The sequence below is a fragment of the Phodopus roborovskii genome, unplaced genomic scaffold, assembly GCF_943737965.1.
Source record: "Phodopus roborovskii unplaced genomic scaffold, PHOROB, whole genome shotgun sequence".
NCBI classification, from domain to species: domain Eukaryota; kingdom Metazoa; phylum Chordata; class Mammalia; order Rodentia; family Cricetidae; genus Phodopus; species Phodopus roborovskii.
In genome coordinates, this window is record NW_026126585.1 from 15692214 (window position 1) to 15753161 (window position 60948).

The 60948-nt window shown below is 51.9% G+C and overlaps 2 protein-coding genes across 2 annotated transcripts; both read left to right on the forward strand.

The window, feature by feature from the left end:
- Positions 1–11822: 11822 nt before the first annotated feature.
- Positions 11823–18288, forward strand: Klhdc8a (kelch domain containing 8A). The gene is made up of 5 exons (XM_051204182.1): positions 11823–12830; positions 15534–15698; positions 15932–16147; positions 16693–16794; positions 18051–18288. Exons 1-5 carry the CDS (start codon positions 12455–12457, stop codon positions 18242–18244), a joined length of 1053 nt encoding a protein of 350 aa, XP_051060139.1. The 5' UTR covers positions 11823–12454; the 3' UTR covers positions 18245–18288.
- Positions 18289–32362: 14074 nt separating this feature from the next.
- Nuak2 (NUAK family kinase 2) lies at positions 32363–47975 on the forward strand. The gene is made up of 7 exons (XM_051204173.1): positions 32363–32725; positions 40850–40970; positions 42654–42805; positions 43071–43136; positions 44670–44789; positions 45245–45377; positions 45983–47975. Exons 1-7 carry the CDS (start codon positions 32483–32485, stop codon positions 47044–47046), a joined length of 1899 nt encoding a protein of 632 aa, XP_051060130.1. The 5' UTR covers positions 32363–32482; the 3' UTR covers positions 47047–47975.
- The last annotated feature ends 12973 nt before the right edge of the window (positions 47976–60948 follow it).

Here is a 60948-nt window from a genome sequence, read left to right on the forward strand (position 1 = left end):
CTTCCTGTCTTGAGGGGCACATGTGGGACAGCTCAGCGGCTTCTCAGGCCCTCAAATGGAAACTGCAGTGGTCGATTGTTTACTGGTGCAGAAATCCCTGGGGACGCTGCCTATACTACAGTAGGAAGTGACTCTGAGCCAGCCCACCCGGGAGATGCTCTAGACCCTTCCTCTTTGGCCTCCTACAATGGTCCCTGGATGTCCTTTGCCTCCCGGCCAGGTAAGTTTTCATTCATTTGTGCAGGGGCACACCCTGGCATGCTGAGAGCCTGCTGCTGGCAAAGATGGGTGGTGATGTTAGTGAACCTGGGGTGCCCAGGTCGGTGGCTGACATGAGGCAGCAAGGAATCTTTGGGGAGGGGGCCCTACTCGATTGCCATTTCTGCTCCATTGGGCATCCTCTCTGGCTTTGAAGTGGACTGTGTTCTCCCAGCCTGGCTTTAACCCAGCTAACTGCATTCAAAGACCGCTATTCAGACTCACTGTCATTCAGCCAACACTCGGAACGTCTGATTGCCGGCCCACATCAGCTCGGTTTTTGGATAACCTAGTATGTATGGGAGCTGGCCTAAGCTTGAAAGGGTGTGCTTAATAAGAGTGACAGACACATCACATGCTTCCTGCCTTATTGTGTCACAGCTGCTCATCAAGATAGATGGGTGCACTGACTCTGGGGCTAGACAAAGTGGATTTCACACATCTTTCTAGCTCTGGGGTCTTGGGACCAGTTCTTTGCCCACCGGAAGTCTCAGTTTTTGCGTCTCTAGAATGGGAGACTTATAGGCTAAGTTACTCACAGAAGTCATGTTAGTTCTTTACATACAGTAAGTAGTGTGTACTTATTAACTGTCACCGTAACTATACTAGAGTTCTTATTAGTGTGAAATTATAGACTATATAAAAAGAAGTCTTGTGGTGCCCTGAATGTCTGTGGTAGTTATTACTGTGAGGGGCTATTATCATACATGCCTACAGTCACAGGGTACATCCCACGGAAACACAGGAACGATGACTCTTGTCTATAGGGAATCACACCAGCCCCAAGAAGGTGGTGCTCAGGCTGAGCACTGAAGGGTGCAAGAGGTCTGAATAAGCGGGGATGAGGATGAGCACGTGAGGCCCAGCACGCAGTCAAGGCAAGGCCTTGGCCATCAGCTTGGCATCTGCCCTTGGGCTCTAAGTCCGGCAAGAAGCTCAGCTGCACTTTGGGTCCCCATGTCATTTAGGTGCCCTGCACTTGAAGGGCCAACGCCAGTCTCAGGGCAGGGCCCAGTACAGGGACAAGGGGGAGTGTGGCAAATCAAGAGAGAGCCAGTGTGGGAGCCCAAGACCAAGCTTGGACCCTGGCTGAGCTTCACCCTGAGCCCGACGGTTACAGGGCTTATCTTTTCATCTCTCTAGTTTTGCTTTTACTTTTGAATGGGGGAATTATAAAGCCTGACTCACCTTTCAACCGCGGTACTGTTATCAAATACAACACACGAACTTGAAGTTAAGTCGGCTTGTGCAAGGCAAAGGACTCTTCTTCAAGACCAAGAGACATGTTGGCGTGGCGTCTGCAAAGCTCTGGGGGAAAATGCAGAGGTAACAAACATTTAACAGGAAGACTCAGATAAGCCATACCAGCAGTGGACCAATAACCCCCTGGAAACTTATCGATCCATTCACTCATGCAGCAAATCCGCCTCGTGTGCCCACTGGAGGCCAGGCCTCCATACTGGGCAAGTGGTGAAAGAGACGGATGGGGACGCTGCTTTGGGTTATCTTTGAGTGACTTGAAAAAATGGCAGCCTGAAGACTTACTTCTATCCCACGGGACACATTCCAGTTCTCCAGGATTCATTCTGAGTTCATCCAGGCTACCGAGACTCACCCCACCCCCAGACCCAGCATAGATCGTGCGAACACCCCTCTGCCATCTCCTGATGAGAAATCCCACAGGTCCCCGGTACTTTCTCTGCCCCCCCCCCCCACCTTTAAGGGAAGTGCCTTGATATTTAAAGAGGAATGAATTTCTAATTAGCGCCCAGACACTAGAGCTAGCCCTTTCTGGCCTTTCTTATTTAAATGCAAATTATTCTTCCAGACGAAAGCTGAAGAGTGAAGGAACCCTCAGAGGGTAAAGCAGGCCGGAGGTGCAGCGCTGATCAGAATTGCCACTTTTGTCACCGCTACAGACTGCTGCCGCCACCTACACTCCTCTCACAACAACCAGGCTCCGAGCCTCTGAGGCACACTGGCAGGGCCTGAGTCCTTGTCCCCAGCACCCAAACTCCTATTCCCATGTCAGTTCGGGAGGCTGTCCAGGCCTGCAGGACGTCCTCTTAGGCATTAGAATCAGGAGCACCTAGCTTGGAATTCAGGGTGCTCTGTCTTCCCCTACACACGCACACGCACGCGTGCACACACGCACACTAATCCTTGCATACACACGGAGGTCAGAAGACAGTTTGTTGGCGTTGTTCAGTTTCTCCATTTCTACCATGTGGGTCCCAGGGAGAGAAGTCAGGTTACCAGGGCTGCCAGGCGGGCGTATGTCACCAGCCCAAGACCTTCACTTTTTCCCACCAGGCTGGGGCGCTCCTCTAAAGAGCTGTGAGTGAGGGTAAATTCCTGCTATGTTGCCACGCCTTCCTCATGGAAATGGGTAGTGCTTGCTTCTCTCAAGGCTGTTGTGAAAAGTATACGAGAATGAGGGAAAGGCGCCCGCGTGCAGTCAGCGACCATCAATGGGCGCTGGCGCGGAATAGGATAGGCTCCTGTGGCCAGCTTACCGTAAGCTAAGCGTGGGACAAGTTGTGAAGGAAAAGGTGCATCCTGCTTGTCCTTCTAAAATAGCTGAGGGTGATAGGTTTATACGGGTCCAGAGAGGAAATATTTGACGCCTGTGGGCCCGCATGCTGTGCAGACTACTTCACGCTGTTGTAGCAGGAAGGCTGTGACAGACAACATGTGGGACTGTGCCCCAACATGATTTATAACTATATTTATAGAAATGTGAATGCCGTGTCATTTTCCCATAGGCTAAAGCATAGTTTCTTCTGTTTCGTTCTCCTTAACAATTAAAAACTACAAAAGACTGCGACAAGCTCGCAGGCCAGACCAGACCAGGTCCTTGCTTGCTGACTGCTGCATTAAGGCGCTATGGTCCCATGGCCCGGGAGAAGGTCAGGACCCTCTAGAGTGTCGGATTCGCAACCGAACTTGGGATACGGGGGATGAAAGTAGTGGTGTGAACTGGAAGGATGAAGGACACAAGGGGTCTGTGACGGTAGCTTCTAGGACACCAGCTGTTAGATTCGAGTCTGAATAGGGACCACTCCCCGATCCTTACCTACTGTGGTGGTTTGAAAGAAAATGAGCCCCGTGAACTCATAAGGAGTGGTGCCATTGGGAGGCGTGGCCTTGCTGGGATAGGCGTGGCCTTGCTGGGATAGGCGTGGCCTTGTTGGAGGAAGTATGTCACTGGGGGTGGGCTTTGAGGTCTCAGATGCTCAAGCCAGGTCCAGGGTGGCAGTCTCTTCCTGCTGCCTGAGGATCCAGGTGTCGAACTCTTGGCTACCTCTCCAGCACCGTGTCTGCCTACGTGCCCCCATGTTTCCCGCTATGACAATGGATTGAACCTCTGAAAGCCAGCCCCGATTAAATTAAGAGTTGCTGTGGTCATAGTGTCTCTTCACAGCAGCAGAAACGCTGCTTAAGACACCTGGTAACACACCCAGGATAAGGACTGAGGACTCTCGGGCTCTAAACAGGAAGCTCCATTCTCCGGGTGACAGGCTCTGGTCTCTTGGGGTTCCTCAAATTCCTCAGCTGCACACCCGACTGGCCTGGGAGCGCCCACTAATAAAGACAGGCAGACCCTTCGATCCGCCCACACCCTAGGCTGCTGCTCACCTTTCTGGATGCCTGCCTATTTTTAGGCCAGCACAACCCACGCACAGCCGGCCTATTATGCATTCCCTCCTCCTCTGTGTGTAGCGTGGAGGAGACACGGGTCAGCATACCAGATGGCAGCCTTGCTGCAGCAGCAGATTGCCTGTCTCCCAAGGGATTGGGTTCAAGCGGCGCGTTGGATGAGGTCTGCTCTCCAACCCACCCCTCCACAACTGTGCTCCCGTGCTGTTTTTCAGTACCTCTGGGAAGGGAAAGGGGGATGCGGAATATGCGTGTGTGTGTGTGTGTGTGTGTGTGTGTGTGTGTGTGTGTGCGTGCGTGCGTGTGCATGTGCATGCGTGAATGTTTGTGTGTGTGTGAGAGTGTGTGTGCATGCGTGCAGGAGTGTGTGTGCGTGTGATGAAGGGAAGAGGTAAGGAGAAGATGCTTCCTTCCTCTGTGAGCCATTCCGCCCCCCTCCAGTGAACCATCCATTAGTTTCTGCCTTACTGGTGGCATGAAGGATGGGGGGCTCTTGGAGGGCAGCAGACACATGCAGTAGGGAACAAGAGTCCCCAGAGCCCCTGGGATGGAGAGACCTCAGAGAGGGATCACTTTCACTTCCTGACACCGTAGCGGCTGGGGGTTGACTGTCATCCTGTGCTAAATCAAGCTGTCTCTCGTCCCCTTCCTGGTCCCGTCAAATCTTGGGCCTCTGTACCTTTCATGAGCTAGAAAGTGGGTAAAGGAGAATTGAGTCAAGGGACCTTCCTTCCCCATCCCCTCCTTTCTCTTTTTGAGACCAGTCTCAAACTCGCCAAGTAGCTGAGGGCACCTTTGAACTTCCAGACCTCCTGCCTCCACCAGTTAAGGGACAGAGGTTATGGGAGTATGATTTCAGACCCAGTGTTGGGGATGGAATGCAGGGCTTCATGAAAATTAGACAAACACCTTACCAGCTGAGGTACTGTCCCAGCTGCAGCCCCAGAAAGCCTCTCATAGATACAATAATAATAATATTTTTAAAAAATCTACTGAAGTCCAGTCTGTGGTGTGGTTTTGGTGGGGATTGCCTCCCTGAGGTTAAGCTGTATCTCCAGGGAATGGGCCATTCTTTTCTGCATGGAGACACAGCCTTCAGGCCTGAACGTTTTTGTCCTTCAGAAAAGGCAATTTTGCTGGGATGAGGAAGCTTTGGTGGGAACTCAGCAGGCCTTGCCCATGGCCTAGCTGCTGGCAGCTTCTCTCTTGGCCTTACTGCAGTGAGGTATCCTCCCCATCTGCATGGATGTGGCCTGGGTGGGGTGGCTAGGTCTGGGATCCAGGACCCCAGCTTGCTTTCTTGCATCCAGAGGCATCCTTGGGAAGGGAACCTGTGTTTCTGGTGTAAGTGATCTCTCCCCGAATAAACATCCATCAGCCTATCGTTTCCCAGATTCTTATTTACCATGAAATACCTTACCAAGTTGCACTCTCTGGGACTGGGCGAAGGACCTGCCACTCTGTTCATTTTGCACCTGCCAGTAGGACGGCGACCCCCTGCCCCTGCACACGAGCTAGACAGGCAGGCCGGTCCATCTGCCAATCAATCTTCCTTGCTGATTTCCCGGCTGGCAGCAGTGGGGTTGGTGTGTAAATCATTCAGGGCCCCTCTCAGCTCTGCCAGGACATAGAGCTCTTTTTAATTAAGAAGAATGGAGGATGCTTCTGGCTCTGGAAATGGCAATATTAACTTACTAATGAGTCCTTAAAGAGACGTGTCAGAGTAGGCTGTGCCACCTGCCTGTGAACCGTCTCTCTAATGCTCTGTAGAGCAGACTGGACCCTGGGAAGGCTGTGTGGGGTCCAGGGGGCTGCATTGGAGGCTAAGAGGAAAGGGCGGCTCTTGGCTCCAGAGTGAGCTGGGACTAACTGGTACATTTTCCTCTCTAAAGAAAGGGCCAAATTGCCATGTGGTGATGGTGCACGCCTTTAATCCCAGCACTTGGGAGGCAGAGGCAGGCGGATCTCTGTGAGTTCGAGGCCAGCCTGGTCTATGAAGCTATACAGAGAAATCCTGTCTTGGGGGTGAGAGAGAGAGAGAGAGAGAGAGAGAGAGAGAGAGAGAGAGAGAGAGAGAGAGGAGAGAGAGAGAGGAGGAAAAGGAGGAGGAAGAGGAAGAAGAAAAGAAAAAGAGAGAAGAAGAAAAGAAAGGGCCAGATTGCAATGTGAGTTGAACCTTGGGTCCCCCAGATTGCTATGGGACACAAGAGGGGCACCCCAGAAAGGTCAGAGCAGGGTAGGAAGCATGCTTAGACTTCCAGACAGGTGCTTAAACTCCACAAAGAACAGACTATCATTAACCAAGTGGGCATAGCAGCTCCAGGCCAGAGCAAGGCTCCCTCCCCATAAGGCCCCTGTAATCACTGGACCTTGGGTAACTGGCATTGCAGAGGGATGGAGGGAGCTAGATCATTATGCATGTGTAGTTACTGGAAGAACATATAAATGCTCACTCCAAGTCTGCCACCTCTGCACCATGACCACACCATTGTTTTCCCAGGGCTTCAGCCCTTTGTAGGAAACAAAGAATGCTAAAGCCGGGAGACTCCAGTGTCTCTCAGTCCCACTTTCCTTCTAGAACAGCTATCACAGAGAGGGTGTACTATACCCATGGTTGCACAGCCCGGCAGGTATGATAGATGTGCGTTCTCTCTGCTCCTAGTGTTTCCCAAAGGCACCACGGCCTTTCCATACCACTCCATCCTGCTGTTCTCAGTCTCTGGCACCGCTGGCCAGGAAATTCCTCATGGTTTATAACTAACACTCAGGCTTTATTACAAGCCCCATTTCCTCTTCAATGCGTGCAATCAACACAGGAAACTAACTCAGGTCTTTTAGGGCTTTTGCGCTGCCACTCTCGTCCCGCGCACTGAGCGGGAGACGAAAGTGTGGCTCCCACACCTGCTGCTCTCAATTTTGAGGAGTCCGGAGACCAATATGATCCTGTCCCCACACTGTGGGCAGAGACATTCCTTAAATGACACTCATTAAATCCCTCCAGGTTCCGGAATCACGCTATGCACTGGGGTGGGAGGAGCTGGGAGGAACGCACTCAATTCTTCCCCACCAAGACTACAGACACTACAGACTACTTTCTCCCTCGGGTGGTGGGGGCACAGGACGCAGGCCACACCTCTGATTGCCACCTCTGGCCTGCTGCCTCCCATCAAGTTTGACCGAGCCCTAATCCTTCATTGGGCGGACTTCCAGACTGAAGGGGCGGGGCTGGAGGCTCACAAAGCTTGGATTGTTGGTGATTAGAGGCCGATCTTCACCCCCACCCCCATGCTCAGATCAGAGTTCTGCTTAGGAACGCCACCTAGCGGTCACCCAGTGAAAGGCCGCCAGTGTCCTCCAGATTGCAAGGACAACCTCAACATGATGGGTTGAAGTTCCTGGGCACACTGGCCCAAACACAGCAAGCCAGAGGTAGAGACACTCAACTATCTCAGAAAGAAGGAAGAACGGCCCCTTCACACAGAACCTACAGCGTGCTCAGCAGCTCTGCCGGCAGGATGGTAGCATGTGTTGCTGGGGAAGGAAGTTAGTGAGTCTCCATAAAATATGCCCTACTCTGGAAACCCACCAGTCCCACAAAATGCGCCCTTGTGTGCTCCGTCGGGAGGTTACTTCTCTGATAAGAGGCTTGGTATTCTATACTGTGTCTCCATTCACTGCTTCCTCATAACAGACCGGGGTTCAGGAAGGCTGGATTCCGGAGGAAACTAAACAGGCCCTTAGTAGGTGCTCAGCCAAATTGCACCTGCTGGTCATTGTATGACAGTTGACCCCGACACATACAAGGTCAGAACTTTTCACAAAGTGACTGGCTGACTGACTGTCTGGGGCTAAGCACCTCCAAGTTTGATTAAGACATTAACATCATGGGGCTAGGGAGATGGCTCAGGGGTTAAGAGCACTGGCTGTTCTTCCAGAGGACCTGAGTTCAATTCCCACCAACCACATGGTGGCTCACAACCATCTGCAATGAGATCTGATGGCCTGCAGGCGTACATGCGGGCAGAACACTATACATTTTCATTAGTTTGTGTTAAAGGGAGGTTTTAGTATCACAAGTCCACAGTACCACAGACCTACTCCATGGGGACATTTGTGACATTTCTGTCCCTTCCCTTCCTCCTCTCACCATGCCTAAAAGTCAAACTCTGGGTGTTTGTTTTGGTATTGGGAAGGTGGCCTCGGCTATGTTAAAGACACTCTGTACTAAGCATCCCAGTGAAAGACTAGTTAATAGTTAATTTATTTAGTGTGTGTGCGTACACACATACACACTCAAACAGCACGCAGTCTGGCATGCATGTAGAAGGCCTGTGAGAGTTAGTTCTATCCTTTTACCATGTGGGTACTAGAGATAGACTCAGGTTGTTAGGTAAGTGCCTTTACTCTCTGAGTCATCTCTTCTGCCAGCCCCCAATAAACACATTTTAAGAGCAAACAGAAACTCATGCCAGGTGCTAGGCGAGGTCTTAGAGCAAGAATGATTTAGGTTTGACCTGAGGAAGAACTTCTGATTGGGGGTGTGACTCCACACCGGAAAAGGGTCGTGAGAAGCCAGGGGACACACTGAACTCTCTTTGGGCTTGGCACTCCTCAGCCCAGGCCTGATGCAGTCAGCCCAGGCGTGGAAACCGCAGGTGACTCAGGGAATCTTAAGTGGTGGTTGCTAGGTTACAAGCTTCTTTAATGTGTCTCGATGTAAAGACTAAAGGATGCTACCTGGCTGGGAGGGAGAGGAATTGGGGGAAGCAGAGAAGGAAAAGAATTAAGTCAGCCTTCCAGAATTAGCGATTGGCTATAGCCTGGAGGCAAACTGATTGCTTTTCCCCCTTCTTTTCAATGGTCAAGTCTCTTGACCCCTATGATTTGCACAGAGTAAAGTCTATGGATGTGAGCACAGAGCTGGAACAGGGCTGTCCAAGACTGGACTCTGGGGTCTCCCCAGGTGAGACTCTCAACAATCACTGGGATCCCTTTGGGCTCTAGGCGCCTTTCCTCGCTACAATTGGACAAATGATCAGAAGCCGGGTGATAGGGAAGCTCCCAGTCTTCTGGCTAATGCGTGATGTGTTCATTTGTGATTTGGACTCTTCAACCTAGTCTTCTGAATGAGTTGCCAGCTCTAAGTAAAGTACTCCCTGAGTGTCAGACCCTCCTCTGCAAAACACAGATGCTCACAGATGCCTGGCAGTCTCCCTCCAGTTGAAGATTGTGAGAACTTGGGAGTGCAAAGGCTGAGCTCCGGGAAGTCTGCCCACCAGCTGGGAGGGTGTGAGAAGTTGCTTGGCTTTGCTGCTTTGGTGAAGGCTCTGAAGGCTCATAGGCAAGCCAGGCTGAAGACAGATACCAAGAAGCCCATATGAGAAGAACGTGGCTTCCATTCATCCTCACCCTAACCTGCAGCTGTGAATCTGATTCAGTTCCAAGAGTCCGTTCCACATTCCTCTGGGCAGGCGAGGTCCCTAAGAATGTTGTGGGGTACCCACCAGAGGAGACTACATGGGCATGGCTTCAAGCTATAGCAAGTCTTTATTAGCCAGCTGGCAACTATACTGGGTGTTCAGGACCTGAGTATAGTCCTGAGCCTTTCTCAGGGTGGGCTTTTAAGTGCAAAAACCACATCCCCGGGTTGACGTATCTCATTTAGCAAGAACAGTTGGCTACAAGTGGATCTGTGGAAGCAGTGCATTTAGGGACTTTCTCAGAACTATGGACTTTGATGGGATAGGTATTTGTTCTCGGTTTTTTGTTTTTTTTTTGTTTTTTTTTTTTGTTTTGTTTTTTTTTTTGGGCAGGTGGTTCTACCTATATGCTTGGTTCCAAGACCTCAATGGTACGTCCATCATATCATCAGTTTTTATAAGGTCTGGAGGCCTTTTGCAAGAACAGGAAATGGTTGGCATTGCCTGTGAAACTTCATTAATTTAGAATACACTCTTAGAACTTGTGAGTTCTTATCAAATAGGGAAGAACAGAACACAGCCTCTTTCTGTGGATGATCTAAATGTTGATTTTGCAAACATGCGAATCTAAGCTTTAAAAATAGAATTGTTAGGTCAAGAGCTCAAGATAGTACGATAGGCCTATTTTGAGCTGCACTTTCTATTTCTCACAGAAGTTGCAGTAGCAGTATGGGTACTGGCAGAAATGTACCAGGCCCATTTTCCCTGTCAGAAAGTATGGCGAACACTAGACAAGTATTACCTCTTCTAACCTTCACAAAAACATATACCATGGAATGCTACAAAGAAATAAGGAAGAGAAAGCAAACAAACAAAAACACCTGATGTAGAGGAGTACACCTTCATCTCAGCTCTTAGGAGGCAGAGGCAGGTGGATTTGTGGGAATCTGAGGCCAGAGAGTTGCAGGACAGCCAGGCTGGCATTCAGAGACCCTGTCTCAAAAAGAAAAGAGCTGGGCTTAGTAGCGCAGGCAAGTCTGCAGTCCTGGCTTTGGAGGCCATAGCAGGAAAATTATGAGTTCCAGGCATGATGAGCCCATGTTTCAGAAAAACAGGGGGGGGGGAGAGACAGGGGAGAGAGAAAGAGACAGACAGAGAGAGAGGGAGAGAGAGACCCTTTCAATAACTTGCATGATGATACTCCAGGAGTGAGTTTGGAGATGGGGTGGGGGTGGGGGACTCTGAAAGGTTGCATACTGTATGATTTTATCATATAACATTCTTTTCCTTCCAGTGAGGATAACCTTGAACTTATGATCATCCTGTCCTTACCTCTCAAGTGCTGTGATTTGGGGCATGCGTCACTAGGTTGTATGTCGCTATGCCAGGCACCAGGTTTCACGTAAGACTGGGCATGGGATCCAGGCTTTTGTGCTTGCTAGGCAAACACTCTACCAAGTGAGCTACAGTCCCAGCTCCTTGTACAACACGGCTGAAGAGACAAGACTTCAGAAATGGGTTGTCAGGGGCTGGGGAGGGGCGAGCAAGAAGTATGGAATTGTACCAGACATCCAAAGGTGACATGGGACCCTTGTAATAATGAAAATGTGTTCTGTGTGTGAATTGTACTTTAGCTTGGTAGAATATTAGTACTGGGAAACACTGGGTAAAGGGCATTTCTCCCTTATAACCACGTGTGAATCTACAGTTTATCACAAATCCAAGCTTAGTGTCTAATATGTGCACAGTCCTGAGTTCCATCCCCAGCACCGGCGGAAAATACACACCACATTGCGTGTGCGCACACACACGGTGGAAAGTCTGTCAGGCTCCCAAGCTTCCAGGTGAAAGGAAGCCAGATAGGAGGACCCTGTGGGCTTGGAGAGACACATCACTAGGTGGTCAGGTGTGTCACTGGCATTTGTAATTACGGGGGCCACAGTTATGAAGGGTCTTGCTGCGTAGAGGTTTGAAGGGGTTTTCTATCCAGTCCTGTGGTTGGTGCTAACCAGGTTTGCCCTTCTAGAGATGTGTAAAGTTTTGTTGTTTTTGTTTTTGTTTTGTGTGTGTGTGGGGGTCCTCTCAGCCCATCTATTGGTGTGTTCGGTGCGGTTTCCCGTCCGTGACTTTACCTGCGGTTTGTGGATGTGTCCACTCAGGAAAGAAGGAAGGTTCCGTGTGAATTACATGCACACGCGTGCAGATTGTTAGATCTGCGGGTCCCCACTGCGTGTGTGTGTGTGTGTGTGTGTGTGTGTGTGTGTGTGTGTGTCACTGCCTCCTAACTCTGAGGTTTTACCCGATGAGAACACCTCCCCCCAAACAAAGCCAGCCTGTCACGAACTGGGTCTGTGTACTGTAGACAAACTGGGTAATTGGGCTCTCCGCCTCCTCACCCAAAACAAACACTCGCAAACGCCCGCCCCCACGCTGGCGGGATCCGCCTGTCATCTGGGCACCGGCTTCTGCTCCGGCTGCCTCCGACCCTTGGAGACACGGCAGGCCCTGCCCTCGCCCGCCCCGGCTGCCGGGGCTGACGCACAGGCCACAGCATCCACCGCGGGGCGCGTGGGCTCCTGCCCAGGTGTGGCGGCTGCGGGGAGGCGGTGCGGGGAACCGGCGTCCTCCGGCCCGGGCTAGTAGTCCCAGCAGCCGCTCGCCTGCTCCGGTGACAGCGGCGTGCGGGCCTGGAAGGGCAGGACACGCTGTCCCCGGCTCCGTGGCTGCATGGCTGGCGGTGAAAGCCGCGTGTGGCTGCGGGCACCGCCCGGGAGCTAGTGAGGGGCGAGCGCGGCGCCCACGCGCGGCGAGGTGGGCTCTGCGCTCCCGGGCAGCGGGCGGGGCGGGGCTCATCCTGCAAAGTTGCCCCAGGGCGGGCTACCTCCGGCGCCCTGCTGCCCTAGATTCTTCCCGCGGAGCCAGGGGTGGACGTTGCCGCCCCGCTGACACCCGAGGGACCGCAGAAGCCAGCGGGCGTCGGCGGGAGCCCGGGCAACGCGAGATGGAGGCTGCAAGAGGGGACGTGCGGGCCGGCGCCGAGTAGCCGGCGGGTCCCGGGGCTGGACCTTGCCCGGACGCTGTGAGGGCGAGCGAGCAGGGCCCTCCCCCGGGCTGCCATGGAGGTGCCCAATGTCAAGGATTTTCAGTGGAAACGCCTTGCTCCACTGCCTAGCCGCCGGGTCTACTGCTCACTGTTGGAGACCGGGGGCCAGGTGTATGCCATCGGGGGATGTAATGACAATGGCGTCCCCATGGACTGCTTCGAGGTCTACTCCCCCGAGGCCGACCAGTGGACCTCCCTGCCCTCCCTGCCCACAGCCAGGGCCGGGGTAGCGGTTACTGCCCTAGGAAAGCGGATTATGGTGATCGGGGGTGTGGGCACCAATCAACTGCCTCTGAAGGTCGTGGAAATGTACAATATCGATGAGGGCAAGTGGAAGAAGAGGAACGTGCTGCGTGAGGCTGCCATGGGCATTTCTGTTACAGCCAAAGGCAAGTGGGGTCAGGGTTGAGGGTGGGCATAGAGAAGAAAGGCAAGGGTCATGGGGAAAACGGATGGAATGCAACATGATGGGGGGGGGCAACGCCACATCACCCATCCCATTTGCACCTTACATTAAGCACTGAAAGCAGAGACCCACTGCCCTTATTCCCTTATCGGGAAGGGAAACTGAGCAGGTGAAATGTCTAGGAATTCCATCTTTTGCCAGGAGTCAGTCCGCTCCAGAGGGTTCCTCCCGGCAGGCTAGGCAGGCCACTGCAGAGGGAGAGAGCCGAGGTGTGAACTGTGGGGTTGTCTGCAAAGACTCTGCAGACCCTGGCATTCAGCCGAATGGCCACATTTCCCGTTGGTCACACACACCCCCAAACCTCCCTGTGTAGGTTCCTGAGGGCTGTCACCCCCGCCTTCTACCATCACCAGGCCTGCCAAGGAGGCTTTGGGACCGGATCCCAACACCTTTAACTCCTGACTGCAGTTTCAGTCATACTAAGTGGAGGTCAGAATGTTTCAAAGGTTGACTCCTGTGGCCTATTATCCAGCTCCACCAAGTTCTCTGATTTGCATGTGGTTTTAAAATTCTTGTTTCACTTTCTCAAATCCCTCACTCCTTTGGGGCCCAAACCAGCCTAGAGAGGGGGCTCGAACTGCGGGCTTCTTAAAACAGAGTTTTATGAGAATGAGAGTTAAGAGACCCCAAATTCATATACGTGTGTCTCCACACTGTAGGCTTGGTGGGGTGACCTTCCTCCCTTTCCCCATCCTTCCCTGCTTCTCTTGCTACCTAGCCCAGCTGGCACACGGCAGAGCAGAGACCAGCTTCTCTAACACTTGTTCTGTCCCTGGCACAGGCTTAGGCCACAGGGAGGAAGGAACTGGGTAGAAAATCCAATCCGGGACCCAAAAGTGACTTGCAAGAAGCTGGGGCCAGAAGGGCCTTGGGAAGGAAGGGGAGACAATAGGTTTTCATGACTGCCGGTTAGAAGTAGGAAAAGCCAGGCTGGTGCTGAAGGCCTGGAATCCTAGCTGCTCTGGAGGCTGAGGCGGCAGAGTGGCAAGTTCAAGACTTGCCTTGGCTGCAGAGTGAGTTCAGGAGGCTGAGGCAGATGGATTATGAGTTCAAGGGTAATTTAAGATACATAGTAAGACCCCCGTTTAAAAAAAAAAGATGGATGGTCCAGAGGCTCACGGAGACACTGAGGACAATGAGTATGGACTATATATACGCCGTCCCTAGCTCCTTCAATAAATTATGCTGAAAGTTAAAAATTAAGGCTTACCATTGGTGCTTTATCCCTTTGGACTTTTAGCATATCCAATGAGATAAGTGCTATTTGTAGTCTATTTTAGAAGAAGCACCATGAAGGCCAGAAAGGTTAATTCCCCAAGGTTAAACAGACCATACCTGTGCTCCAAACCATAAAGTCAAGTGGGTTCAACAGTTAGGCTGGTAAACATTTACATGTCAGCTGGGTTCATAGATTAACAAATTATCAAGGGCCTTCAGTGTATTGGGAGAAACAGCTGGAGCTTGTATTAGTTACTGTGGCAATAAGCCAATGGAGATACCATCACTTAGGAGGCACCAAGCCAAGTCCTCAGGGCCCCCTGCTTTGCAGCTCAGGGAACCCCAGTTGAGGCTCAAATGATGGGTCAGAACTGACCATCGGCTGAATGACTGTGGAGTAGACAGTTTTTTTCAGGAAGGGGTTTCCTAGAAGGAAAGCGGAATTTGTGCTAATCAGGTGCTTATCATCAGGCCCTTTCCAAGCCTTGGGCTTAGGGCTAGGATCCACCCCCAACCTCAGTATGGCTAGGAAGCAAAGGAAAATAGGGCTCACTTTCTGTGGTAGTAACCCCAAAGAGTCAAAGTACCATGGAAAGGAAGACTCTGAGCAAAGGCTTCTGGGAACAAGGACCACATCCAGGAACTGAAGGTTCCTGAGAGAAAACCCATTCAGCAAGGGCTGGGGAAGCAAATGTTAGGTCATGCTCTCTGATACAGTGTGCAGAGTCCCTGAAAAGCTACCCACTGCCAAGAGCAGAGGAGAAAGCAGGGATTCCCTGCTTAGAGAAGGCAGCTCTCTAAGGGCAAGGTTTCTGAAGGATCAGTTCCCCAAAGCCTCCTCTGCATTCAGACCTAGCCTTATCAGCCCATTCAGTGCAGGGGCCTCCTGGCTCCTGCAAGCTTCTGTATCTGTGAAGGAGAATGCCATTTCCCCACTGGGGTAGCAGACAGAGCCACTGGCAGCCAAGTGTGCAGAGGGTCTGACTGTAGCTCTAAAGGACTTCACCATGTCTGAAGAGTTAATGTCTGAGGATCCCTACAGGATCCTAAGGGACAGGTCATTATTGGAGGTCATCACAAAAGCCTCTTCCCTCACCTTCCTCTCTGGCTGGTGGGGGACCTAGGCTGTCCCTGTTCAGGGTTTAGCGTGTCAGGCTTTGCCAGGGACTTGGCACTAGGGAGGGCCGAGGCACACAGCCCTGCTACAGCTTTAGGAAGACCCAGATTTAGCCATAACAGGGACTTTGAATGGTGTTAGCCAATCGCCAAAACAGCTGCGGTTCCCTAGCAGAGCAGTGGTGTGGTCAGGAACTTGGAGTGGCCTGTGGAAGGCTATGGATTTTGTTGGGCCTGTCTCCGGGTGCCTTTGAGCCGACCGAACCGCGTCTGTGTGTGGCTTTTCTCTTAGATTATAGAGTATATGCTGCAGGCGGGATGGGCCTGGACCTTCGTCCACACAACTACTTGCAACACTATGACATGCTCAAGGACATGTGGGTGTCACTAGCGCCCATGCCCACTCCAAGATATGCTGCCACCTCCTTCCTCCGGGGCTCCAAGATCTATGTGCTGGGTAAGGACGAGCTCCTTGTTCATTTCCTCTCCTTGCTCCCTTGGGTGAGTTTCCTAGGAAGCAATGCCCACGGCCTGAGAATTCCCCTGGCCCTGGGGGGTAATCACACTGTTGCAGCCCTTGAGGAATCTTTCAAGCAACTGAACAACAGAAGGGAAATCCCAGCCCTATTGGTTCTCAGGGACTGCTTTATTTTTTTTTTTGTCCACCATGTGTCCTGTTCCCACTTCCAGGGGGACGACAGTCTAAATATGCAGTCAATGCCTTTGAGGTCTTTGACATAGAGTCTCGGTCCTGGACCAAGTTCCCCAACATTCCCTGTAAGCGGGCTTTCTCCAGCTTTGTGACCCTGGACAACCACCTGTACAGCCTGGGAGGCCTGCGACAGGGTCGTCTCTATCGGCAGCCCAAGTTCCTCCGGACAATGGATGTTTTCGACATGGAACAGGGTAAGCTGGGTTCCCGCCCTCTTGGCTGCTTGCCTGTCTTCTGACTGAGCCCCACTTTCTCCATCCTGGAACTCATCCTCGGGCTGCTTACATATCCGGGCAGGCCTCTCCAGTGTCTAAGCAGCCTTCCCAACTCATGGAAATGCTCTGGCCTGGTTGGCTGTTTTCACTATGGCCTTTCCTCCTCCATCTCAACCAAGTATCTGTGCAGGACCAGGTTAGGAAGGGACTCTACCTGATGGAGAATCAGAGAGATCCTGATCACTCCGTTCACCACCTTTAATCAGATTCCTCCCCAGTTGAGGATTGTGGAAAACCTAAATAGAACAGGGGCTCATGGGAGTTGTGTATGTCAGACTGTGCCAAGCACCAGAGAAGGCTGAGGTGGTAGAGTGTGTCATTTCAATCGGCAGGCGATGCTGTTTGCACCTTGAACACCAGGGAGTAGGCACACAGGGGAAGAGCCACGTGGGATTCGTTTGTATTTGTTAGGGGGCATCAGCATCTAACCCTCTGTGTCTTCCATCACGATGCGTGGCGTGCAGGGGGATGGCTGAAGATGGAACGTTCATTCTTTCTCAAGAAGCGCCGGGCTGACTTCGTGGCTGGCGGTCTGAGTGGACGGGTCATAGTGGCTGGGGGACTTGGTAAGGATGGACCATCTCAACTGTGTTCTGTGTTGTGGTTCTGGTCCTTGGCACTGTACTTGAGCGACAGATGGTACTGACTTCTTAAACCTCCCACTGCTCCGCTCCAAAGAATTCAATACAGCCGGGACTTGACCTTCCCACGTGGGTCCCATGCGTGCTTTCTTTCCACTCTGTACTAGGAAAGTGGAGCTCTAGAAAACATAGGGGACATGCTGACAACTGAACCCCGGTGCCGAACCCAGGTCCCTGAGTCCCTTTCTGGGGATAGCTGGGGACAGAGGGGTCAGTTGTCATCTTTCATTAACCCAGCTCTTCTTGGACATCCGGATGTATCCTGGGGTAGCAAAGCAAATGATCAAATAAATGGCCCTAGTCCTGGACTGGGTTGATGTATAACTCGTCCTTCTCAAAGACGGCTGGCCCTTTGAAGGCTGGACTGGGGCTTGGGGCACACTGAAGTCAGAGGGCACAGTGATAAAAGCAGCAGGGCTCCCTGGCAGCCAGAGTCTACTCGGTGTAGATACACCCCACTATACTCGTTCCTGAACAACCATATGAACTCGATTATCCGGGAGGCTTCCTGTGTGTGTGAAAAACCAGGAGGGAAGGAGGCAGTAGCGCTTAGAAGCCCCTGATAACCGAGGGCGAAGAAAACAACTTCTCTCTCTCTCTCTCTCTCTCTCTCTCTCTCTCTCTCTCTCTCTCTCTCTCTCTTCTTTTTTCCCAAGACAGGGTTTCTCTGTGTAGCTGTAGCTGTCTGGGAACTTGCTCTGTAGACCAGGCTGGCCTCACACACAGAGAGACCCACCTGCTTCTGACTCCCAAGTGCTGGGATTTTTGTTGTTATTTTTAGAGACAGTGTTTCTCTGTGTAGCTTTGGAGCCTGTTCTGGAACTAGCTCTTGTAGACCAGGTTGGCTGGCTTTGAACTCACAGAGATCTGTCTGCCTCTGCCTCCCGAGTGCTGGGATTAAAGGCGTATGCCACCAATGCTGGCCGTGCTGGGATTATTAAGGCATGCACTGTCACTCCGGGCCAACAATCCTATTCTTAAAATGAAAAGGCAGAGAGAAAGGTCATAGGGCAAAGTTGCTTGACAGGAATTCTTGGCCCAGGATGGTAAAGCCAGGGCCATCCTGTAGCAAAAGGTAATGAGGTTGCCTGGCTTTTACTTGTAGGTTGGGAGATGGTCCCTGTGGGACATGCTTGGTGGTTGGGCTCCTTGGCCTAAGATCTGATTGCCCTCATTTTTAGGAAACCAGCCCACTGTCCTGGAGACTGCAGAAGCATTCCACCCAGAGAAGAACAAATGGGAGGTCCTCCCTGCCATGCCCACACCCCGCTGTGCCTGCTCCAGCATCGTCTTCAAGAACTGCCTTCTGGCTGTGGGGGGTGTCAGCCAGGGTCTGAGTGATGCGGTAGAGGCGCTCTATGTCTCTGAATCCTAGCTGGCCCAAGCAGTGCCCTTCCCTAGACAGCATCATCCCACTCCGGACATGAGGGATACATCCTCGGTCTCCAACTCTTGTTACGAGCCAGTGGGGCCAGCTCTCAGTGAGCCCCTCTGCCCCCTAACCTACCAACCCCAGAAAGCTCAGCTGACTCCACCCATAAATGAGAGCTGGGCTGTGGTGGGGTGGGGGTGGGGGAGGATAGGATAGGCATCCTCAACCAGTGCTCAGGCACAGCGAGGCATAGAAGTGCTCCGCCCTCTCACCTGCCTCCTGGGGTGGGGGCATAGTTGTCACCCAGGCGGAGGGGGCCTTGTTGCCCTTCCCCATCTCCAAGCTAGTTTGTCATGAGACAAACTCATGAAGCATGAGTCAGGAATTGGACAGATGTGTAGGGAAGGTAGTTGGGGGCTCACACACCAGGCCAGGCCAACAGCCTTGGCAGAAAAGACCCCTCCTCTGAGGTCCTTGTTGGACGTGTGGCGATGGAGTATCAATATCTTCTGCCTTCTGCCACCCTCCCCCATCTGAGGCCCGGCCATTCTGTGCTCAACAGCTCTCAAGAGTGTTTCTGGGAGAAACCCTGTCATTTACACTGTGGCTTCCAAATCCACAAAGGGTGGATTAATTGCACTCTGGTTAATAACAGCAGCACAATGATGACATCTCTATTGCCGTCTTCTTTGGACTCTGGAGACAAGGCGGGGGAGTCCTGGATGGTGGATAGAAAACCCAGGAGACCATTTCCCCCTGTGTCCTTAGGCTAAATAGGGGCCTGTTGGCTACCTGTTCTTGACCATGACCTTGGTAGAGGTTCTACCTTCCCTCTGTCGTAGCTGTCCCCCTCTCCAAGAGGCAGCTGATCATCCGGCCTTTGTCGTGTTATACCCACGGCTAACCTTGTTCAGTCCAGCATCAAAGGATGAAAGAACGGTCCGCTGGCTTGGAAAACAAGTGAGGGGAAAAAGACCAGAGGGGTGGATACCAATGTGTGTCCCTGTAGCCTGCACAGCACATCTCTGTGCTTCCAGGGCCCCAGTCATTCACCCCCAATAGGTCCCAGCTTGGGGAAGAGTACTTACCTGACAATCCCAGCAGAGAAACCAAACCTAACCACTTAGCCCCGAGAACACAAAGACTAAAATCCCTATCAAGGCTATGGAAGAGCCAGTGCTTAGCAGAAGGCTCATAAGGCTCAGGCAGTTACCGCCTAAGGAGTCTGAGCTGTCAGAAGGAGCTCTTTCTGTTGAAGGGGTGGGGTGGCACTTCCAGAAGGATCTTCAAGGACTGGGTGAAACCTGGATCTTTAAGGAATGGTGGGTTGTTGGCTCCTTTCTCAGGATACCCTGATTTCTTTCTTCTTTGGCGTCCAAGAGGACACTGCCACCTGCTGGTCGAACATGTTTCTTCACACCAAAGTTGTGAAGGTTGTGGCCAATGGTTCCCCTGAAGACCAGACCACAAAGAAGCCTCCATTGCTTCTGAATCCAATTCCATTCAGTCTCTCTAACCATTAGGGAAAAAATGGCTGGGGGGCTTCGTGGAGCAAGCTGTTTCACACTTGACTCTATCTCCCTATCCCATTTTCTCGCTGCCCTGCCCACATCATCTCCAACCCAAGATGAGCCAAGCCACAAAAGGAGCTTTCTCCAGGCATAATGGCTCCACATTTGTGGATAGAGCTGAATCCTTTTAAGACTTGGAACCTTGAGGGCCAGCCCTCCTATAAGGTTGAAGTAGACACTGGAATCAGAACAACTCAAGGCTGGAGCTGGTATGTGCTAGGGTCACCCCTGCCCAAGTTCTACTGTGGGATGACTGGGAAACCACACTGGGGAGCGAGAGAAGCCATCAATGGCTGTGGCCATGTTGAAGTGTGTGGTTCCATACTTCTCACATACACTGCAGAAGCAGCACCGTCGATGACCTCCAACTGTGTCTTGCAATTGCATTGATCTTATGGGATTCCCCACTCAACCGCCCACCGACCCCAGCTCCGGCCGGAGGAGAAGTGTGGTCACTTTTCCAACCCCTGCCCCCTTAAAAAAGAAACAGACATCTAGGCACCCTGATGGTACAGCTGATGCATGTTGGGGGTGAACAGCTGACCCTACCCTATGAACACCGCCTCGCCCCCACGCCAGAACGGCAGGGGGCTTCATGCATGAAGCTAGATCCCACGCGATCTATCAGAACAGGCCCAAAGCCTTAGCCGGGGGCTCAGAGGGAATTCCAGTGGTGGCTTCAGTGCGGGAGATGGAACAGTGCAGTGGCCTTGGCACAAGGCAGGACTCAGGCAAGAGCCAAAGAGGTAAACAAAGTAAGTGGCTTTGACAAATGGAGCCAGTGAAAATTGTCATGGGAGGGTTGCTTTCCAGGAGTGCCCTAAAGAAAAGACCACGGACTAGGGGGCAGCTGGAAACAGCTGGAAATTTGGGTCCCACATCTGGAGGTGAAAAATGTGAAATCAGAGTTTAGAGGGGCTGTGCTCTGGCTGATGGCTCGTGGAAGGCATGGTCTAGGTGGGGACGATCCCTACGGCTATTCCTAGCTTCAGCGTCAACCTGGAAGTCCTTTAGCTTGCAGCAGTGGAGTCTCAATTAAACCTGTCTTCACACAGCCACTCCAGCATGACTGTGTCCAAGTTCCCCCGACTTGATGAGGACGCCGGTCATCGGACTGAAGCCCATGCATATCCAATATGACTCCATTTTAAGGCGATTATATCACATCATGGATTCTTTATTACTTATATATTGTGTTAGTATATAATGCATATAATAAACATATAGTTTCCAAGGTTATCGACATATGGTTCTGGGGGAGGGGGAGGACAACACAAATCAGCTCGCCACCCTATCAAGCATGATGAGCAGAGCAGGGAGAGCAGTAATCCCGAGCCCTGAGCCTCCTGCTTCAGTCCCCTGTTAGAGCTGGGCCTCCAGAGAAGAGCCCGAGTGCCAGAGAGTGTGCAGCCGGAAGAGGCCAAGGCAAGGCCAGGTTTGAGCAGACCCTGAGGGGAGCTGAGGCTTAGAGTGGACCACTTGGTGTTCTCTGACCTTGTCCCTCCCCAGCCATAGTGGAAGGAGGCGCGGTCCCTGAGGAAGCAGGGGATGGGGCAGATGGCTGCCAGAGCCAATGCCCTGAGTGTCAATCAGTGTCAAGGCGGGTGGCGTTCTCCTCTGTTTCCCAGGGCCCTTGTCCCCTCCACGGAGCAAAGTGCTCAGACTTCACCTTCGCTAGCCAGGTGGTGTCACTCTTGAGGGTGAGAGAGCACACCACACCTGCAGACCGGGTGCCTTGACTGCCTTACACCAGCTCTGTGCACTGCCCGCAGCACCCCAGGTCCCCAGAACCTACATTCCCTATGCCCTAGACCCTATGTTCCCTATACCCCCATACCCTATACCCTATACCCTATACCCCCATACCCTATACCCCCATACCCTATACCCTAAACCCTATACCCCCATACCCTATACCCTAAACCCTATACCCTAAACCCTATACCCCCATACCCTATACCCTATACCCTATACCCCCATACCCTATACCCCCATACCCCCATACCCTATACCCTATACCCTATACCCTATACCCCCATACCCTATACCCTATACCCTATACCCTATACCCTATACCCTATACCCCCATACCCTATAACCCCATACCCCCATACCCTATACCCTATACCCTATACCCCCATACCCTATACCCCCATACCCTATACCCCCATACCCTATACCCCCATACCCTATACCCTATACCCCCATACCCTATACCCTATACCCTATACCCTATACCCCCATACCCTATACCCCCATACCCTATACCCCCATACCCCCATACCCTATACCCTATACCCTATACCCCCATACCCTATACCCCCATACCCTATACCCCCATACCCTATACCCCCATACCCTATACCCCCATACCCCCATACCCTATACCCTATACCCTATACCCCCATACCCTATACCCCCATACCCTATACCCTAAACCCTATACCCCCATACCCTATACCCTAAACCCTATACCCCCATACCCTAAACCCTAAACCCTAAACCCTATACCCCCATACCCCCCATACCCTATACCCCCATACCCTATACCCCCATACCCTATACCCTATACCCTATACCCTATACCCTATACCCTATACCCTATACCCTATACCCTATACCCCCATACCCTATACCCTATACCCTATACCCTATACCCTATACCCTATACCCTAAACCCTATACCCCTATACCCTATACCCTATACCCCCATACCCTATACCCCCATACCCTATACCCTATACCCCCATACCCTATACCCTATACCCTATACCCCCATACCCTATACCCTATACCCTATACCCCCATACCCTATACCCCCATACCCTATACCCCCATACCCTATACCCCCCATACCCTATACCCCCATACCCTATACCCTATACCCCCATACCCTATACCCTATACCCCCATACCCTATACCCTATACCCTATACCCTATACCCCCATACCCTATACCCTATACCCTATACCCCCATACCCTATACCCCCATACCCTATACCCCCATACCCTATACCCCCATACCCTATACCCCCATACCCTATACCCCCATACCCTATACCCCCATACCCTATACCCCCATACCCTATACCCTATACCCCCATACCCTATACCCTATACCCCCATACCCCATACCCTATACCCTATACCCTATACCCTATACCCCCATACCCCCATACCCTATACCCCATACCCTATACCCCCATACCCTATACCCTATACCCTATACCCTATACCCCCATACCCTATACCCTATACCCTATACCCTATACCCTATACCCCTATACCCTATACCCCCATACCCTATACCCCCATACCCTATACCCCATACCCTATACCCCCATACCCTATACCCTATACCCTATACCCTATACCCCCATACCCTATACCCTATACCCTATACCCTATACCCTATACCCTATACCCTATACCCCCATACCCTATACCCTATACCCTATACCCTATACCCTATACCCTATACCCTAAACCCTATACCCCTATACCCTATACCCTATACCCCCATACCCTATACCCCCATACCCTATACCCTATACCCCCATACCCTATACCCTATACCCTATACCCTATACCCCCATACCCTATACCCTATACCCTATACCCCCATACCCTATACCCCCATACCCTATACCCCCATACCCTATACCCCCATACCCTATACCCCATACCCTATACCCTATACCCTATACCCTATACCCCCCATACCCTATACCCCCATACCCTATACCCCATACCCTATACCCCCCATACCCTATACCCTATACCCTATACCCTATACCCCCATACCCTATACCCTATACCCTATACCCTATACCCCTATACCCTATACCCCCATACCCTATACCCCCATACCCTATACCCCATACCCTATACCCCCATACCCTATACCCTATACCCTATACCCTATACCCCCATACCCTATACCCTATACCCTATACCCTATACCCTATACCCTATACCCTATACCCCCCCATACCCTATACCCCCATACCCTATACCCCCATACCCTATACCCTATACCCTATACCCCCATACCCTATACCCTATACCCTATACCCCCATACCCTATACCCTATACCCTATACCCCCATACCCTATACCCTATACCCTATACCCTATACCCTATACCCCATACCCTATACCCTATACCCTATACCCTAAACCCTATACCCTATACCCCATACCCTATACCCCCATACCCTATACCCCCATACCCTATACCCCCATACCCTATACCCCCATACCCTATACCCCATACCCTATACCCTATACCCTATACCCTATACCCCCATACCCTATACCCCCATACCCTATACCCCATACCCTATACCCCCATACCCTATACCCTATACCCTATACCCTATACCCCATACCCTATACCCTATACCCCCATACCCTATACCCCCATACCCTATACCCCCATACCCTATACCCCCATACCCTATACCCCCATACCCTATACCCCATACCCTATACCCCCATACCCTATACCCTATACCCTATACCCCCATACCCTATACCCCCATACCCTATACCCTATACCCCCATACTCTATACCCTATACCCTATACCCTATACCCTATACCCTATACCCTATACCCTATACCCCCATACCCTATACCCCCATACCCTATACCCCCATACCCTATACCCTATACCCTATACCCCCATACCCTATACTCCCATACCCTATACCCCCATACCCTATACCCTATACCCTATACCCTATACCCTATACCCTATACCCCATACCCTATACCCTATACCCCCATACCCTATACCCCATACCCTATACCCCATACCCTATACCCTATACCCCCATACCCTATACCCTATACCCTATACCCTATACCCCCATACCCTATACCCCCATACCCTATACCCCCATACCCTATACCCTATACCCTATACCCTATACCCCCATACCCTATACCCCCATACCCTATACCCCCATACCCTATACCCCATACCCTATACCCTATACCCTATACCCTATACCCCCATACCCTATACCCTATACCCTATACCCCCATACCCTATACCCTATACCCTATACCCTATACCCCCATACCCTATACCCTATACCCTATACCCTATACCCTATACCCTATACCCTATACCCTATACCCCCATACCCTATACCCCCATACCCTATACCCCCATACCCTATACCCTATACCCTATACCCCCATACCCTATACCCTATACCCTATACCCCCATACCCTATACCCTATACCCTATACCCCATACCCTATACCCTATACCCTATACCCTATACCCTAAACCCCATACCCTATACCCTATACCCTATACCCTAAACCCTATACCCTATACCCTATACCCCCATACCCCATACCCCCCATACCCTATACCCCCATACCCTACTCTCCACCTTCTTTCTCTTTCACAACTGCACCCTCACTCAGCTTACACATGCACTCCTCATATACCCTCTTATTCAGACATACCTTTCTGGGCACACTCTCCACCCACGCTCACTGACACAGTCACACACAATCTTCACAAACATGTGTACACATTCCCTTACAGACATCTGCCGTGCACATAGCTTTGTTCTCACATGCATACACATATGTTCTCAATTACAGGTAGTGACCCAAGTTTGAATCCTCCCACCCTTTTTTGAGACATGGTCTTACTATGTAGCCTCTGCTGGCTTAGCACTTGCTATGTAGACCAGGCTAGCCTCAAACTCAGAGTTCTGCTTGCTTCTGCCTTCTGAGTGCTGGGATTAAAGGCATAGGCCACCACACCTGGCTCAGAATTCTCTCAATCCAACCATTTGGCCATGCCTCCAAGCTCAGAGCCATTACCCTTTGGACAAGGAATTGCAACAAGATTCTGTAGCTCTTGCCGTGGCAGAACCCCTTTCCCTAACTATCCTAGGCCATAGTTTGCCACCACAGCTAGAGGGAGTTTTTGAACCATGCTCAGGCTGGAATCCCCCCCCCCCCCGTTTGAAGTGAGGAGACAGGCCTAAAAGTACCCTGTACTCTGACTCCTGAGAAGGCCGCTGGGCTCCACCAAGAAGGGAGAAGTACCAGGCCTTCCTCACCCTCTCTGCTTGCTACCTCGCTGGTACCTGGCACCGTGCCAGCTCAGGACTGCAGTGGTGTGCAGTGGAGACAGATGGTTTTCCCTAGGGAGGAGCCAGAGAGAGCCAGAGCCTCAGCCCCGTCTCCTAATTTGACCAGATCTCCAGATCTCTCCAGAGACTGCTTTTTTTTTTTTTTTTTTTTTTTTTTTTTTTTTTTTTGAGCCACCTCCACCCTCCAAACAGGAAATGGTTCCTAGATGATTCAGAGGGTCTTTGGAAGGATGGATGAGAACAGAGAAGTGTCTAGACTCTTGGTGTACAATGAGACACCTTAGAGTTGATGGGCCTGAGGGCGGTGGGGACTCAAAATTTGTCTTCTTGTTTGCCTATACCATGGGAAACAGCCAGGTTGGATCCAGGCTGGTAGATAGTGGCCTTGCGGTTTGTCAGGGCTGCAACTGGGCTCTTGGGGCTTTTCCTGTGGTTAGCCTTAGACCACGTGGCTGGGTCAATGGGCTGGGGTCACTGTTTCCAAGTGTCCTACCCTGCTCGCTCACCTGAACAAGGTAAGGACTCAAAATCTTCATAGCAAACCACCCAATGGGAAGTAGGCATTGGTCCTATGTTTAGCAACTCAGTCTCAAAAGCAAACATATGTAAGAAAAGAGTAATAGATAAATCACTTTCCCAGATACCCCTGCTCTACACCCCTACTTGTAGAAGGGGACTGACTGGGAGCTTTTCCTCTACATTGTCCCTGTTATACCTGCCACCCGAGTTTCCAGCGCCTTAGGGCAGCAGGCTCTACCCTGGACAGCCCCTCGTGCTCACACACACAATGACTAGCTTCCTATCACCACTCAGAGACACTTCAGTACCCTCTCTGCTCAGGCACTCCCTGGACTCCCTCGTCCCTTCTAGAGACCTTGCCTATAAGTCTGACTGCATACTATGGAACTCTAACCTCCTAATCCTCATAAAATTTCCAGAAAGGCTAGCCTTCCAGCCTGCCCCCTGTCACTCAGTACTGCAGCCTCCCTTCTCTCCTAGTCCCTCCCTATACACCTGTCCCCTCCACCCTGAATACCTCTCCTGTGTGTGGCAAAGGTGAGCCACTGTGGTCTCAGGCCTCTCCCCCACATTTTTGAGGTCTCTTTGGGCTGTGATGGTGCCACTATCCTATGTGACCCAGAGCGTCTGATCGAGAGAGGAACCCTTATGCTGTCTACTGTCCCTGTTAGGTTCTTCCCAAGCCTCTGTGGACATAGAACCAGGTTGGAAGCTGAGCAGAACTTCTGCCCGCCTTGCTTATGGACCGGGCTCTCTCGGCTCTATGCTGTGGGAGTCACCGAGAGCCATAGGTCAGCTTTTAAGTGGCTTGCTAGTCCACCTTGCAATGGCAACCCCCCAATACCAGACTGTACCGGTGTTATTCAGGCCATGAGGAATGCTGGCTCCCACCTTCATTTACCCAGGGCCAGGAGCTGCTGACCCGGCTAAAGAATGTGCTTTGCTTGGTGTTAGCATTCCAGGATCAGCTTGGGAGGCCAAGGGCTTGAGTTGGCAGCAGAAGCCAAACACAAGGCAGAGAGAGGGGGCACTGGACCCCCCCACAATCTGGGTACATATTCCTCGTCTGTATTTCTTAGTCAGTCCGGGTCTCCCCTGGATTGAGGCAGAGCCAGCAGGAAGAAAATACTCTCTCACTTTTGGGGAGGGGACATTTATATGAACTGAAGCTGCCAGGCCCCGAGCCACAGGGCACCTTGCCATGAGCCCCACCTGCTGGGGAGCCTAGAACTCTGTACAAAACCATTCAAGGTTTCCTTAGACAGGGTAAACTGAGGCACTGGTCCAGGTCATGTGACCAGCAGACAGAGGAGCCCGTCTCTGACTGTCACTCAGGCTGTTGCGTTCCTCGTGTCATCCCCATCAACTGCACACCCACACAGCCTCTGGCCCAGGGCTCAGGGAAGGGAGAGCAAGGTTGTGGGTACGGAGTGTTAACAACAGGAGAGACTTGTAGTCATTGTAGCCCGTCATCAGTACTGGGTGACTTGGGCGCACGCACTAGGGGACTCCGGTAACTTCTAACACCTGCCTAAAGGCAGACGCAGACGAGCCGGGCTTTGAATCCCCCAGAAGGGGGTTTACAGAACCTCAGAGACCAGGAAGAGGAAGTGGGACAAGGAATGGGAAAGGAGGAAGACCTTCGTGCTCTGTCATTAGCAGTGAGGTGAGGCATCCTTTGCAAACCTCTGACTGGAACCCCTAGAATTAAAAACTAGCTGGGCATCCACCCCTCAAACCCCCAGCACCCAAGCACCATATTTAGGAGCTTAAATATCAGCATGTGGCGTAGTTAACAGGCCCTTCTTTCCCTCCCTCCCCGTGTCCCCCAGCATAGTTCTAGAGCCTTGGGCAGTTTCAACAATCACCCATTAGCTCTGAGCTTATCTTCACTGTCCTCCTGCCTGGGACAGCTCCACAGAGCTCAAGTGTCTGTTAAGTCCTTGCTGTACAGCCACAGTGCTACGCGCTTGGATCTCCGCCAGGACTGGTGTGGAGGGTGGGGGGTGGTGTGGAAAGATGGAGGGCCAGCAAAAGCCCAAGCAGACAGATAGGAAACTATTTGATACTACAGCAAGCTCACGAGAGAGACATGTGACATGTTTCATACATGAACTCAGAGCATCAGGAGCCTGGGCAAACCAGACTCCTCACCCAACCAAATCGAGATGGCAAACCGCCATTTCTGGTGCCATGTTTGGGATCCTGTAGAAAGGAACAGATTCTTTGTTTTTCTGTGTCTTAGCTTACTTATCTACACAGTGGGGATAATCACATGCTGGTCCCTAGTGATGGAGGGGTTCACCGGGACAGGACAGCTAAGGCTGTCGCATTCCTTGTAGGACTTGCTAGAATTTTAGACTGTAACTCACTAGCTCCGTTCTGTATTTCTGGAACTTCTCTGGGCCCCACAAGGTAATGTAAAACAGCACAGCCACGATGTCAGGCTGAGCAGGTTTTATTTGCCTCCTGCTAGGCTACACTACTTCCTAACTGGTGATACTATATGTAGGATACTTACAACTCAGGTTGTTTCAACAAATGGTAGGTAGACATCACTATAACCGCTGATAGTCAGCCCACAAGCCTGTCAATTCTCAGTTTGGCCAGAAGAGGGCAGCTTTGAGCCAGACAACTCAATTTCTTAGACTATGTCGTTTATCCAGACTCAATGGATTCACAAGTCCTAGTTTTGGAGAACCAGCTCTAACAGGCTGGGTCCCGTTCACACAGTCCCACCAGCCACTGAGAGGGCAAGGTCCACGCACCCAGGCCTTACTGTCCACCACAGAGTGGGGTTAAAAGGTGACACAGGACCATAACTCATCTGAGCCCTAAGGAGAAGGCAGGTTAATGACCAATGTCTCTGGCTGGAGGCCCATGGTGTGCTGAGCCCGCATCTGCTCTTCTCCCTGAGTAAAGGGGAAGAAGTTGAGCATCTGTACCAAGACAGTCCTGGGGAGCAGACACTCCGGGTCCTTACGGCTGGCAGTTACACAGACAGCAAGTCAATTGACTTTCTCTTCTCCTCCCCCCCTACACTCCCATTTCATGCCCGAGACTAATGTAAGTCTCATTCACACCTCAAGTCCCTTCCCTTGAACTCCCGAGCCAAGTAAGACCCAACTTTTCTGCCCTGTACTTCATGCCACCTTGAGGGGCCTCCTGCATCCTCCCAAAGATTATAGGGTAAACTCTGCCCTTAACTTATTTCTCTTGTTAAACGGAAAACTTCCTGAGAGTGAGGAGCTAATTATTAGTCATCTCCCCAAGATGTGCCTGACACCTGCCTTCCCCACGCCTGCCCCACCCCCCACCCCCGCAGCAGACCCATCTGTGCTCCTGCCCACACCTTGCACTCAGCACATGTCACAGTATCTCTCTCTGAGGTGCTCCCGCATCCCACCCAGTCCCCAGCATGGGACACATTCAGGCTACGGAGTGCAGGAGGACAGAAGTGGACATTATTCCCAGTGAGTCCATGGAAGGCTTGTTTTCCTCAAGGGCCTTTAAATAGATAGCTGGTGATTGTGTGAGCGTGAGAAGTGCCTCTTCTCAGGGCTGGGGTATGAAGTAGATAGGACTAAGAGTGGCTCCACTCAGCCTAGACATCCCGGCATACCCTGCCCAAACGTCTACACCCAAGATTCGAGTCACCGAGCCACCTCCCGAGCCTCCCTTCACAGAGTAAAAGTTGAGTTCCAGTACTCGGTTGCTCTATTCGGTAGTTCTTAAATAGTTTTGTTGTTGTTTATCTTATGTGTGTGGGTATTTTGCATACATACATACATACATCTGTGCAGCACAGTTGTGCCCGGTGTCCTGGGAGGCCAGAAGAACCCACCAGATCCCTTGGAACAGGAGTTGTAGCTGGTTGTGGACCAGTGTGCAGGTGCCGTGAATTAAACCCTGGTCCTTTGGAAGAGCAGCCAGTGCTCCTAACTGCTGAGCCTTCTCTCCAGCCCTGTTCAGTACTTCTGATGGCCAGGTCTGTGTGTTTGCCTCTGCTGTGCATCCATTTTTGTCTGTGTGAATCCACTGGCATCTTGATCTGCTCAGCAGCACACAGGTGTTGGGGATGTTTAGAAATGGTGATACATATCTAGATCAAGACATTTTGTTTTGTTGTTTGTTTTTCGAGACAGGGTTTCTCTGCATTGTCCTGGCCGTTCTGGAACTCGATCTGTAGACCAGGCTGGCTTCAAACTCAGAGATCTGCCTGCCACTGCCTCCCAAGTGCTGGGATTAAAGGCGTGCATCTCCACCACCTATTTTAGATCAAGTTTGAAAGGGAACCTCGGGTTCCTCTGAATAATTGTTCATCTTATGGGGAAATCTTGATCCAGCTAGCTATTCACCATGAGTCCTTCAGTCTTGGCTTTGAAAGCCCTGTTTTTAGGGAGTACCTACAAAAAACTAGCCTCCTTTCATCTGGGCTAGCGGCTCCCTCCAGTCCTTATGTCAGTCGAGACTAGAACCCAGGTCTCCCAGCCCGAGCTGCCCTCCTGTTATGATGCTTGCTTTTCAGAGCCCTCACCCGTCTGCATGGGCCTCCAGGACCCAGCACAGATTAGTGGTGTAGATTGCAGGTCAGAGGAACCTTCTCCTGGGTCTTTCTATTTTCACGGATCACTCAGGATGAGAAGGCAGGCTGGCAGAAGATAGGACACCAGAGCAGCTATATAATTCGTGAAAGAACCAGATTCAGAGAAGCTGGTTCCTGGTGGAGCTTCTCTGGCTGTAGAGGTCTCCAAGGCAGCATGGAGACACCCGTCATTTCCTCTGCAGAGACTCAAAAGGTGAGCAGAAGTAGAAAACTGGGCAGATACCAGATTTAACAACAAAACTTGACAATTGAGAATGTGGTCCTGTCTGATTCTCTGCCAGCCCTGAAGACGCAGCTGGGGATGCAGAGGAGGGAGGATAGGGGTGTCCTCTTGTCCTATCTTCTCGCCTCTCTAGGTCAGAGTCGGAATCCCAGCTCTGTGGCTTTCTTGCCAGCTGTGTGGTCTTTGGCAGAAGTACACTCACTCTCTACAATAGAAAAGAGGGTTCTGGACCTAACCTTCCAGGTCTCTCTAATGGAGCCAAATCTCATGCCCAACCGCCTGCTCTTCTGGCTAAAAGTCGCAGGAAGACACTCTGGGCCCAGGAAGCAAGCTCCTTACAGATGTAGGAGCACATGGTACTAAGTCCTGGAGTGCGATGCACTATTTTCATGAATGAATGAAAATCCACAAAGATGACCACTTCTTGAAGGAACCCACTCAACCCTATAAATCCTCCCCCCTCCCTTTTTTTTTAAAATTTTGCAGAAGAGGTAAAGACTTGGCCTGTTGGATTCCAGAATCCATTTAAGATTGATGGGACCCAAGCAGCGTGAACTTGGACGCAGGGCAGCTCTCCACCCATGCTTAGCTGGAGTCAGCCTTCACCCCATTCCATCTCCTTATTCCTTTTACCTTTAACCACCCCCCCCACCGCCCCCAGAAGCTATCAAAGGGCTTTATAGACTTTTGGCTTGGGAGAAGCAATTTCCTGCGTGTGGAGAAATACTTTGGGCCCTTCCAGTACCCTCAGGTTGTCCCTTGACAACCGAGAGCACTGCACAGTAGGACAGGTTGGCGCCATTTAGAGGCGAAAGCAATCCAGAGAGCCTTCAAACCGAAGGACCAGCTCTTCAGTAGTAAAACTCGGCTTAGCCTCCTTTCTGGCATTCCTGGCCCTCGGGCCCAGGTGGGCGGGGCTCCATTCACACCTTTCCGCGCCTAGCCAAGGGGAGGAGGCGGGGCAGGGGCCAGTGAGCCAATGCGGGAGACCCTGGTCACGAGTCGCCGGCAAGCGGGCCAATGGGACTCGGGGGCGTGGCCAGAGTCTTCTCCCTCCCCCCCCCCCAACGTTTTAGAGCAATTTGGGACCGCGACGCTTTCTAGCGCGCTGGGGTCCTGCGGTGACCTCTGAGCTCGCGGCTCTCGGCGCTGCTGCTGCCGCCCGACCCCCGTCCGCCTCGCCGCCCCGCACAATGGAGTCGGTGGTCTTCCCCCGGCGCGCGGGCCAGGCTCCATCGGCCTCCGCCCTGGCTACCGAGCGCGCCCGGGTGCTGGCGGACGGGCTCATCAAGTCACCCAAACCGCTGATGAAGAAGCAAGCGGTGAAGCGGCACCATCACAAACACAACCTGCGGCACCGCTACGAGTTCTTGGAGACCCTGGGCAAGGGCACCTACGGGAAGGTGAAGAAGGCACGAGAGAACTCGGGACGCCTGGTGAGTGCCCCTCGCAGCGCCCGGCTCCCGGGAGCTCACAGCGCGTCCCTTGCGGTGTCCTCGGCCGGCCGGCCGAGCTGCCAGGAGCGCGCAAACCTTAGCAGCACCAGATGCCTGTCGTTTGAGAAGATGGTGCTTAACTTGAATTTTTTCACTGGAACAAACTTGTACGGAGTAGAATGGAAGGAGGAAGTTGAAAGCACCAGATCTCAGTAGATGGATGAGGTGTTGGAGAGCTCTCTAAACTGACTTGACACGGGGTCCTTTCAAAGTTTCGTTATGATGGGCTTTGATTCCGGGCTCTGGTGCCAGGTCCACAGGCCTTTGGGGGAACTTGTCCTGGCGATTTCATGCGTGTGTGATCGCTTTAGTAATCTGTAACTTTAAGCAAGTTCCTTAATTTCTGTATTCTGTTTCCTCTTCTGCAAAAACAGAGGACACAGACCGTCTCACAAGCTGCTTGGGAGAGTGAATAACATACAAACGAGAATGCACGTGGGTCCTGATCACAGGTCTTGTACTGAGAATGGGTGCTTATATCTGTAAAGTGCCCCCCCCAAAAAAAAAGCATAGCAAATTTACCAACAGTAGTTATCCCACTCCAGTTCCATGGGCCTAGCTAGGCATTAGCTGGGTACTTGTTTAAAATGCACAGTCTTTCATTTGCCACCAAGCAGAGTGTACTATAAAGGTCTATAATTCACACTGTAGCAAGCTTCGGAGCAGGTGGTTTAGGGATTATGTTTTGCCAGATCCAGTGAGTGCTGGTTGTGTGTGTGTGTGTGTGTGTGTGTGTGTGTGTGTGTGTGTGTGTGACCATGGTTTGCCCTGTTGACTATGGCAGTGGTCCCCTCCCATAATTGTTTGCCTTTGCAGTCAGTAGCAGGTTTGAAATTCAAGAAGTCATTTCATTGGTGAAGGAGAGTGGATGTTGGAGAAAGGAGTGGATTATGGCCCCATCAATAGGTGCAAGTATGTTTTTCCTGCTAAGGCCTGGCACAGTCCCCAGTTGCCCGCTGCCAGGTTACAGCTATTGGGCAATCGTGTACTTCCTGGCTTTCCTTTCTTTCTCTTTCTATAAAGTGCCAGGGTCCTAGAGGCTCCAGGCCTGAGATGGCTGGGCCCGAGCTTTGTCAGGGGTTTAGCTTGAAAATAGTTGCTTGTGGCTTGTGCCCTGCGTCTCTTGTTGTGGGAGAATTGGGTGGAGGGAAATAGAGGGGCTGAGAAACTGAGATCTAAGTTCAGAGACCCCATCAGCTTTTTTTTTTCCCACTGAGGTCACTGCCTTACACACACACACACACACACACACACACACACACACACACACACACACTGGGGGGGGGGAGAGAACACATGCAGGCCTCAGTGGCTTTTACATCAAAACTGAGAGAATCCAGAAGGAACTCCCAGGTTCATGTGTCTTGCTGTGTACAAGCAGCCAAGATCAGCAAATGTGAGCTCTGTTCTGAAACTCCCCAAGCCAGACCACCCAGGATTGCTGTTGAGAGTTTGCTCAGGGTCCCCCCACTTTCTTGGAAAGCAACTCTGTGCTGTGCTAATGATTTCTCAACCCTGGAGCAATGCCCTCATCCCCACCCACCCGTCCCTATATCTTGACTGTTCTCCTTCAAGAGAGACCTGATGCGTCAGCTCTGTCAGTGGGGGAGAGGGACATGGGGTTGCTTATGTCTTCCCCAGATGAACTGAGATTGGTAATAGGAGGAGTTCACTTCACAGGGAAGCCTGCTGGGTGATGGCCAGCTCGATTCCCACTCTCCACTTGCAGAGATGGTTAGGAGGGTCCCATGGGATGATCTTCAGGGGCGGCCGGGGAGGTGGGACTAACAACTGCTCCAGGATGGCATCAGAGGAAAAACAAATATTTGCTCTGGATCTCAGACACATTTCTGGTATCCAAACGACATTTCCTCCTGCCGAGCATCCCAGCTCCCCGACCCAACCCCTCTCCCTGAAGAGGGAAACATCTGCTAGGGGCCCACCAAAGCCTGATCTACAGGGAAGTCTCCGTCACCTCTAAGGGGTTGCCATGAGGGGCAGGAAGGGAGCCCAAGTCTCAATGTTTCTGCTCCTTATACATTTTCAGTTGCTCAGTGGGCTTCAAAACATTGGGAAGCGATGCACAGAATCCGCTCCTCTGGTTGACAGATGAGAGAACTGAGGCCCAGAAAGGGGAAGTGATTTGTCTTCTGGCTGCAATGGCAGAGCTGCAGCATGAGCTCCAGACTTGTCCACCCGAGGTCTTGGATGACCAAGTGCTGAGTCTTGGTCTAGAAGTTAGCTTTGAGATGAGCCTGGGCTTGCCTTGGTGCTTTGTCATCCCATCAGCTAGCACCGGCTGCCTCCCCAGCTCTCCAGGCCATGTTTACAGTGGGAGAAGCCACTGGGAATCCCCCCTTCTCAATACTGGGCTGAGGGACTGTGGGTGAAGGAAGGACACTACATTCCTGCAGAGTGTCAAATGGTGCTTCCCATGTGCTTACCAGATGCGTGACCTCTGTTCCTCAGTATCCTTATCTGCAAAATGGGGATTATAATAATTCCTGTGTCATAGGTTTCTCCTAGGACTGAATAAGACAATATCTGTACATCTTAGCACAGTGACTAACACGCATGGGACATTGCTCCAAGAAGGGTGGCGGCATTGGCCTGGGTACTCCTATTCTGGGCCTCTCCTGCCACAATAAGGAGCATGGATTGTGCTTCAACTCTTCTTGAGTTGAACCACTATGGTCTCTGCTTTGTTCAAAGCCCTCATCTCTCATCCAGCCAACTTCAGAGGACTCCTGCTGGCCAGCAGCCAAAGGCTTGTTGGGCAAGATGCTGCCCTCCCAGCTCCTCCTGCACCTGCCTGCTCAGCAACAGGAGGGAGGCTGCAGGCGACTCTTGTCCTTGGGCTCCAGCCAAACCACAGAAAAGGGCTGGGCAGGGAAGCTCCTTGCTCAGGAACCTGGCAGAGTGGGCTAGCAGGAGGCTAGAGGAGGTGACATTATATAGAACTAGGGGAGAGATGGCCCAAGTTACCCATAGAGCCTTCCTGGTTCTTGCCTAGTTCTTGATAGAGTGGCACATTCCCACTGCTCAGCTGGGGCTGCCTCTAGCCTAACCTCTCCTGCACTATCTAAGTGGGTCATCATCCAGCTCCTTGTCTGCTTCCCAGACAGCATCTTCCCTATGAAAAGGCCAGAGAGGAGTCAAGGATGTTGGCTATGATCAGAGATGCCCAACTGGTACCATCTCTCTCAGCACCCAGAACCAGCGTCTCTACTCCCCACCTCCCTTCGTCTTCTAAAACTTTCTGACCACCTTCTCTGGGAGAGAGGAGCTATTTACCAATGGGGCCTCAGCACCACCTCCTCGGGCTGTTGGCAGAGCGGGCATGTTTTAAGTGGGAAAGAATGGCACACACAATATGGCCTATGGCAAGATCTGGACAGTCCCTTCTCCAGGGATGGGGGCAGGGCTGGACATCTCCAAGGAACTTTTGTCTTCTGAGATACTAGTTTGTCCTCCATTGTGGCCCTGCCCTGTTGATGGAGGAACTTTGGAGAAGTCGGTTTATCTTTCTGAAGTGTTCACTGCTTGCAAATCAGGTTGGGGAATTAGCTTTCCTGCCTTTACCAACTTGCACAACTCCAGAGACAAGAACATTCATTGGGATGATTTCAGCGGGAATTATGCTCTGACAGTTAACATGGCCAAGAGCGGTGGCCTTGCACCTTCCTGACTTTGCATCGACCCATTTCTGAAGAAGCTCTGCACAGAGTACTGGATCATGGAAGGGGACTTACAGCTCCACCCTCATCTGCCTCGAATGTTCTTCTCGCCCTTTCCTAGCCTACTGTCTTAGCTGAAAACCTCACTATCCTTCCTGAGTAAAGAAAACCATTTATCCTCTCCAAGCTCTTCCACAAGTGAGGGCGTTAAAACTAGACAGCCCAGGGGTGGAAAGAGAGCTCAGCAATTAAGATCACTTGCTGCTCTTGCAGAGAACCTGAGTACACATGTGGCTGCTCAGAACCATCTGTAACTTCAGTTTCAGGGGATCCAATGCCCTCTTCCGACCTCCATTGGCATTGGATGCATGTGGTACACATACACGGCACATAGGCAAAACACCCATTTGCATAAGATAAGAATAAATTAATCTAAATAAACAACCTAGACAACCCAGTAGCCAGATTATCCTAGTTTTATGTGCCTTGAGTTGCATGGCTTGAGACAGACAAGTATGAATCGGGCACCTGGGTCCATAGGGCCCACTCCGCTGGGCATTGTTTGTATACAAAATTATCATTGGGCTGGTTTATCCCTCTGCCTCAGAGTGTGGTGGCCATGTAATAAATTGATCATATGTGTGTAGTCTGCAGAGTAAAGGGGACAGGGTTAATAATTGTGTCAGGGATCGGAAGTGACGGCTCAATGATTAAGAGCACTTGCTACTCTTCCAGAGGACCCTGTTTGGATTCTTAGCACCCACACTGGTTCACAACCATCCACAACTCCAGTTCTGGGGAATCTGCCAGCCTCTTCTGACCTCCCTAGGACCAGGCACACACATGGTGCACATACATATACATGCAAACAAAACATGTAGACGCAAAATTAATAGGAAAATATATTGTGTCGGGACAAAGACCCTGGCGTGTGGCCATCTTCCCTCTGGGTTTGGGTACCTGTCTTTAGTTTGTAGCCTCTTCCTAGCTTTAATCAGCTTCTTTTTATTCTAAGTACAGTTGCCAATTACTTTGCAGGAACAAAGGTCCCTAGAAATTAGTTCTTGTAACTGAGGTGGACTCCACCCAGGCCTGAGAGGGAAGAGAGCGGGGAAACCCTAGCTGGTCACTGGTTCCTTCAGGCAAAGATCACCCAGGGACTTAGCCGATAGGTATTTGTAAGAGTGTTCACTAGTGTATAGGTGTGAAAGGATTTTTGCACACAGGGCCCTTTCTGGCCTTGAGTGGTACTCTGTGTAATTTACTTTGACATACTAGGCTAGGCTGGGAGAGTTTAGAAACGGTGGCCTAGCCCCAGGGAGGCAGTGCTGAATCAATCAGCCCTTGTTTTGGGGACTCATGGAACACTGATATCATGTCTCTGTCCTTGCAAGTGCTAGACAGGACCTCTTAGGACCCAATGTGGATAACTTGGGGTTCAGCAATGTATTCCTCGCCCCCCTCGTGTCTTGTAGGAGATTGAAAGCGGGAAGAAAATTAGAATTTCAGGCCTTTTAAGGTTAGAAGAATGGGTCTTGAGGTTTTACTTGTGTGCCCACTGACCACACCAAATATTCGTAGCACCCTCAAAATCTGTTTTGGAAACTAACTTCTTTTGACTCCCACTGCTTTTAGGGCTCTGTCTCTAAGCCTGTGGTGTTATCTCAGTATCCCATACCCTTCTGTATACACAGCTATGCATCTAACACCTGCCTCGTCTTTGCCTGGATGTCTTTCAAGCTCCCAGGCATTTGTAGTTGTCTAGATAGCGATGTGTGTGTTTACATACGACTGTTTTTCCTGCCTACGAATACATTTTTTTAAAAACAGGTCTTTGTCTCTGAAGAGTTCACAGCCCTTTACTCATTGTCTGATTTTATGAACAAAGACTTACAGAGGAGGGAGCAGGCTGTGGCCTCTCTCCTTCAGGGTGAGAAAGTGGTGTGGAGAAGAGGTGTGTGGGAGTATTGCTCATTGTCTCCTAGTTGAAGGGATATTCAAGGCCCGTGCCCTGCTCCAGTTCTGCCCTGGGGTTTTCTGCCTCGCTCTGTAGGGAGTTAGAGCAGACCGTTGCAGCCGGGTGCTCACATCTGCAGCATCCCCCTGCGCTGGGCCTCTCGGGGATGAGGTTCCATGGTGACCATCTGCCATTGTGATCCCTGCCCTGCTCTGGGAGGGTGAGAATGGGCCTGCTCCCTTTCAACAGTTGGGGCAGGATGGAGTGGAGGGCACGCCATCTGTGGCCCGTTGCCGGGGTGACCGGGCGGTGGGCATTGTGAGCAACTCCTCTGACAGGATTAGGGCTATTCCACATTCTTGTCAGTGGGGAACACAAGCCGAAAGAGCCCGCTGTCCCGAGAGCAGAAGCCATTGTCTACCTCCAGAGCCCGTGAAAGGGTGGATTAGAGCCCCGCCCCTTGGGCTGGGGTTTCCTTTCTGTCTCCTTTTGAATCCAGAGGGGAGGCCGGCCCTCCTGGGAAATTGAATGAGGAGCTGTTTACCTCAGTCTGGACCTTCATATTTCTCATTACTTGTGTGTGTGAAGAGGAAGTCTTGTGTTTACCACTCTGTTGGTGTCCTTGGTCAGAACATGCCAGGAACTGACTAATCTGGGACACCCAACCCTCATCCAGACTCTGAGGGCCCCTGGCATGTGTGCAGCTCACTTCACAGACTCAGAGGAGCAAACCCCTCAGACCACTCAGTTCAGTCAGTTTTGCTCACAGCAAGGCAGCTGAGGCTCTGAGAGGGTAGGACTTGCCAGAAGCCTCCAGGACAGAATCTGAGAATCAGGCACACCTGGCTCTATTGGTTTCCCATTAGTCACTCTGACCATGCCTTGTCCTAGAGTCGCTACTGGATGTCATGGATCAGGGAGACTGAGGTTCTTAGGTGCTGACCTGCAGGTCCTCAGCTTCCTCTGTACCCACCCTTCCTGAGGCCATCACACACCAGCTGGAGGGGTTTAGGCATTGTATGTCCCATCTTTACAGAGCAAGACACCAAATCACAGAGGACTGTCTATCTAGCTGTTTTTTTACTTGTTGGGAAGGAAGGGACATTCCTTACCTGGACTTCAAATACTGTTCTGTGGAGAGTGGTTCCTTTGGTGGGTTTTTTTTTTTTTTTTTTTTTTTTTTTGGTGATCTTTTTGAATTATGGAAAAATGCATGTATAAAACTTGCCATTTTAGCTCACTAGCATACTGAACATATCCACAATATTGTAAATCATCACAGTATAAAATAGCTTTCTTTTTAAATGTTTTGTGTGTAATGTGTATGAGCATCTTCTCTGAGTGTGTTTGTGAATCTGCAAAGGGCATCTGATCCCTCAGAACGAGATTGTGAGCTATCATGTGGGTGCCAGAACTAAACTCACATCCTTTGGAAGAATAGCCAGTGCTCTTAGCTGCTGAGGCATCGCTCCAGCTTCTAAAACTTTTTTACCATCCCAAATAGAAACTCTGCAGCCATTAAATAATAACACACCCCCTCATAACACCCTTTAGCTCTATACTCCTGGTAACTTTTGTCCATTTTCTGTCCATACAGTCGTTTGTTTTAGTACCCCCATAAAAGTGGATCACATAATATTTGTCACTCTGTGTGGCTAGCTTATTTCACTGAGTGTATTTTCACGGGTCAGCCATCCTATAATAGGTATCAGAATTCCATTCCTTTTCTGACTGATTAACACCAAATTTTGCCTAGCCATTCACCTGTTGATAGGCATTTTGGTTGTTGTAATTTTGGGCTAGCAAATGGTTGTGTATACCAAAGTGGAGTGTGGGACAGAAAATGGACTGAACTCAGAATCAGGTTGCCACTTGTGCTAGTCAGTGTCTGTGGCTTTAAGGAAAGCATTTCGCCTCTTGGGTTTCCAGTTACTTCACTTGTGAAAGAGAGTCAGGATGCTTTCTTTCTTTAATTCCCAGAGTTGGGAGGACCAGTTTGTTTACTAATGCAGTAAACTTCTATTCACGACTAATATGTGCCAGGCCCTCTGTCTGGAGTCAAGGACTCAGTGCCGAATAAAACCATCCCAGGTCCTTGTCCTTGGGGTGAACTTTGCATATTTGACTTGCAAACCCCAAAGTGTCAAACCACACAGGTATAGGTTGTTACATGTCTTACTCATTGGTAGACTTTGAAAGTGAGGCCATTGGCAAGGGCTGCTTCCTCCTAAATGGGCCACACTGGACCCAAGACCATCTCCAGATTCCTGTCACCTGCTCTGGTAAAGGTGGGTGGCTTCTCTTGGTGCATTCTGTGGTTTGTGTTGCAGCTGCAGGCAGAGTACCGGGGTCAGGGCTCATGGAACATCTTCAGGGATGCTTCTGCCTACTAGACCTTTCTCCTTAATCTTGGGCATCCTCTCTTCCCAGGTGGCCATCAAGTCAATCCGGAAAGACAAAGTCAAAGACGAGCAGGATCTGTTGCACATAAGGAGGGAGATTGAAATCATGTCTTCGCTCAACCACCCCCACATCATTGCCATCCATGAAGGTATAGTCGTAGGACGTTTGGAACTGGGAGCCATGAGTGTGTGTGTGTGTGTGTGTGTGTGTGTGTGTGTGTGTGTGTGCGTGCGCGCACACGCGCGCGCACGTATGCAGAAGTCAGAACTGCCAATACATGAACCCTCTGGTACATGCCTGTAATCCAACTGTGATGCCTATAGCCTCAGCCCCAGGCGACTTAAGACGAATATAAATATAAATTCGAGGCCAGCTGCGTAACAGGACCCTCCCTTTAAATAAATGCATAACTTAAATAAAGTTCTTTTAAAAAAAGAAGTAAGAATGGTAAAGGCTTTAGAGTTGCAAAAACTGAATGCAAAACCCTGCCACATAACACAGAACTGGGCCTTGATTCCCCTTTACAAAATGGGATAGTCCCATTCCCATCACAGGGTAATTGCAAAAATCCAACCGTATGGTTATCTTTGAGTACTCTGTAAGTGGAAAAGCTGTAGATGTGTTTGTGCATTTGTTGTATGGCTGGGGTCCCGCCTAGAATCCCGTACTTGTGCTGAGTGTGTGGGTGCTGTCCATCGCCCGCCTGTTAGCCAGGCCTCCTAGTTACCCTGTGCCCCTGGATCACTGGTGCGATGGGCTCACTCTGCCTCTTCTTGTTCCTCTGGGCCTCCTCTCCTCTGGTATCAATTCTTCCCTCCAGGAGTAGTGGGCAGGCCAAGCTTGGTGATTGGCCGTGTGTGTGTGCACACGCCCTCACATGCATGAATCTGTGTATATATGAATTCTCTCCATCCCCATTGTCTATCTGGGTCTGAGAACTGAGCTGATGCTCAGGGTGTGTGTGTGTGTGTGTGTGTGTATGTGTGTGTGTGTTGATGGTGCAGACACAGGACATTAATGTTATCGGGTGTCTGAAGGGTTCCTCCAGATTCATCTTCCTGTCTCTATAGGGCTTTAGGCGTTGGGGTTGGGGAAATGCTGGGACTGACTTCTAATCTATATGTCCCCCAGAATGCACGGTGCTGGCTCCTTATCTTTGTTTCCTAACATAAAGGTTGCTTATAAGCTGAGAATCACACGAGTGGAGTCTGAGTCAGGCACACCTAAGAGCCTGGGTCACCCTGTTCGCCTGCAAAACAACACTATAAGCCTTCTTCCGGCCTTGTAGCTGACATCTGGGAGTGGGGACTCATCCCTTAGCTCCTTCTCAGAGAGCAGTAGCGCTGCCAAGCAAGCCAAACTCATAGGACCCGTTTAACACGGGATGCAGCATGTTCTGACACACCAGCTGAAGGGCCAGTTTGATGAGCCAGATCTTTCCTGCTTTTCTGGAGGACCGGGGCCAGGGCACTGCCTGGAGTGGTGAGACCCCCCCTCCTACACATGGAGGTGGGCTAACTGGAGTGGGCGACCGCCAAGAAGCCAGGCAGCCAATTAATTACCCCATATTTATCGACGGCCTCTGTGTCTGTCAGAGGCCATATGCACTCTGGCCGTAGCCTGGGCACTCCGGACTTGATTTGCTAGTCCTAGAAGATGCTGAGTCTTCAAGCCTCTTCTCCCGCGCTTCTTCGCTGCCCTGAGGCCCCCGGCCCCTGTAGCGGACATTCCAGAGGGAGGTCTCGTCTGCTTTGAGGCTGTGGAAGAGACTGAGGCCCATGGTGGGACAGTGTTCTCTGGGAGGCCTGACATTCTCATTTCCCCTCTCCAGTGTTTGAGAACAGCAGCAAGATCGTGATTGTCATGGAGTATGCCAGCCGGGGCGATCTGTATGATTACATCAGTGAGCGGCCACGGCTGAGTGAGCGTGACGCCAGGCATTTCTTCCGACAGATCGTCTCTGCCCTACACTACTGCCACCAGGTGAGTACCCACTGGTGTCTCTGGGGCTCTTAGGCTGGTTTAGACCAGAAAGGCTTCTGGACTCTCAGGCCAAGGCATGCTGATATCTCTGACTTCGTTCTCTTGATTGTGAAAGGGCCTGTGATTTCTTGGACCATGTCCGTGAATTTATGTGCTCCGGCCTGCCTGGTCTCAACTCTGTTAATTCCATTTTCTAGACTAGGTCCCTTGTTCCCCCTTCCCTTTCCTGGTGATGTTCCCTGACTCGGTTCCCTTCCCCTTTTAGAACGGGATTGTTCACCGCGATCTCAAGCTGGAGAACATCCTTCTAGATGCCAAAGGAAACATCAAGGTGAGCATCACTTCTGGTTTCTCTGTCCCACCCTAAGTTTTCTGTTCTGCCTCCAGTCAAGTAGCTCTGAGTGCTTAGGGGTCCCTGAAGTTAAGTTGAACAAACCCTGGACCTCAGTCATCATCCATCCCAACACTTCCTACATGGGCACCGAGTCCCTAAAAGGAAGATTACCCCCCCCCCCACTAGGGACTGACAGAGGTTAGTTAGGCAGGAATAGAAACAAAGTCTCTGCCTTTCAGGCCAGTGTCTTTCTGATTTCACAAGGGCGGCAAGGGGCTAGATAACTTTGGGGCCAACAGGTACTGAGCCTCTTTCCTCTCGCTTGTGTACACAAAACCCTACACACACAGCACAAAAGTCTGCGTCAGTCAAGACGCTCTATAGCTTCTTTCATTTCCTGTCTCCCACAACTGCTGGATTCCCCATGCTAGTTTGATGCCAACCATAATTTCATGCAAGGGAGATAAACTAGAATCTCAAGGCCGGAAGGGAAAGGATGGCGGGAGCTGACTTTGCTGACGGGCTAGCCTGACAGACATAATCTGACCCTGCTCGGAATCTACTCGACACAGGACAAAGGTCACTCCGTGGCTGCTGACCTGTGTGTCCTGAGATATCCCGGTACCAAGTCTGTAGCCCTCATCCAGCCAGTCCCTGATGCGGGTAGGGTTTCTTTGATGCTGACAGGAGGGAGGCCAGAGCCAGTAAACACACAAACTAGACAAGCGCACAGGCTCTGTTGGTACCAATCACCAACGTCACATTATAGGCTCGCCTGGCAACTGCTTGATAAGACGCCAATAAAGCTATAAACAAAGGAGCCAGAGTTTCATAAATAGCCCTCTCCACCCTGCACTCATGACCCTTTGATGGGGTGAAGGGTCAGGTAGCTCCAGGGTCTTGGCCTCTACTCTAGCTGAGGATAGATAGGAAAGAGGATAGCCTTAGAACTGCAGGCCACTAAAATCCAACATGTCAGGGATCCCCCTGGGCTGTGAGCAGCGCTGACCTTTCTCCTCTCCTCTCCCCTCCCCTCCTCTACCTTCCTCTCCCCTCCCCTCCTCTCTCTCCTCTCCCCTCCTCTCTCCCCTCCCTCCCTGTCCCTCCCCTCCTCTCCCCTCCCCTCCTCCTTCTCCTCTCCTCTCCTCTCCCCTCCCTCCCTGTCCCTCCCCTCCCCTCCTCTCCCCTCCTCCCCTCCCCTCCGCTCCCTTCCCCTCCCCTCCTCTCCCCTCCTTCCCGCTCTCCATCTTGGCCATGCATGTCCACTCTGGGTTCCTGTCCAGATGGGCAGAGATGAGTCCTTTGCTTGGAAGGGCAGCTCAGGCTTCGCATGGCCACTGGGTCAGGGCCCTTGCTTGCCCAGTTGGGGCCTCAGAGCACTGTTTTTCAGGACCTGAGCTATGAGATGTTAGTTGGGAGTCCCTTCCCGTCTTCCGGGGCCTGGCTTTCCCCAGGATCTAGAGAGATGATGGCCAAGGGCTGTGAACAACCCAACCTTTGGCATGACCTATGCTTGTCCCAACCCTATAGATTGCTGATTTTGGCCTCTCCAACCTGTACCACAAAGGCAAGTTCCTCCAGACGTTCTGTGGGAGCCCTCTCTATGCGTCACCTGAGATCGTCAACGGGAAGCCCTATGTGGGCCCAGAGGTAAGAGCTCTCCCTCCTCCTGCCAGCATCCCCGAGGCCAGGTCAAGCAGGTTGAGCTAGTTGCTAGGTACATCCCTTTTCAGAGCACAGAACTAAGGACCCTACAAGGCGATGGCTTGCCAAGCCTTGAGACAGAAGTACAAAGCTGTCATGGAACTGAGGTCCCCTGGTACCCTGTCTCCTTCGTGTCCTCCTGGCTCCCGGCCCAGCCACCCCACCTTGACCCAGAACGGTGGCGATGGCCCGGGCACCGCCCCTCTCAGGGGAAGCGACTGGCAGCATCTGTCCTTATGAGATCCAGACCGCTCTGCTGCCTCCCCCACGCCACCTCTGGTTACGAGAGGAAGCCTTCAGAGATCTCCTTCACATCGTCCGTTGTGTTGGAGATGCGGATGGCAACCTTCCCCCCTGTGGCACAAGCTGTGCCTTTGCTGAGCACCCGTACCCTCTTTCAGGTAGACAGCTGGTCTCTGGGAGTTCTCCTATACATTCTGGTGCACGGCACCATGCCCTTCGACGGGCAGGATCATAAAACTCTGGCGAAGCAAATTAGCAGCGGGGCTTACCGGGAGCCCCCTAAGCCGTCTGGTGAGTGAGCACCTGGCCAGGTTGGGAGCCTGGGATGCACTGGCACATTCGTTGATTCCTGAGACAGTGACTAGACAATGGTGGTAAGGAAGGCAGCAGTCCATAGTGACTCCCGGGGAAGATTAGGGTGCACCCTACTGTTCTCTCCAGTCGGAGACCTCTGAGGAAGCGGGCAGCCTTCTCCATCATAAGCCTGCTTTAGGAGTGCTGTGGAAGCTCCAGCTTAATCAATCCTCTTTGCTATAGGTGTATTGCCTCTTACTGCCTTTTTCCTTCCCCTAAGAAATCTGACCTTTCGCACATGATCTAGAGAGCAGGAAGATGTATGTGAGAGCCTTGCTGTATCCTTAAGCACAGACCCTGTCCTCAGAGAATTGAATCTGACAAAGAAACAAGCAAGAGCTAGTAGAACTTGTGGGACAGAGGCAGTTGACTGAGTCTGTCTAGGAAAGTCGCCCTTAGGAAGTGGGCCTGAACCTGTGCGGAGCCCAAGGAGAGAATGGGCTGATCTAACCCAGAGTCTGCGCTCATGGGAGACAGGCCTGTGGCAGAGGACCTTGGGTCCCATTCTTGTAAGCTGAAGCCCTCGCCTTCGTTTTTTGCAGATGCGTGTGGCCTGATCCGGTGGCTGTTAATGGTGAACCCCACCCGTCGGGCCACACTGGAGGATGTAGCCAGTCACTGGTGGGTCAATTGGGGATATACCACCAGAGTTGGGGAACAGGAAGCTGTGCGTGAGGGTGGGCACCTTGGTGGCGACTCTGCCCGGGCTTCCATGGCTGACTGGCTACGACGCTCTTCCCGTCCCCTCCTGGAGAACGGGGCCAAGGTGTGCAGCTTCCTCAAACAGCACGTGCCGGGAGGCGGAAGCGTTGTCCCTGGGCTGGAACGGCAGCATTCCCTTAAGAAGTCCCGTAAAGAGAACGACATGGCTCAGACTCTGCAGGGTGACCCAGCTGAGGACGCCGCCCCTCGCCCTGGCAAGAGCAGCCTCAAGCTACCAAAAAGCATTCTCAAGAAAAAGGCCTCTACCTCCTCCTCAGGGATGGTACAGGAGGACCCTCAGGAACTCAGCCCCATGCCGGAAACGCCGGGGCAGCCTGCCCCTCCTGTTGCCCTGCTCCCTAGGAAGGGCATCCTCAAGAAGTCTCGGCAGCGTGAGTCCGGCTACTATTCCTCTCCAGAGCCCAGTGAGTCCGGGGAACTCTTAGATGCTGGCGATGTGTTTGTGAGTGGGGACCCCGTGGAGCAGAAGACTTCCCAAGCTGCAGGGAACCTCCTCCGCCGGAAGGGCATCCTCAAACTCAATGGCAAGTTCTCTAGCACCACGTTAGAAGGCAGCACCCCGAGCACCTTCGGCTCCCTGGACCAACTGGCCTCCCCTCACCCTGCAACCCGGGCCAGCCGCCCCTCAGGGGCTGTGAGTGAGGACAGCATCCTGTCTTCCGAGTCCTTTGACCAGTTGGACTTGCCTGAGCGGCTCCCTGAAACCCCACTGAGGGGCTGTGTGTCTGTGGACAACCTGAGGGGGCTTGAGCAGCCACCCTCAGAAGGCCTGAGGCGATGGTGGCAGGAACCCCTGGGCGATAGCTGCTTTTCTCTGACAGACTGCCAGGAGGTGACAGCAGCCTACCGGCAAGCCCTGAGAATCTGTTCAGAGCTCAGCTGAAGATGAGAGGTGGTGCCCTGGTTTGGGGTGGGCTTTGAGGGGTCTGCAGGTACCCTAGATAGGATTCCTGGGAAATCTGGGGGAGTAAAGCCCATCCAGGGCTCCCTGTCTTCAGCCTGATGGAGCAGGAAGATGAGGAGGGAAATGGTAACCCTGTGGGGGAGGGGGCCACGGAATCCAGACTGCCAGAATGTTGTAGTATAGTATGGCCACCTGGGACCTGAAGAGCCCTGTCTGTGCCTACCTCCTCCATGCCATGAGTATTACCCGTGGTGCGTTTTCCTACCTGTTCTCTGCCAGTGTCAGGGTGGATCTTCACACCAGTTCCTGTTCCCACCGACCACCAGAGTTAGAACCCTGGCATGCCTGGGTAGTCTGGGGTAACCTTTCCTCCCTTGTTGGAAGAGGAAGCAGCCTCTGGCTCCCATTTGCCCTAGTCCGTCGCTGCTGCGGTCTCAGAGACCTGAAAGGACTCTCGGGCTGCTGTTTGGTTTCATCTCAAGGGTTCAGATCTGGGCCCCATCTTAAACCTCAAAGACTGGAGCTTCTGCCTTGAAGCTGCTCCTGATGTCTGGACTGTGGATGGATGTGTCTTTCTCAGGCTAACGGGACCTAGAATGTGCTGACTTATTTATTTTTTTTTTGGTTCTCTTTTTTGTTGTTTTGTTTTGTGAATTGTGCTGCTTTGGGCCATGTGAATGCTGTGTTCCCCGGAAAGCCACTGTGCCACTGACATTTATGTACAGAAGTATTTGACAATAATGTCCCTCTACTGGGTGTGGAGGGGCGGGGCTGGCTTTTTCAAACTTAGGTCCCGAGCACTGGATTGGCTGTCCAGTCCCTTCACACCCGAAGCTGCCCACCCTCCCCGAATCTGTGGCCAAATGAACCTCATTCCATTAAAACCAGCATGGTGACTGGAAAAACAATCTCTGGTTCTCTTTGTGAGATGCGGTTCACACACCTTTCAGCCTTCTGATACTTTCCTCTTGGGCTGCTGCAGCTTCGACACAGACTCTGATAGTCAAAATAGGGACAAAGGAGTTTGGAGGCTGGGTGGTCTGCATTTTGTTTAACATGTACTCTCAATCCCTAGCAAAAGAATTAAAACAAAACAGAAAAACCCTCTCCAAAGCACCTGGTCCACCTGCAGCAGCAGCCACAAGGGCCTGCCTCTGCTAAGCATTCCGGAGGAGAAGCTTTGGCCCAGGGTTGGGGCTTTTCTTTCCTTCCCTAGTACTCAAAGAAGAAATGGGTCAGGTGCGTTTGCGGGGCTGCCCCCCTCCAGCTGCTGGCCTGTGCCCTGCCCCCTGCTGCCTGAAGACTCTCCCACAGTTCCTGTTCCCTCTGAAGAAATCCCCCTTTCTCCAGTGCTGGACAGCTTCTTGTTGGGCCCTTGCTCTGCTCCGGACTCTGGAGGAAGTGAAGAATGCTTGGAATGTCCACCCTCCCAGGACAGCCCCTCAGCCCCCCGCAGAGCTGTCCCAGCAGCCTGTTCTACCATTGAGAAACTGCTCGACTCTGGGACTGGTTGACAGGGAGGACAGAGGACAAAGTGCAGGCAAGCGGCTGGTTGGCTTCGGTTCCAGGCTGCCAGGCTGGCTCTCTCCCCACCCCCACTCCTGACCCACTCGGGTATTCACCCCCTAATCTCCTGGTTCTGGCTGGCTCCAGGTTTCCAGCTAGACAACCCACCTGTCCTCCCAGTGTGGGGGGGCATTTGCCAGATGAAGACTCTGGCCTCCTTCATACCTAGAGAGCCACTATGGGGTTAAGATAGGACACACACACACACACACACTGCTTGAGTGACAGCAGATGTGCCTGAGGTCCCAGGACTGGGCTAGGCTTGAGTAAACACCAGAAAAACACCGGCTAGGCCCTCACCCCAAGAAGGGGACGCCCCGCTGTGCTGGTTGTTTGTGTCCCTTTGGGCCCCCGCAGTGAGTCCTGGGCGTGCTGAAGTGTGGCAGACAACTTGTGGTCAGGCTGGAGGCAGGCAGTACGTGGAGAATTAAGCCCTGGTGAGAAGTTTGGATGAAAGACGTGTACCCTGGGAGACATTAGAGGCTACCGCTTATCTTGATTTTATTTATTTGGTTTATTTATTTGGGATCAAACTTGGAGCTATGTTAGGCAAACATTGTGTCACTGAGCTGCTAACCCCAATTCTTGTTTATTCACGATAAGGTCTCAGCATGACTCCTTACCCTCCTGGGCCAGCACCAGCATCTCAGGCCTATAGTACCTGCCTGGGTCAGGTACTTCATGCAGAGAGCCCGGTTCCATGCTCACAACAGCTTTGCTACATTCTTGTGAGTCTGGTGTTATTTATTCTCATTTTGAGAAGAAACAGACATTTGATAACGTTAATATACATTGTGGGAACCCAGACTTCAAACTCAGATCTGTGAAAAGTCACACAGTGGGGGACAGGGAGCCAGAGTGGCCGAATGAATAGGAGTGGACGGGGCTATGCGCACCAGGGAACATCTGTTACATGCTATGTATGCTTTAGACCAGGCGCAAGAGCTGAAGAAATTTCCTCTCCTGGAAGTGCCCCCCCCCTGGTCTCCACAAGGCCCAAGAAGGCAATGGGGAAAGATGCGGGCGGGGGAGGGGCACACGGGAAGGGGGGTCCACTGAGAGGACTGTAGCTATTAGGAAATCTAGGTGTGGGCTGAGGGCCGGGGGGACCCAGCACCTTACTGTCTGGGTAGGAGCTGGGCCTGGTGGGCTTCTGGGGTAGTGGGGAGCTCTAATTCCTGGGGAGCTAGGATGAGGGGGTGAATGTGGGGAGGCCCCCCAAAAAACCTAGACTTGGGCTGTGGATTCTATCAACACAGACCTTGCCTTCACCTGCCAGGACACTTCATACCAAAAGCATTCCAGAAAGCAGGCTCAGCGATGACGCTGGGGCCCCAGGGGACAAGGCTGGAGCTGTAGGAATATTTAGTGCCACATCAGTGCTTGTGGAATGTGAACAACCTAGACAAAGAAGGGGGAGGAGAGGCCCTAGGAGATCACAAAGGCCTTCGGGATGCTCCCTGTCCCTGGCCTTTTCCTGAGGCACGGGCAGGATCGTGATGTTCCTGAGTGGACACCCCCTCGTGGGGCAGGGCCGTGGGAGGGAAACTCCCATGACACACATGACCCTTCAGTCTCCCTCTGTCCTGTCCAGCTAGCTGCCTTGGGCCCTGTCAAAGCGGGGAAGTCGAGGGGAGACAGTAGAGATAGATGTGTGGGAAGCGGCAGCCCCGGCTCCCCCAGAAGAACACAAACAGGCTTTGGCTCCGGGAGGGGAGAATCTGTACTCTATCAGCAGTCTTGTTCGCTGAGGAACAAGACGGGTCAAGGACAGAGATTTGGCCGAGTGACACGAGCAATTCTTAAAGCTGCAGAGGGGAAGGGCTGGGAACCACGTAATAGACGGCAGGCTGGCTTTTCTGGGAGTGAGAATGGAGGTACAGACCAAGATGGGGGGGGGGGTAGGGGAGGGGGAGGGGCAGAGGCCAAAGCCAGCCGCTGAGACTCCCAAGTGCAAGGGTTAGCCCGCTAATCCCTTCCCTAGTGTGTCCCATTCACTCGGCCAATCAAGTGACTAGCAAGTAGGTATCGGAACTGGGGCATGTAACGCTTGCCTGGTATGGGCAAGACCCTAGGTTCCATCTCCAGGACCTCAACACTCCCCCTCCCCCACCACACACACACACACACACACACACACACACACACACACGCCTTTCAATACTAAGGGCCTTAGGCTAGCCTGGTACACAGAGCAATCCTCTGCCATGCCCAGCATTAGGGATACATTTATGAACAAAACTGACAACGGTGCGTGCCCTCGTGGAACTACATCCCAGAATAAGGAGTGAAGCTGCAGCAAAGCGAATAAAAGACTAGCAGGAAGAGGGGTCAAGAGAAGCCACACTCGGGAAAGCTGTGGGCCATCCTGAGGCTGTGGCTCTTATTCTCGGGGAAACAGAGAGTCTCTGGGAGATGCTGAGCAAACGGTCAAGTGACCTAACAGACTTTTTGTTTTCCTCCGAGAGTCTTTCTAGCAGGGGAGATGACTTAGCAAGTAAAGGTGCTTGCCACTGAGCCAGACTGCCCGAGTAGGACCCCCCCAGTGTCCACATGGTAGAAAGGAGAGAAATGACTCTCTCTCTCTCACACACACACACACAGACACACACACACACACACCAATAAAAATAGAGTCTAGCTGCTCGCTGAGGGCAGCAGTGGCAGGCTTGATGGGGAGGGACCTAGCCGGAGGCCAGTTTTGAGAAGGGACGTTGGGGCTTGGACTGCAGTTGCAGCAGCCAAGGAATGGGAAGCTCCCAGATTTAGGGGCATGTTATTTCCTAACAGAAGACATTCAGATGTGAAAGAGAAGAACTAAGAGTAAGGGCAGACTGTCCATTAGCTTGGGCAGGGAAGGCTTGCAAGGGTGGAGGATAAGCTGGGGCTGGAGTCCCCAGGGGGGCCTGAGGTGGGGTGGGGCGTGCGGACCGCTCAGTGCAGGGGGTAAGAACATAGGCAGATCTTTCCAAAGACAGCTGCCTCCCAAGCTTGCCTGCTGTGATTTGGGGGGGGGGGCAGTGAAAGGCTGAAGACAGTCAGCACCAGCATTCTGATAAACCTTGGTAGGCTCCCTCTCTCTCTCTCTGAAGGATGGGAGGACTTCACACCCAGGCCTGAAGCCTCATGATTTCAAAGGCTTTCACCGTTTCCCTCAGAATTATAGGAATGTCGCTCCGGCGCTCACTGCCTGGTCTTAGTCCCCACAGTGGGGTCAGGTATTACCGTACAGAAGCTGGGAATGAATAATTTCCGGTCGTCTTTGGTCACCTCTGTACTCAGAATTCTCTGGTTCAGGCCCCTGGGGAGGCCGCTCACAGTCTGCTGCCCAGAAAGGGCTGGAAAAGGGGCACGACTCTGGCCCACTGACAAGCTTGACAAGCGCTCAGTCGATAGCCTCTGGAGGGACTGGGACCACAGTACAGGTCGCTGGGGACACAAGCTTTCTCTAGCTCCTTTTGGACCTGAACACCTCCTTAATCTTCCTTCTCCAGCATCCTGCTCCCTTCCTGGGCTGTCCCCACCTCAAAATTCTCCCCATCCTGTCTGAGGCATTCAGGACCAGCTGGGAGAATGAGTCTTCTTAATGGGGGAGGGGGCTTCTAGTCCATAAATGGACGCCACAGTCTCGGCTCTCTGTTCTCTCCCTGTCAGGGATTTCCTGGGAAGAGGAAAGAGGCCGCTGGCTTTGACCGTATGAGATTCTAGAAATAGTTGGGTATTTCAGAAGATAGCCAGGTCTTCTGACTCAGCTTCCCTTGTAAACACATGAGCAGCTAGCTAGCCAGGGTTTTCCCAGCTCCAGAGACTAAGCCTCCGTTTCCTGAGGGATGTGCTCAATTGTATATGTCTGCAGAGGTCAGGAGCCAGCCAGCAGAACCCCCAGCCCTCCCTCCCACCTCCTCTCTGCCTTGACTGCGCTGCCCTGGACTCTGGGCTGTGTGTGGGTGCTCAACTCCTGGAGCAGAGCTGACCACACAAACTCCCATCAGACGGATGGAAGGGGCAGGCATCCTTCAAAGCTCCCGGTCTGGAGTCCGAACTTGGGCTCAGGCTGGGACTTGTGGCTGCCATTGCTCTCGTCACTGTCACTGCTTGGGTAGTCCGGCCACTGCCAGGAGCCCCTCCTTGAAAAGGGACTCCCAGCATGCTCCACCTCCCACCCTGGCCCAGTCCTCTGGAAGATGCAAGGTGGTACTTAGGAGGAGCTGGCTTTGCATCATGTCTGGGAATCACCTTGAAACCCAGCTTGCCCACAGGCCTTGGAGACAGACTTGGGCCCACACAAAACTCCAGGTCATGGGTAGATGGAAACCGGAAGCCAAACCAACCAGATACTTGAAGCTACTGACGAGCACAGCTCCTGCGGGGGCATTCATTCAGAGGAAACCCAAATTGAGTGGGTCTCACCTGGACAGGAGAAAGCTGGATGAGAAGAGTGAGCCCCAGTGGACCACTCAAGTCACCCCTACTGTTAAATGCCACCCTGGCAACTGCTTTGTTAGCAACTGCTTTGTTAGCGGCTCCTTTCTTCCACAAGGCATGCCACAATGACTCAGAGTCACTTCCATAGTCCCCTCACACCCGTCATGGTGTTGCAAGGGCGAAAGGCGAGTGTGCGTGAGAGGGCTTTGTAAGTAAGACATCACAGCGGCCAGCCTAAGGAGTGAGAGCCAGGATGGAGGAGTGAAGCCAGCCCAGCCCCTTATAAAAGGGAATCTGGCGGCAAAACAAGTGACAACTTGTTACCTAGTGAATCCATCATCAGGTAACTGAGACCGCACTATTGTTATGGATGCCATAGAAAATACAGACGTGGTCTCCTCCCTCCGTGAATTTATATAGACTAGAGCCAAAGCTATAAAGCAACTCCTACAGGATGATTATTAAACGGTACAGAGGCGGTGTGTGTGTGTGTGTGTGAAGGGTGGTGGTCAAGGGTAGAGCATGGAGGGAGGTGTTCAAACCTGTTGCTTGTAAGGGCACCACTGTGTGGATGTGGTACTGGGCAGGTCGGCTGTGGAATAAGCTGTCCTATCTGCATGCTAGGCCCCACAGCCTAGTAGGTGACAGGTGACACCTGATATCCTTCCTCACAACCAGTGCCACCTTGCTTTCCCTTGGCTCCTGCCACTGTAGGACATGCCCATGAAGGTTGTAAGTAGAAGCGTGTCAGTTAGGGTAGGTAGAGTAGGCTAATTCCTTCCTTGCCAGACATCCCTGGAGGGCAGCGAAGCAGCGAGCTCTGCCGGCCCTGGTGGTTGTGTGCTTCTCTCCTTTAGCTCGTGCTGTGTAGAAAACTCGACTACCTTCTGAAGCCTGTTAGGTCTTCCATAAAGCGTCCTGCAGGGCCTTAGCGTCGCCCCACGGTCCCTTCAAATCTGCCCTGCTGCTGGAAGAAGTAAAGGGCGCCGCATTATCAGATACTGCGTCAACACGGTAGGCGCCTGTCCTCCCCCTACCACCTGCGCCCCATGACCAGGCCTGTTGCTCACTGTAGCTCTAGGCAAGAGCTCAACCTCCCCACACCCTCACCAGTTAGACATCAGAACCTTTCCGTACTCACGTGAAGTTGTGTGTGTGCGCGTGGGATCTCGGCATCCCCATTCCAGATTAACTTAGGGAACAAAAAGTATCAACTGCCAAGGAAGTCACTGGCCTTGGATCACTATTGCTTTCCAAGTGCGGGTCAGGGAACCATTTCACAGGGTGCACACACTCAGAGCTCCTATGACGTAATGAAAATCATTGTTTTCAGGTCTAGGCACACATCCAGGTCAGTGGTAGGACGCTAACCTAGCTTGTGTAGAGTCCTGGGTTCAACCCTTAGCACCACAAATAAACAAGCCAAGAAGAAGAGAAGGAGGAAAAGAGAGAAAGGGAGGGAGTAGGGAAAGAGACCACTTGCCATTTTCATTCTCATCCCCTCGTGAGTATGCGGTGGAATTTTCCAGAAGCTTCATTTTGTGTGTGATATTGTAGTCAGCTCAGATTCAGGAGATACAACGAACTCCGCACAACAATATAGGTCTATAGCCAACACCAGTGGCGTGTGTGCTTCCAAATCAGTTGCGGTGCAGCTGACCCTGAAGAGGGCTCGCCTAGCAGACACAGGGCCTGGGTTCCATCTCAAGAAACAAGCAGACAAAAAACCACTCAGAACACACTTCTCAGGGAACATACCTGTAACCCCAGCACTTGGGAAGAAGAGGAAGGAGGATAGGGAAGTTCAAGGTCAGCCTTGTTACAAGACCAGCCTGGATTACATGAGATCCTGTCAATAATAATAATAATAATAATAATAATAATAATAATAGAACCTGGCATGATGGTGCCTGCTTTAATCCCAGCATTTGGAAGGGACAGGCAGGAAGATCCCAAGTTTGAGGCCAACTTGACCTATGGATTGAGAGCCTGTTTATAAAAAGAAAGACAATATTCACATAACTATGCAGAATATGGGACTGCAGGGATGGCTCAGCCATTAAAAACACTTGTTGCAAAAAAAAAAAAAAAAAGAAAGAAAGAAAGAAAGAAAGAAAAAGAATAGTTATTGCTCTTGCAGAAGACCCAGATTCAGTTTCCAGCCCCCACATAGTAGCTCCAACTGTCTGTAACTCCAGTTCCAGGCAACCAGACACTCCATCGTCCACAGACCTACAGACAGATACAGACAGACAGACAAACACACCACACAAACATTTGCAGCTGGGAATGACCTAGAAAAGAGAGAAAGTAAAAAACAATACTGCTACTCTGTCTCAGTAACAGATGGTGGGGTTTTTGTTGTTGTTGTTGGTTTTGTGTTTGTTAGATTTTTTTTCCTGTGTGTATGTGTGTGTGCCCATGTGGGTGATGTCCATGTGGGGGCCAGAGGAGGACACTGGTGCCTTGTCTATTGCTCTCACTGAACCTGGGACTAGGCTGGCAGCCGGCAAGCCCCAGTGATCTTCCTGCCTCCCCCAGACAGACCTGGTGTTTCAGGGCCTCACAGGCACAGACAGCTTTTTACACGAGTGCCTGGCATCTGAGCTCACGCCGTCATGGCTGAGAAGCCTTACGGCTGAGCTGTCTCCCCAGACCTGAATGGTTTTTTGATGGTTGCTGGGGAGTCTAACCCAGGGCCAAGTGCATGCCAAGTTCATGCTCTCCCACCAAACCACATTTTAAGCCCAGATAACTTCTCTTCTGATACAGAAGGGGAGATGTTTAGCCAGAATCTTTACTCAGGGTCTTCCTAAAACTCAGATCTGAGTATTCACTGTATCTTTGCTTTCTAAATCCTGAAATCCTGAAAGTATGAAGATTGAGGTTAGATGATAGGAAGATCTGGAGTCAGACATTGGGCTTCTGACCCAGAGAGGAAGAGACTCTCCTATTGTGGACAGCTTTAAAAAGGTGAGTGTGCCAAGCCTGGCAGCGTATGTCTTTAGTCCCACCACTCTGGAGGCAGAGGCGGGTGGAGCTCTGTGAGTTCAAGGCCAGCCAGGTCGACAGAGCTAGTTTCAGAATAACCAGGCCAACACAGAAAAACCCTGTCTCTAGTCTCTAAACAAAACAAAACAAACCAGTGATTATGCCCTGGACCTGGCCAGTGGCCTTTAGACATTTAGAGCTATCTTTACAACCAAGAGAATCATCTTCCGTATCCGGGCTCGGGAGGATTCACGTAAAACACAGGAAATGGTGGAAAGTGAAACAGATTATGAGTGACATTGCTGCCAAATGAGGAAGTGATGCTGGGTGGGGGCAGGGGAGGACTGAAGTCCCCAAGGAGGTGCTGAGATCATCTGGCTCCCCAGGAGGGGAGGGTTGAGGGTGCGGAGCTGTGGGGTGAGGCTCTGGGGCAGGGGGTTCAGGCCCTGGGAGAAAACCTTAAGACCGGTACTGGGGCTTGTAACGGCCAGGAGAGAAGGTCTGGGGGGGGGGGCAGTGCAGAGAAGCCGGGAGGAGGGGCTGATGTGGGGCTCCTTGGGTCACCAGAGCGAGCTCTGGCCACTCAGTCTGGTACGAGGGCAGGCGTGCCCTAGAAGCCAGACTGCCAGGAAGGTTGTCAAGCTTGTCTTGTTTTCTTCCTCACTTAGTGCATATTGGGTGTGGTGCTGAGGCCTGCGAGTCTAGACCTAAACAGAATATGGGAGTCCAGGGGAGGGGAGATGTGTAAAGCCCTTGGGAATTTATAACTTAGAAAAAATCGATTTATTATATATATATATATCAGTGCTCTATCTGCATGGACACCTTTATGTCAGAAGTGGGCATCAGATCCCACTATGTGGTTGCTGGGAATCGAACTCAGGACCTCTGGAAGAACAGCCAGTGCTCTTAACTGCTGAACCATCTCTCCAGCTCTGTGAATTCAAAATTTATAAAAGGAAAGAGTTGTTGATGTTTCTCTTTTTCCTTTCCTTTCCTTTCCTTTCCTTTCCTTTCCTTTCCTTTCCTTTCCTTTCCTTTCCTTTCCTTTCCAGCCATGGGCTGGAGAGATGGTTCCCAAATGCTGGCATTAAAGGCCTGCACCGCCACCTGCCTAGTTTTCACATCCTTTGGCCTCTTACTTACCACAACCTGGGGAAGCTGCTAGTTGCTGGCCAGGCTGGTCTGGAACTCTGGATTCTCCTGAACTGGAATTACAGGTGTTCCCCACACACCAGGCCCCCTGGGTAGTTCCTAGGAGCCAGCATTGGCCTGACCCCACTGGGAACAGAGGGAGGCACTAGGGGTTAGATGGATTCCCTGATAGACAGACAGACAGAAGGGCCAAAAGTAAAGATGATAAAGTTGGCAAACTTTGGCTTCTTCCTCTTCCTCCTGACCAGAGAGGCCAGGATGTATTTTCTTCACAGTCAAGCAGCTTCCTTGTTTGTTGAAACTAATCCCTTTATGGGAGGCAGAGCCCTCAAACCCCCCAGCCCACAAGGAGACCCAGTTTCAGCTTCTAAGTCCCTCTTAAGCTGTGCAGAGGGTCTGTGTGTGTGTGTGTGTGTGTGTGAGTGTGTGTGTGTGTACACGTGTGCTCGCTCACGTGCACACGTGTGCAAGTGTGTGTGTTCCTCACCCCTAGTAAAAAAACCTTTCTTTACTGGTTGGCTCTGTCTGCTGTATCTGAGGTTTCCCTGACCTGTTACACACAAGATTTCCCCTGCCTATTAATTCTTTAACTGGCAATGAAAACGAACCCTATCAAGACCCCCTACATGGTGTGATGGGAGTGTTGGACTCCCTCTTGGCCACAAAGGTTTGAGATCGTGGGATGTGGTGAACCCACAGGACAGGCAGAGGCAAAGAACAGCTCATGCTTTCTAGCGTGTGGACCTCTTCTTGTCAAGGAAGGCTGGGGAAGTAGTGGGTTGAGTTCAGGGCTCTGGTCCACAGCTTTCACAGACAACGCCCAGCAGAGTCTAAACATGGAACTTGGGGGAGGGAGTCTGTAAGGATGACAATGGACTCACTCTGGGAAAAACTTCACCAAGGAAGGGAGTCGGTGACCCAAAAGCAAGTGGTGACGCTTTAAAGAGCAGGGATTCCTTAGAAACTTTAAAATCCACAAGTCTGAGCTTGTGTGTAACACTCACACCCACAGATGGGCTCCACACCCTGCTCCCTCCACCCCGGGGCCATATGCTGTCCTCAGGGTGAATGCTCCTGCCAAGCATGGAGTCTGCATCCTTTGGACAGGCCACAGCCGGCCGCCCATCTCTTTTCTCCCAGATCCGGGGGTTCAGGCTCTGCACTCCGCCTTAAAGAGGTCACACTGGCTGTATGACCCTGAGACAGTCACTGGCCTTTTCTGGCCTTGTGTTTGTTGGCTGACAGTCCGTGCTCTGGTATCTGTCCCAGGTAAGAACATGAACCCAGACAGCAGTCGTGAGCCTGCACTGGTGTGAGGACCCATTTGAACAGGAATGTGGCCTACATTCTCGTTCTAACAGCTTTCAGATGCCCTAGCCTGTGGCTCCCTGGATCTTCCTTAGGGATGCTGGTGTCACACAGAATTGTGGAATGGATGCCTGTCCCAGAGGAGATGTGTGGATGCAGTTTTCACAGACCCTCAACGGACTTGAGGACTGAACACCGAGTTTCAGGCTCATGCCAGGGAGGCCTGTTTCCTGCAGGCTGCTGACCTCTTCAAGGGGGACTGTTTTCTCCTGGGTTCAGGCGGCAAGGTGGCCAAGCCTTTGAAGTGAACTCTGGATGTCACCTTCCTGCTGGCCTGACTTCCACAGGAGCAATGGGCTCCCTTCTCGACACTGTAAGAGCAGAGAGGCAGGACTGTTTCCAGAGGTCGCTGGCCTAGATATTAAAAGGCTATTGTTTTTTAGTATATGAACTCCTGGGGAGAAACCCTGCCTGTAGTACTCGCTGAACCAAACCCCGGCCTGTCAAAAGTCTTGCTGGGTGCAGAGAATCTAGAATTAGTGGGCCTTGGGGATGGCCATTAAATTCTTGAAGTGCTGCCTCATGGATTCTACAGGAAGACAGATAAGGAACTAAGCCCTGGCCTGTATGGAGAGAGTCATTGCTTCACCCAGTCTTTGTAGAAGGGAATAATTGCAGGCAGGATTCAAACTCTCCAAGAAGCAGATGAAAAAATGATAGTGTCCGTGCCTGGGGACTCAGGGAGAGCAGGTGAAGCCTCCAGCCAGGAGCAGAAGAGAGACTCCGACCTCCTGCGGGCTGTCTGCCTTCGGGAAAGGTGCTGCTCTCCACCAGCTCCTCTCCATAAAGATGCGCTTATTGTGATCTACCATGGAGCAGGCACCGGAGCAGGGCTTGGGGAAGGGAGCCGAGATCCCCTGCTTCCCACGCATGAGAAGATGGCCATTAGCCTGTAGGAGAGGGTTTGGACTGGGCTGGGCCAGGCCTGGGAGTGATGAAGGATGGCTCCTGGGTGAGTCATCATCAGGACATTGTCTGCTCCTTCTTCCTCAGGGGAGGGAAGCTGGCCAGCTGGGCTTGTGAACGCTGTCTATCCACCCCGTCCTCCCAGTTCTGGGGACAGCTGGGGCTTGGTCTCCTTGTGCTCCTTGCCCACCGCCCAGAACACAGGGCCAGTGAGCTACCTTATCAGGGAATAGGGGAAGGGGCCATCCGAAGCCACACTGCCTACTTACACTCGCCGAAAAGCTAAGGCAGCCGCGCGGTGGCCTGTGGAAAGGCTGCCCTGCCCTGACTGGTACCACAGCCGGCCAGGGCTGGCATGCTTCCCGTGTGAGCACAGCTGATCCTCAGAGGCCCACCCTCCCTCACACCCTTCCTGAGCCTGCTTCCAAATCTCCTCTCGCCCAGCAGGCCTGTCCACACCACACCCTCTCCCAGCTTCCCAGGGAAGCCTGGGGGACAGTAGGGGTAACTGGGTTATTCTCCCGCTTGCCCCAGTCGGCCTGACCTGTGCCCTGTAAGTCTCCTGAAGTAGGTAGGGGTCCCAGAAGCACAAAGTTACCAGACGTCCGGGGAAACTGAGTTCTTATAGGACAGGTGTGACAGGAGAACCCGGTATGGGGTCAGCAAGTGGAAAGGGACAACATTGCAGGGGCGTTTGCCAAACTCTGGCAGACTTCCTCTTTGGGGACAGTTTGGGAATGCCTGACAGCTCTTCTAGGGTGACCCCTCCTGCCTCTCTTTGTTTGGGGACAGTCACCCTGAGCAGGCAGCAGTTTGGCATGGGAGGCATGGCAAGGCACATGAGAGTTAGAACCCCAGCCCCTCCCCCCCCCCAGAGCCCCTTGCCAGCGGGAGCTGGAGGTGTGCCTGCGCCTCCCTGAGCCTCAGTTTCCCCGTCTGTAAATTGACAGTAGTAACCAGCTCCTAAACCAAGGCACCATTATCTCAGGTAATCAAGGAGCAGCAGAGCCAGCTGGGGCTGCAAATATGCTACTTTGTCAGAGGCTTTTGTGAAACAAAAGACACTTGACAGCCTGTGGCTAGGAAGGACCTCCGAGGTCACCTTTTCTCCTTATATGGAAGAGAAGAAACATTCTTGCTACAAGAAACAGGCTTGAGGCTGGGAAATATCTCTACACACTGACCTTGTTAAGACACCTCCCTTCATCCCTACCTCAGTGAGCATGGCTGCTTTGCCAGTCCTTTGGAGAAAGAGGTAGGAGGATCACAAATTTGAGACCAGTCTGGGCTCTAACATTATTTTTAGGTCGGGTTGGGTGCTTTAAGAATATATATATTTTAAAAGCCCCTCCCTAGGCCTCTGGACACATTTTAAGATTTGGGGACGGGTGACTTTGGGTTCTGATTTTCTTGGGGGTTTCCTGAGTGCCTGGGAGATGAAATGTGTGTGTTTTTCCTGCTAGTCTGACG

What these genes read in the sequence shown, in the direction of transcription:
- Klhdc8a (XM_051204182.1), top strand. Translation starts at nt 12,455, where the DNA reads ATGGAGGTGCCCAATGTCAAGGATTTTCAGTGGAAACGCCTTGCTCCA. An exon ending in CATTTCTGTTACAGCCAAAG is followed by an intron (nt 12,831 to 15,533) that starts GCAAGTGGGGTC and finishes CTTTTCTCTTAG; the next exon opens with ATTATAGAGTATATGCTGCA. An exon ending in CTCCAAGATCTATGTGCTGG is followed by an intron (nt 15,699 to 15,931) that starts GTAAGGACGAGC and finishes TCCCACTTCCAG; the next exon opens with GGGGACGACAGTCTAAATAT.
- Nuak2 (XM_051204173.1), top strand. Translation starts at nt 32,483, where the DNA reads ATGGAGTCGGTGGTCTTCCCCCGGCGCGCGGGCCAGGCTCCATCGGCC. An exon ending in CATCATTGCCATCCATGAAG is followed by an intron (nt 40,971 to 42,653) that starts GTATAGTCGTAG and finishes TCCCCTCTCCAG; the next exon opens with TGTTTGAGAACAGCAGCAAG. An exon ending in ATGCCAAAGGAAACATCAAG is followed by an intron (nt 43,137 to 44,669) that starts GTGAGCATCACT and finishes CCAACCCTATAG; the next exon opens with ATTGCTGATTTTGGCCTCTC.